General features: G+C 46.7%; 3 protein-coding genes across 6 annotated transcripts; 2 read left to right on the plus strand and 1 right to left on the minus strand.

Annotated features, from left to right (window-relative positions):
* Nucleotides 1–2,671: 2,671 nt before the first annotated feature.
* Nucleotides 2,672–5,823, minus strand: TEX101 (testis expressed 101). Of its 2 annotated transcripts, none has more exons than XM_072775700.1 (6): nucleotides 5,667–5,823; nucleotides 4,976–5,085; nucleotides 4,695–4,838; nucleotides 4,374–4,556; nucleotides 3,232–3,360; nucleotides 2,672–3,073 (listed from the first exon to the last, which is right to left on the minus strand). In XM_072775700.1, the coding sequence occupies exons 2-6, from the start codon at nucleotides 5,040–5,042 to the stop codon at nucleotides 2,862–2,864; spliced, it is 735 nt and encodes a 244-aa protein (XP_072631801.1). In that variant the 5' UTR covers nucleotides 5,043–5,085; nucleotides 5,667–5,823; the 3' UTR covers nucleotides 2,672–2,861. The 2 variants fall into 2 exon arrangements, with proteins under 2 accessions (XP_072631801.1, XP_072631802.1); XM_072775701.1 differs by having other exon boundaries at nucleotides 5,651–5,763.
* A 6,149-nt stretch (nucleotides 5,824–11,972) lies between these two features.
* CD177 (CD177 molecule) lies at nucleotides 11,973–17,996 on the plus strand. The gene is made up of 9 exons (XM_072775702.1): nucleotides 11,973–12,110; nucleotides 12,185–12,325; nucleotides 12,694–12,879; nucleotides 13,805–13,924; nucleotides 14,129–14,245; nucleotides 15,824–15,964; nucleotides 16,639–16,824; nucleotides 16,958–17,092; nucleotides 17,352–17,996. Exons 1-9 carry the CDS (start codon nucleotides 12,059–12,061, stop codon nucleotides 17,507–17,509), a joined length of 1,236 nt encoding a protein of 411 aa, XP_072631803.1. The 5' UTR covers nucleotides 11,973–12,058; the 3' UTR covers nucleotides 17,510–17,996.
* An 11,087-nt stretch (nucleotides 17,997–29,083) lies between these two features.
* On the plus strand, nucleotides 29,084–53,012 carry LOC140604514 (cell adhesion molecule CEACAM8-like). 3 transcript variants are annotated; one of them, XM_072775751.1, is made up of 10 exons: nucleotides 29,084–29,240; nucleotides 31,130–31,489; nucleotides 33,479–33,757; nucleotides 34,578–34,832; nucleotides 43,646–43,924; nucleotides 44,787–44,907; nucleotides 45,872–45,924; nucleotides 46,245–46,276; nucleotides 46,691–46,732; nucleotides 47,001–53,012. In XM_072775751.1, exons 1-10 carry the CDS (start codon nucleotides 29,177–29,179, stop codon nucleotides 47,064–47,066), a joined length of 1,551 nt encoding a protein of 516 aa, XP_072631852.1. In that variant the 5' UTR covers nucleotides 29,084–29,176; the 3' UTR covers nucleotides 47,067–53,012. The 3 variants fall into 3 exon arrangements, with proteins under 3 accessions (XP_072631852.1, XP_072631856.1, XP_072631860.1); XM_072775755.1 differs by lacking the exon at nucleotides 43,646–43,924; XM_072775759.1 differs by lacking the exons at nucleotides 43,646–43,924; nucleotides 44,787–44,907; nucleotides 45,872–45,924; ... (1 more) ...; nucleotides 46,691–46,732; nucleotides 47,001–53,012 and adding an exon at nucleotides 35,018–35,569.
* Nucleotides 53,013–54,982: the final 1,970 nt, after the last annotated feature.

Consider the following 54,982-nt stretch of genomic DNA (forward strand, 5'->3'; position numbering starts at 1 on the left):
GTTTAATGGAAATTTGGTTCACTTCAGCAGGCAGTTCTGGAAGAAACCATAGCATCAGTTTGCTGGCCACATCTTATGGGTACTGTTGCTAAGCTGTTGGAAACAAGGCCTGTGCCTGAAGTGCTGTTACCTTCTCAAGAGAGAAGATACTTTGTGTGGGAAGCAGAAAAGTAATGAAGTAAGGTGAGTCAGTGTGCTGGGGCTCTGTGGAGGGAGAATAGTGGATGTCAGAGAAGTCACATCTGCTAGAATTGATAGGGAGATGTCTAGCGAGACTTTCCTGGCTGGCAGGTTGGAAGGGGAGATGGAATTTCAAGGGGAGAAGTACATGAGCCAGAGCCCTGAAGAGAGCATTATGTGTGAGGACAGAGGCTAAATCCAGACCAGTGAATGAATAGGTGTATAGCAGGGTTATATTTCATTGTTACTGTTGTCTCCTTTCTCTCCAATTCTTTTTTTAAAAGATTTTATTTATTTATTAATGAGACACACACACACACACACACACACACACACACACACACACACAGAGACAGAGGCAGAGACACAGGCAGAGGGAGAAGCAGGCTCCATGCAGGGAGCCCGACGTGGGACTCGATCCTGGGTCTCCAGGATCAGGCCCTGGCTGAAGGTGGCGCTAAACCACTGAGCCACCCAGGCTGCCCTACCACTTCCCTTGCTCCTTGTCCCTCAGTTAGTAGGGACATTACCATAGACATGCAAAGAACCAGAAATATCTTAATGTTCAGCCTTGAAGTTTCAAAGTAGGCTTATGTAAACTGAGGCAGACAATAATTCTGAAAGCCCAACTTTTGATTTGGTAGACCTGGAATTTTCAAGTTTCGGTCCAAGAATGAAAGCCTTATGGCATGGTTGTTGCAAAAAATAATAGATTTGAGAAGAATGTGTAATAGGGGTCCATGTAAGGTGGATGATAAATCCCAGGGGCTAGGCCCCATCTCTTTCCTAGTACCTAGGGAGGAAGCAGTTCTCTGTGCAATGATCTTTTCTCCAGTTCTTGGAATTTCATCAGCTATCTGGGATGCCTCTACACCCCCAGAGCCCTGAAGCACTGCAGTGGACTTGAAAGCTGTTGGAAGAGGCCCTGAAGTAGCTGAGAGAGGATGGCAGAGCTAAGAGGGTCCACGTTAGATGACCATCAGTGACCAGACAGGGTGGGAGGTTCCCAGTGGACGCCAGCAGGAATGGAAGCCAAGTACCAGGCATCAGTTCTAAGTACCTAGACACTTACTTCCTTCCCACCAGTCCTGCAGCCAAGCCCTGGGTGAGGAAAGTGGAAAAGAAGGCCCCGGAGTGGCTGAGTTTATTCACACTGGTTAAGTTTCTACCTACCACTGGGTCAGATGAGGGGTTGTTATGAACAAAAGTATTAAAATACTTTTATATTATGTATATTTATGTAAATATATTATTAGAAGGTTTGCACACTTGAGTTGGCTGCCTGAGAAATTTGCCTGTGTTGCTGGAAGTTCTTTGGCATAGGATACACATAATTTTTAAAGTACCAAAGTAATCCACAGGCCAGATTTTAGAAAATTGTGTCATTCTTCCATTCACTCAGGGAATTCTCCTGTGACTGTCCTCAGTGCCCTCAGAAAGCCATGGTCCTGAGGGAAACATCTTACTTGGTTTTGTTTTTCTTCTTGGTTTTGTTTGCTGTAGGTGGCATTTACCAGCCATGGTTCTGAATGCTTATTATTTCAGAAACTTATATGCCCCTTCATTAAATTCAAATTTGATTTGTTTGTGCTTCCTCTTGCAAACTGACATGATGGGGAACTGGGTGCCTAGGGACAAAGATAAAGTATTAGTTGGTGTGAGGCTTTAACCCAAAGAGTTGGTTTAGAACTGGAGGACTTTCTAAAACAAACTTGGCTGGACTATATTGTGGCTGGACTCCCCTGTCCTTTATGGGAGGGGTCAATAGTTTGCCTTAAGTCTCCTTCCACCCCTGGTACAGTTGACTACGTCAATTACACCTCAATAAAACTATTTAAATAAATGTCTGTTCCCTCTTATCCTCTCCCCACCTTTTACTTTTCCCTGTGTGGCTCCTCTATCATTGGAGTCTTATAGTAAGATGGGCTTTATGTGTTCTTTAGTAATAAATAAATAATCATGAGAAGCCAAAACCAAATCTTCTCCTTGAGAGTCCCAGGTCCCACTCCTCATACCCTGCTGTGCTCCAGCTGTCTCCTACGTTCCTGTGTCCACTGAAGATGTATGAAGTAGGCAGCAGAGAAGGGAAGGGATGATGTCAAGGGGCAAGAGACAGGACATAGGAGATGCAGTTTGTTATAACAGAAGAATGTGGAGCCTGATTTTTCAAATTCCTCAATACATCCCGGGGAAATGTTAGAACCAAAGCAGCCAACCGTGGCCTGAAGGTTGGGCTCAGAGTGCTCTGGACGAGGTTTATGCTGATCTCCTGCCCAGTCAGCAAGAGAAGGTGATCAGTTAGAGTGAAAGGGAAACCAGACTCTAGGTCAAAGATTCAAAGTTCTGGTCTTGCTCTGCGCATAGCTATGTCAGTGTGAGACCCTCACTCAAGTTTTCCAGGCCTCTGCTTCCCTTTCTGTAACATGTATGGGTTGGAGATGGTGGATTTTAAGGGCCTCTTCAGGACTAAAACTCCACTTCTAGTCTTGGGTTATACACCAAACACAGTAGAAACTTTAATAAAAATTTAAGAATACATCCACAAGAATTCTCTGTTCTTCAGCTCTCCACTTTGCTCCTCAACTTGTTTATGACCAGCAGTCAGAAAGGCTCCCAGTTGGAAGAGGCATCCTGTGGTCCAGGACCAGAAGCGCCTTCACGTTCCAGGAACAATGGACAAGTCACTGTAGTAATAGCAGCAGCGCTAGCTCTAATCTCCAAATGTAAACAGGAAGCCAGGCAGCCCGGTTTTCAATCTTTCGGGGTTGAAGTACAGACCGGTATGGACAGACTTCCTCCACCCATATGGGCCCTACTGTAAAGATCCCGGACATCAGCCTGCAACCAGTTATAGAAGTGCAGCCTTTGACCTCCAAAAGGGAGTTGATGCCTCCTGTGGAACAAGAATGGATGGGGAGATACACAGCTGTTTTAGGAAATCAGAGAGGCAGAAGTCCTGCCTCATTGCTAGAACCCTGAGTGTCAGAACTTCTTGGGATCACTCAGATGCCTGATTTTCCAGCCTCTGAAACCACCAGATGTCCAGCTTACCTCCAGTGATCTGAAGTCTTCCTTGATAGCACTGAACTGTATCATTGGGACAGGGAAGAGAAGGAGCATTTGAACAGGCCCCCAGAGCCACACAGGTTGGGCAGTAGAGGTGTGCTGACGTGCTGGCAGCTGGAGGGAGGAAGAGAGGAAAAATTGGGGTATGTTCTACGTCTGGAGTTGTCTCTTCTTGCTTCTTTCTCTTCCCTAAGTCATTGCTGCTAATACTACCATCACCAAGGCCTATCACTGCCACCCCCCCATGCCTCTCTTTGCTATCAGAACCCTCCAACATGACTTCCAAACTGTGTGCTTAGATGTGGAGACAGAGATTAAAAGGACCCAGTTCCTGTCATCGAGATCACTGTCTAGAAGGAGATGGACATGTAGTCATTATAGTACATCTCAGGAGGCACTGTGTCCAAGGTAATGGTAAAGGAATGGAGGAGGGAGTATCTATCTGGAAGAATTTGCCAATTATCTTCACAGCGTGGACACCTGAGTTGAGGTGGAGGGTGAAGAGAGGTTAGGTGAGTGAAAATGGAAGTTGGGTGGGGTGGCACAGGAAACAGCAAGGACAAAGGCCTGGAGGTGAGAGCAGCGTGGCAGGTTTCAGGGACTGTGAGACACTGCAGTGTTGGTATTCAGTTGATAGGCACACACGGGGCTGGACTGTTTTCTTTATGGCCAGCACACATTCTGACCAGCCAGTACCATATCTGTTGTTAACTATTTCAAATACTGGCCCCAGCTAGAACCCAATAAATAGGGAAGGAAGAGAAGGAAGTGAACTGAAAAGGTAGGCAAGGCCAGATTGCTATAGGGCCTGGCCAAATCAGGGAAGCAGGAGCTGCCAGACGGACTATGCCAAACCATCCGGCTTGGAAACCTCCAATGACACTTTATTGCTTAATAAACCCAAAGCCCAACTTACACCCCAGGCTTCATTGACGTCCTAGTGCTCTGAGCAAAGTTTAGACCCCAAGATAACAATTTGGAAAAAAGTCAGGCAAAAGCTCTGAGGCTTTTCTACATATGGCCCCATTGGGCCTGAACCAAGTAAGAACACAGAGCAGGAAGCCCCACGATCTTTTCAGGGGTTCACCTCATTTTTCTCAGTCCCCATGTGTCACCTCCCAACCTACCTTGGGGCTCTTCCTCCCTCCACAGTTGCAGTAAGTTCTCCTTGCTATTGCATAAGGACTCCTCACAGTAGCTGCTGTAGGAGACTGTGATGATGCCTGGCGGTGGGGAGTGCTGGATGTATGTTATCGCCTGTGTCCCCTCCGAGATGCAGCCCTTAGTGGCCAAAATGGCTGTCTTGGCCCCTGTTTGGAGACAGGAAGGAGAGAAAGTGGATGGTGGGCCTACAGTTTTGGGGGTGTGGGGGTGGGAGGAGGAACAGCCCTGGGGAGGACATACTCACTCTCCCTCCCACCCAACCCAACTGCCCTTTCTGGCTTTACCTGATTTAATCATCAGAAGGGATTCCTGGCAGAATGACCCACTGTCACAAGTCTCAACTTTGTCGGTGGTCCAATTAAACATTCTCTTTGGGTCCTTTACTATGCTCATCGATATGCCCTTGTGACAGTAGAAATCAGGTTCGGCTGGGGAGGAAATGAGACCAAGGTAGGCACTTGCCCCCCTCTGGGGGAGCCACCCCCTGCCCCCAGTCCTTCTTCCCCAGGGGTGCATCCTCTGTGAACCATCTCCTTCCCCCCATCCCCGAGCCCCGCATCCTTACAGGCCAAGGAGGGGGCCCCGAAGAGGAGGAGGAGGAAGAGCAAACTCTGCACATGACCGGTTCCCATGGCGTCTTTCAGAGCAGCTCGGCTCAGAAGAGCAGCTAAGGATCTGGGGTTTGAGAGAGAAGAGGGGGTCTGTTCGGCCTCACACAATGAAGCGGCATGGACCTTCTGGCGAGTACTGACACTGCGGGCGCAGCCTGTGCTGTGGAAGGTCAAGGCCGTGGCCTCCACAGTCGGCCGAGGGGGCCCTGACTAGCCTGCGCCCTTGAGCACACTAGCACGGTTTACTGTGCCTCAGTTTCTACAGCAACCCTCCGACCCAAACCCCTATTCCCTGGAGACACAGGAGTTCAACCTCGGGATCTGGGGTGCAGCCCAGTCACCCCTCCGGCCTCGGACTCAGGCGGCCGGGTTCAAGCCCACGTTCTTCCAAGCCCCGGGATTCTCAGCTCCCCAGAACTCGGGATTCTGAGATCCCAGCCCTGTTCTACCTAGAGATCCAGGGCTTTGGGTTCCAGCCGCCATTTCCCTCAGGACCCGGATTCTACACGCCCCTCCTCCCGGCCCCCTCCCCTCTCAGACCCAGGAGTCCTGCCCCCTCTTCTTTCCTCAGGATCCAGGAATCTGGGTCCCCAGTCCTCCCTTTTCTCTTTCAGGGACACAAATTCCACCTGGCGTTCAGATAACCTGACAAGAATCTCGCGGTGCTGAAGGAACGACTTCGAACGCGCCTCTGGTTCCGCTTCGAGGCGGCTTCGTCTCTCAAAGACACGGAAGGCGGGGCCAACCTTGCCCAACAGGTCACTCGAAGCCCCATTGGTTGATGTGAAAGCATCTGATGAGCTCATTGGATGAACCTGAAGGAACGCCACACCCCATTGGCCCTGGAGAAGCCCGTTCCTGGACATCTTGGGAGGTACGCATGCGCAGGGTGGCGAGGGAGCAGGGGGTGGGGGAAGGTCGCTGGTGAGTTGGCGGCGCCGGTGCGGTGCGTCCCAAAGCGGCCTCCGTGACCATTTTTTCTCGTTGGGCCACGGAGTTGGCCTCTCCAGCGCTCTAGGAGGTCACATCCTTAGCCAACCCCCAGTGAACTACCCTCTCTTCCCAAATGGCCTCCCGTGTTTCCAGCCTGGGCCCCGCTTCAGCACCGTCCCGGTGGCAGTAGCCACTGGGGGCAGCTTGGCCTCCCCACCTTCACTTGCGGTGGTGCCTGCCCAGCCCCCTCCATGGTCTTCTGGAAGGTTGAATAGAGAACTGCTGCCTTCAGACATATTTCCAGCGCCCTTGAATGTGTGCGTGCACAGTGACTGGGAGTTGTCGCCCACCCGCGTGGCCAGGCCACCGCCACGGATTTTACTCCGATTTCTTGTCCATGGCTGGAAATTCCATTTCATATATATATGTCAGCTTTTCAGATAGATCTATCTATATGTAACATGAAGCACAGGGGCACTTTGTGTACTCTCAGACGGTGCTGTTTCTGTGAGTGCTGTGGTGTAAATGAATTTTTTAAAAAGATTTTTATTTATTTATTTGAGAGAGCACAAGTAGGCAGAGTGGCAGGGAGAGGGAGAAGCAGGCTCTCCGCTGAGCAGGGAGCCCAGGGTGGGGCTAGATCCCAGGACCCTGAGATCATGACCTGAGCTGAAGGCAGATGCTTCATCAACTGAGCCACCCAGGCGCACCAAATATTTATTTTTAATAGAGAAAATACCATAATCAGAACTTAAACAAACAAACTAGGGACAGTTAATACAAATATTAAGAGAAGCAATTTAGCTAGATCAGGAAGAATATTATGGCCTTTTATAATCTGCCCAAATGTTCTCAAAGATGAATTAATCCAGGACAAAAGAGCTACAATTAGGTTATATTGTAGCCTCTAATTATTTTCATGTTTTAACATTTCCCACATTAAGAATAAGGGTGTGTTTCCTGGAAGGGATGAGAAATAATTAGGTGTCAGATGCCTTTAGATACTGGGACTGCAGAACAGGATGCTTTGGGATCATTAGGAGGCAGGAAAGGATGAAGCCCCTTACAAAAGGGCCATGGCCAATCCCAGCCTTGCCCCAGCAGCCAGACCTTGGCAGGGCCCACAGACTTCGCTGGAGGACTCTGATGGTAGCATGCATGGCTGATTCTGTCCCCACTGTCTGGCTGGCATATTCTGGAAGTTCTGGCAGTTCTTTGAATAACCAAGGGACTGTCTTAATTAATGCCCTTTAACAAGGAACAGGCTTACAGGATAGGCAGGTTTTAGTGCTCACCATGGTTTCAGTATTGCTTCCAGGAGTAAAGTAAGAGAAAAAGTAGTAAGAAATTCACTTTAAATACTGGGTCCATGATGCCTGACACTCATCTCTCAGGAATCTGTGGGTCTGTATTCCCAGCCCCTTCCTCCCTCAGGCCCAGGAGTCCAGGTCCCCAGCCCCCTCCTCCCTCTGATCCAGGGGTCTAGGCTCCCAGGCCCCTCCTCCCTCAGACTCAAGGACTGAGGTCCCAGCCTACTTGTCACCTGGACCCAGAAATCCAAGTCACTACCTCAACTCTCAGCATCCAAACATGAAGTACCCTTTGTGTACTTTGAGAATAGGTACTATTCCTAGAAGTTAAGCTATAAATGAATATTTACTTTTAATAGAGAAAGTGCTCAGTCAGAATGGTGTTAGTAAAAGCTCTTAATTTTATGTAAAAATTTATTAAAACTTTCAATTGGGGACAGTTAATATTAAGTACAATATTAATATTAATAATTATTAATATATTATTAATAAAACATTAATAACAGTTAATATAAATATGAAGAGGTAGCTCTGGTCCCAAGGACTCTGTCCCTTAGGCTCTGGGACCCTCCCTCATCCCTTCCCATCTCTGTCTCACACTTGCCCTGCCTCCAGGCCTGACACCAGAGCTGGCTTCTAGCTCCTGTAGTGCAGATCACCCGGAATTGGCTCTTGGCCTGTGGATTTGTTTTCTGGGGTGCCATAACTAAGTACCACAGCCTGGGAAGCTTACACAATAGAAGGGTATTATCATTACATTTCTGGAGGCTGGAAGCCCAAAATCAAGGTGTTGGCAGGATTGGTTCTTTCATTTTTAAAAAAAGATTTTATTTATTTATTTGAGATAGAGCGAGAGAGCACAAGCAAGGGAAGTAGCAGAGGGAGAAAGAGAAGCAGATACCCCACTGAGCAGGGAGCCCGACTTGGGGCTGGATCCCAGGACCCTGAGATTATGACCTGAGCCGAAGGCAGACACTTAACTGACAGACCCACCCAGGTGCCCCTCTATCTCTTCTCTGTAAACAGATTACAGGGTGTCCCCACGAACCCATAGGTGCAAGCAGAGAAAGAGGCAGCAGAAGTAGACATCATGAGCATCTGAGCCACCTACTGGGGCATTCACTGGTGCCCTCTGGACCTGTGAGAGCCTGATCCTGTACACACCATACACACCTTTCCCATGGATGATGGATGCTGCTGTGCATGCCCAGTGTCATGGTTTGGTAGCTCAGATAGCACGCACTATGTGATTTGCAGTTCAGGTCACAATGCCCTTGGTGGCCTGTAGTCCAATATTCAGACTCCCCTGGGATGCAGTAATAAGCCAGGAGCTGCCTTCTAAATGGAGGGTAGTTATCTGCAGACAGAGACATACCTTTGCTCCAAAACCTTTGCTCCAAATCATAATGAGTTTCTCATTATGATTATCCTATGATTTCTTTAGGTCACAGAAACTTTCAATGGACATTGGGTCCATTGGGTTACGTGGCTTTCGTTCGACTCCTTTCCTACTCTAGGATCTACTCAAACCTGGTAGTCTTGTGGGATCTCTCAGAGATGACTAGGAGTCACAGGTTAAAATGCACTCATCCCCCCACCCCCAACAAATCTTAAGTGACCCTTTGTCTAAAGACAACCACACAAGGTGTAGCAAATTGTCTCAGAAGAGATACAGCAGTCCCCCCACCCAGTTTCAGTTCCCTGCAGTAAGCTGTGGTCTGGAACCAGATGATCCCCCTCTCTTTTTTTAGAAGGTTCTTTCTTTCTTTCTTTCTTTCTTTCTTTCTTTCTTTCTTTCTTTCTTTCTTTCTTTCTTTCTTTCTTTCTTTCTTTCTTTCTTTCTTTCTTTCTTTCTTTCTTTCTTTCTTTCTTTCTTTCTTTCTTCTTTCTTTTGATTTTATTACTTTATTTGAGGAGAGAGAGAGAGAGAGAGAGAGACCATGAGCAGGAGGAGGAGTGGGAGAGGGAGAAGCAGACTCCCTGCAGAGTAGGAAGCCCAACGTGGAGCTCCATCCCAGGACCCTGAAATCATGACCTCAGCCAAAGGCAGACGGTTAACTGACTGAGCTACCCAGGCGCCCTGGATGATTCCTCTTCTAACATGTGGGGAAAGGTCAGGACTGGCTGAACGGTGTGTCACCAGGCCTGTGTCCTTCCCCTCTTTTCACCTCATCTTGTGGGCATTTTATCATCTCAAATCATCACACAAAGAAGAGTGAGTCCCGTACAATAAGATGTTTTGAGGGAGAGAGACCACATTCACCTAACTTTTATTGTGGTATATTGTCATAATTGTTCTATTTTGTTATTAGTCATTGTTATTAACCTCCTACTGCCCCTAATTTGGAAATTAAGCTTTATCATACATATGTATGGATAAGAAAGAAGCATAGTACATATAGAGCTTGGTACTACCACAGTTTCAGGCATCCACTGGGGGCTTTAGAATGTCTCCTCCAGGGGCACCTGGGTGGCTCGGTGGTTGAGCATCTGCCTTTGGCTCAGGTCGTGATCCTGGGGTCCTGGGATCAAGTCCTTCTCCCTCTGCCAATGCCTTTCCCTGTCTTTCTGTGTATCTCATGAATAAATAAACAAATCTTTAAAAAAAAAAAAAAGAATGTCTCCTCTGCAGATACAGAGGGGGGCCACTGTTTTGGGACATGCCTTAGAGCTAGGCCCCTATGATTTATACCAACATGAGGGGGGTGCTTGTTTCCCACACTTTGGCATACACATGTCTTATTCCCGAATCATCAAGGAAGCTTGCTACCTCTTTTTCATCCATTTCTCAGAATGGATAATATCCATCCATTATGTTATGATGGATAACATCCATCCATCAATGATTTAGCACAGTGCAATGTGCTGTAGAAACTCAGATGAAAAAAAAAAAGAAAGAAACTCAGATGATCCAGGTCCCTCTGAACTATATTTTAGGACAGGGTGGGAGTGCTTCTCTGTGGGACCTTTACTGCAGAGATTAACGTCCAGAGCCATTATCCAAAGAACCCCTGCAAGTCCTGAGTATTTGAGCCTTTGACCAGTGCCCAACTTCCCTGCATCAATGGCTCCCTGTCTTTCTGGTCTAGGAGAACAGTCACTGTCTATACCTGTGGTTGTATTGCACAGTCCTTCTGAAATGGACCCCCACCTCCCAGCTTCAAGGCCCATGAGCAGCCCACGATGTATTGATCATCATCACTCATACTTTACAGAGGAGGATGAGGCTATTGGGAGAGGCGAAGTGAATGACCCAAGGCTACATAATCACAGAGTGATGGACCAGCCTGGTAGCAAACAGAGTTTCACATACCTACAACTGTAAGCTTTTTACTAAATAGCTCCATGCCCAGCCTTGCATTTGCCCCTTGAAATATGTGGGACTCACAGGAGAGTTGCCTGAATATCCTGACTCAGGCCTGCGCTGTCAGGCCCCTGCCAGCCTCTCCACTCTCAACACCCATCACTTCCCCCTTCCTTCTCTGCAGCCGAGTCACCTGCTTTCTAATCCTTACATAAACCAGGAGTGGTCCCACCTCAGGGCTTTTGCACCTGCTCTTCGCTCTGCTTGGAATGCCTGCCCGCATAGCTTCCATAACTAGCACTTTCTTTTCATTCAGTCTTAGCTCACAGGTCACCTGTGACCTCACAGGTCACCTCCTCTGGGAGGCCTTCCCTGATCCAGTTCAGTCACTTACTTTCACATCACCTGCTCTTCATCCTGTCTTTTTTTTAAATTATTTATTCATGAGACACACACACACACACACACACACACACACACACACACACACACACAGAGGCAGAGACACAGGCAGAGGGAGAAGCAGGCTTCATGCCGGGAGCCCGACGTGGGACTCCCGATCCTGGGTTTCCAGGACCACACCCCGGGCTGCGGGCAGTGCTAAACCTCTGTACCACTGGGGCTGCCCAGGAATATCCTGTCTTTGACAGAGATTCATTTTCCACAGTCACCTCTCTCCCCAGCCTGGAACTTCAGTTCCCTGGTGGCCTGGTGGTGGTGGGGCACCTGGGTGGCTCAGCTGGTTAAGCATCTGCCTTCAATTCAGGTCATGATCTCAGGGTCCTGGGATCTAGCTCTGTGTCTAGCTCCCTGCTCAGCAGAGGAGCCTGCTTCTCCCTCTGCCTCTGCTCCTGTGCTTTCTCTCTCTTGCTCATGCTTTCTCTCAAATAAATAAATAAAATCTTAAAAAAAAAAAGTCTGGGGCCTGGATTGGGCTTGGAGTGGGGAGAACAGAGGAAGAGAAAGCAGGAGGGAACATCAGGGTGGGGAGAGGGAATAAAATGGCAAGCAATGCAAGAAGGAAAGAGATAAATGAGGAGCAAGAATCCATGGCAGGCAGAGGTTAGAGCAGGGAGTTGTCAGTGCCCACAGGGGCCACCACACAATGTCATCACAGGTAGTTGGGCCACATCCCCACCTGGGGCCAGAAGGTACCAGACTGGTGTGAGGCAACTGCCTTGCCATACTACCCTGAAACAGCATGGGGGTGGGCACCTGCCTAGTGGGGCTCAGGAGGAAAGGGGGCTCGAGAGCTGGACCAATGGGGCCTGGGGTCTGCGATGTTTCTAACTGCTGGGGGGGGGGGGTCAGGGGGCCTGGACTCCTGGGTCCAGGGAAGGAAGGAGGACCCGATTTCTTATCCATTGAGACTCAGGCTGGGCCCAGACTTCCTCTATCAAGGCTCTCCCTCCTTCCTTTTCCTGGCAAGATATAAAAGGTCCGGGTACCCAGGAGAAAGCCCAGGAGCAAGAGTTCCAGCTGCCCTCATCATGAGCCCTGCCCTGCAGCTGGCTTTCCTGGGCGTGACCCTCATGCTGTCCCGTGAGTGAGGACCCCAACCTGGGAGGGTGTTTTCCTAGAGGATGGGCTCAGATGGATTTCTCTTCCCATCTCAGGAGTGCAGGCCCTGACCTGTCAGTCGGGGACACATAATTCTTTGAGAGATGTGTTGGAACTGCCCCTTGAGTGGACAGCTGGCCAGGAGTCATGTGAAGATGGCTGGGGTTGCCAAGACACACTGATCCTCATTGAGAATGGTAAGAAGGGCCCTGTGGGCCCCATGCTCGACTTCCACCCTTTTCCAGGAGAGACATCCCTCCCTGTCCAGTCCTACTGTACTCTGTTGTAGGGACTCAGAAGCCCCCCTGTCCCCAGCCAAGGAGCTGTCCTCTCCTCAGCAGGAACAGCCCTTGGGGCACCCAGTCACCTCTCCAGCCTCTCACCCTAGACCACCATGCAGACTTTCCCTCTAGGACCCCGGAGTCCTGATCCCCAGCCCCCTCCTCCCTCAGACCCAGGGGTCCAGGCCCCCAGCCCCTCCTCCCTCAGATGCAGGAGTCCAGGCCCTCAGCCCCTCCTCCCTTAGACTCAGGAGTCTAGGGTCTGCCTCTCTCTCTTGGTGCAGGACCCCAAGTGAATGTGGTGATCAGCAAGGGCTGCACCGCGGCGGCGGATCAGGATGTCCTCATCAGGGAGCACAGGTCAGGCCCTGGCCTCTCCATCCTCTCCTACACCCACGTGTGCCGGGAGAAAGACAACTGCAACAGCCTGTCCACCACCCTCCCACTCTGGTCCCTGCCCTCCACAACAGGTATAAGGGGAGGTTGGGAGGTGGAGGCAGAAGGGAAGAGAAGGAGCTGTCAGGGGCAGGGGTGCAGCAGGGCTGAGGAGTGGAAGTGAGCACAGAGGCAGCATCCATTTAGATCCCTCTTCCCTCCTCCCTCCCTGTCCACTCTCCCTGGGACTCCCTCCCTCAGCACCCCTTCTTCTATTGGTCACTGAGCAGCAAACCACACTCATTTCCTACACCTAGCTTAGACTGTAGCATGGCCCTAACCTGGTGCGTGCTCTTTTCTTCTTCTTCTCCTCCTCCACCTCCTCCTTTTTCTATTTAGAATTTGATTCGCTCATGTTTTGTTTAGGGTTTTGGCAATTCCTCTTCCAAAGTGAAATTAACCTGTAACTTCTTTTTCTTTAGTTTTATTTGAGTCTGGTTGACACACAATGGGACATTAGTTTCAGGCATACAACACAGTGATTGGACAGCTGTGTATGTTATGCTGCGCTCACCACAAATATAGCTCCCGTCTGTTACCACACAACATTATTACAGTACATGGACTATTCTCCTATCCTTGCTGGTATCACAAATCAGGTTTGGGGCAACGTGTTGTGTTTCCTTTACTCTTTGGAAAGATTTGTGAACACCAGGGTCTGGTGTTTCAGGGAACCTGCAGGTGAACTCACTGGTTCCTCCCAGGGCACCCCTCCCCAACCTCGCCCCGCCGGTGCCCCAGCCTAGGTGCCCGTCCAAAGTTCTCCTGTCCCTCCCATCCCCCGTTGCTCTCTCCCTTGCCACCTGTCCCCGATTCCCTGGTGTGCCTGCAAGAGAGGAGCCCAGGAGAGCGCATTTGTGGGAGACTTGGGAGGTTGCTTCTTGGGACCATCAAAACAGGGATGGGGGTAAGGGAAAGCTGGCTTCCATCTGAATCCAGAGCCTTCTCTCACTTCCCCAGGCCCGGGCTCCCTGCGATGTCCAGTCTGCTTGTCTACAGAAGACTGTGAATCTGCAACAGAGCTGGCCTGCCCAGCTGGGAGCACACACTGCTACCGTGGGGCAGTCTGGATCAGAGGAGGTGAGCCAGGACAGCAGGTCCCCCATGGGGTGCTGAAATGGTGGAAGTGGAGGGGGGGTCTGAAGACCAAGATCTGGTTCTCTGGTGAAGGACAGAAGCTGGGACCTGAGGAAGATGGGCCTGGCTTCCCAGAGCTGTGCCTCTCCCGAGGGTGAGGTGGTGCCAGCAACGTCTCCCTTACTCCCTCCCTGCCCCCGTCCACAGGGAATATCTTCCAAATTCTGAGAGTCCAAGGATGCATGTCCCAACCAGGCTGCGACCTGCTTAATGGGACTCAGGAAATTGGGTCCATCAAAGTGAGTGAGGACTGCAGGCCTAATGGTGAGTGTCAGGGGCACAAAAAGTACAGCCTGGGGCTGGAGGACCCACTAGCAATCTGAATGTTTATTTAAGCCAGATTCCAGGGCCTTTACAGTCAGTTTAAATTCTAGGAATTTTATGCTGAGAAGCTACATGAATCAACTTACCCCTAATGAGGATCCCCCCGGCTGCTGGGGGTGGGGCTGGGAAATCAGGGGGAAGCAGGTGAGGGCCAGTGGTCTTGGCCCTGGGGGAAACAGTAGAGATGGTGAGAAGCTGGCAGATCCTGGTGGTATTTTGGGGCTGAAGCCACAGGACTTCCTGATGGGTGCAACCTAAGAGGAAGGCAGTTGCCAAAAAATGATGGCAATATTTTACCAGAGCAGCTGCAAGAGAGGAGATGCCATTGACCAAGATAGGGAAGTGGGGGCAAGGTGGGGGAGGGGGAGGAGGCGTGGAGTGGGACGAGCCTTGGAGCAGACAGCAGAGCGTGGTTGTGTCATCTGTGTAGTGGGGAGATGAGGAGGCCTCCCTCTTGGGGCTGGTGGAGGTTGCGTGCTTGTGGATGCCTCCTCACCAGCCTGGGTGCTTCTGCGTCTAGGAAACCATCCCTGCTGGCCACGTGAAGGCTGAAGAGAAGATCTAGGCTCATGGTTTTCAAATTGACTCCCAAGGGCTCAATACCTTGGCCCCAGGTAGCCGAGGGTGGTCAGCACCCACCTCAAGGAGACAGAACACCTGTGTTCTGAGCTCAGCCCTGCCAATTACTTATGGTGGGACACAGGGCAAGCTCCTAAACCAGTCTCTGCCTCTATTTCCCAACTTGATGGTGGGGTGATGATGATTATGCCACCTACACTGGAGGTTGCTGTGAGGAAATGAGGTAATCCCGGTGAAGGGAGCTCCCTAGGAGGCTTACATGAGCTAGTCCGTGGAAAGCAACCAGTATAGCCAGGCACATAGTAGATGCTCAGTGCACACTAGGCATTTGAGTATTTTGGCCTGGAACATAGGGTTTCCAGTGAAAAGAAATATATGGGGTGGGGGGGCGCCTGAGTGGTACAGTGGGTTGAGCATCCGACTCTTGGTTTTAGCTTGGGTCATGATCTCAGGGTTGTGGATTGAGCCCCACGTCGGGCCCCATGCTTAGCAGCGGGGTATGCTTGTGTTTCTCTCTCCCTCTCCTTCAGCCGCTCCCGTCTTTCTCTCCCTCTCAAATAAACAAATCTTAGAAAAAAAGAAAATATGGAAATATATGGTGGCTGGCTACCCTCCTCATCCAGATGGGTAAGGGAAGTAGAGTTTGACTCAGGCGAAAGAAGAGCCATTGTACCTGTCACACCTAAAGGGAGGAGGGCTCTTCCTTAAGGATCATCGAGAAAGGCTCTCCAAGGTGTTCAGGCAAAAACAGGATAAAGAATGGGGAGGAGACCCCAACTTCCAAGGTCCCTTCTAAATCTGAGATTGGGGGACTCTGTGGCCAGGTCACCTGGAGAATGACCCAAGAACATGGCCACCTTCTCAAGTATGGGATCCAGAGGGAGAGACATGGCTGATTCCCTGGCTTACATGGACCCATACATACCAACTCCTCCCTAGCTTTTCTGACCTGTCAACGGGGGATCATGTTGCACAGCCATCAACATCTGTCTCAGACACCCATCAAGTGGACCCCAAATAACTACGAGCTTTGTAACATTGGGGAGGTGTGTCAGGAAACACTTCTGCTCATCGACGTAGGTACGTGGGCTGCTTGGGGTCCCGAGTGTCCCCATCCTGGGTCCTGTCCCCTGAATTTCCTGCCACATTCCCCTCATGCCTCACATTCTAAGCTCAGGTCTTCCTCTTTCTGGGGCTTGGTTCCCCCTTCTGGAAATGGGGTGAAATGACAGCAGTAATAGTACCTACCTTGCCAGGTGCTTGTCATAGTCTGTGCGCAGAGAGCTGAAAACACCTAGCACAGAGTAACCTCACTAATTTCATCTGAGATTTAACTGAGCATCTGCTGTGTGTCAAGCACTGTCATAGGCACCATGGACGCCTTGCGTCTGCCTTCCTCCAGCTGTACACGCCAGTGGGGAGGCAGCAAAAAATACAGACAAAACAGAGTAAGGTGCAGATGTGAAGAAAAGAGCCACTCCGAGGGGAAAGAGGTAGGGAGAACTAGATAAAGGTTGCCAGGCTTGAAAGCAGGTGTCCGGGGAAGCTGCTGGAGCAAGTGACGTTTGAGGGAGAACCGATGGATGGCAGAGCTGGGTCTGGTCCCCAGCCATCCCCCTACACTCAGTGTGCCCTAGAAATCAGGCACCTGCGCTCACCCTCCACCTGCCTGCTGAGGGTTGGGGAGTCCCTGGCTCTGCCTCAATCATAAGATCCCCCTGCCCCAGCCCAGCTTTTGCTCTCTTGCACCTCAGGACACAAATCAATCATAGTAGGAAGCAAAGGTTGCAGCAAGGGCAGGACACAGGATGCCCCAACTATCACCATACACTCGGCTCCCCCTGGAGTACTGGTGGCCTCCTATGCCCATTTCTGCTCCTCCAACAGATGCAACAGGGCCAGCAGTACCAGTGTCTTGTTGAACTCTCTCCCTCATTCAGGTATGGAATCCCAGTGGGTTGGGTGGGACCAGGAACACTGAGCCGTGGGGAGACACAGGGACCCCAGGGATAGAGGGGGGTGGTTACAGCAAGGAGCAGAGCTATCAACCCTCACCTTCTCTCTACTTTTCAGCTGCCCCTGCCCCGGGAGATTTGCAGTGTCCCGTCTGTCTGCAGATCTTTGGATCTTGCCCAGAAAACCCAGAAAAAGTTACATGCCCCAGTGGCACCACTCACTGTTATAGTGGTTACATTACTCTCCGGGAAGGTGAGTGCTGATGGCCGGGTCCCAAGAATGCAGGGTTGGGGGCCTGGATTCACTGGATCTGAGGTGGGAGGGTTCTTGAGGCCCTGACTCAAGGGTTTGAAGGGGGGCGGTGGTAGCTGGGAACTCGATTTCTGGGTCTGAGGGAGGAGGGGATTAAGCAGGGTCTCTAGATCTGAAGGTCCCTGGGGGGATACTGGATTCCTGGGTCTTCGGACTTTAAGCGTGCTGTCCTTTGAAACCTCTTTGACTCACTCTCTAGGTGGGATATATTCTGCATTGGACATTCAGGGCTGCATGACCCAAGGTTCCAGCTCCTTGTTGAATCATGCCAGGACAATTGGGGTCTTCTCTGTGATGGAGGACTCTAAGAAGAGCCGGACCCAGTTCTCCAGACTGGGGAGGTCCCTACACAAATGATGGGGTTTGAGCTATCCCTAGCCCCTGGTGTGGGATGCCTCTCTGCTGACCCCATTTCCCTATGGCTCTTAGCTCCTTGCTGACCCCTAAACTAACCTTCCCTCTGATTTCATGAACAAACCGCCTTGGACACTGAATTTGTTTCCTTGTCCTCTCCATGAATTGCCATCCCCTGGTACATCCAGATACTTCATGGCCTGATAACAACAAGTGGAAGCATCTGGGGGCAGCTGAACTTGCCCTCTGGGTGAGGGGATAGTTAAGCAGTGGTCACAGCTGTCTGATGATAAAGATATCGTCCTTGGGGCTCCTGGGTGGCTCAGTGGTTGAGCATCTGCCTTTGGCTCAGGTTGTGATCCCGGGGTGCTGGGACTGAGTCCTGTGTCGGGCTCCCTACAGGGAGCCTGCTTCCCCCTCTGCCTATGTCTCTGCCTCTCTCTCTGTGTTTTTCATGAATAAATAAATGAAATCTTAAAAAAAAAAAAAAGACTTAGTCTTTTCCCTGAATGCTGAGATTTCTTCTCTGAGAGGGGAGGGCAGGACATGCAGAGATCTGGCATGGGGATAAGAGGAGCCCAGTGAGAGATTCGCCATCTCAGGACCTTCCTTCACTGTTCAGGTGCATGTCCCCATTCCACCTTGGAGGGTAGCAGAGCCTCCAGGATGCTCGGGCTAATGGTACGTGGACATCACCATGATCTGGGAGGTGGTGTCACACCATCACACCACCGATGAGACCTCTCTCTTAGCAGGGACTCCTACCCAAGGGGGACTCATCCTACCCGAGAAACTTGACATAAGGTTTGTGAGGAATAGAGAAAGAAGAGGTTTTGCACAGTTTCTCGAGGCTGATTTTCTTGGTCTTTGTAACCATTCTGGGCCCAAGAAAGGTGAGGAAAAGTCTTTACTATTATTGGAATCTGTAGGGGGAAGGGTACGTGGGGGAAGTTTTCAGAGGGCTGCCTGGTAGGTGCTCTGATTTCAGGCTGAAAAGGCCACCCAGCCTACACCGTAGGGAGGTTGCTAGGGAATTATCACCCCAGTGTTACTCAGAGTCCTCCCTCTCGTCTACTAGTTGGGGCTCCTCTTGGAACATAGCTGGAGGGCAGGCAGTTGCCCCACCGATGCAGCCCCAAAGATCTGCCACCCACAGCACAGAGCAAGGGGAGGACACCAGGTGTCCCGCCCAGTCCACCCTCTTCCTCCTCACATCCACCCCCTTCCCTTGTCCAGATGAAAACCAGAGTCCTCGGTATAGAAGATACACAATTCCCATCCATTAGTTAATCACAGCAACAACATGGCATGCTAATGATAATGAGTTGGATGCCCACAGTGATGACCACTTCTTCATATGCCATGGTGAGAGGAAGATGGGGAAGAAAATAATGTAAAAACAAGGCTGCAAAGGTCCTGGATGTGTAGCCAGTGGTAACCAGAACTGGCGCCTTACCCCACCCATTCCATATCATCTTACTACCTGCCAACACCTAGTCTAAACAATTGTCATGTGACACAAATCTTCATTCTTATGAGGTGTGGGTGTTTGATGATCTTTATTGAGTGTCTGTAGTTTTGCATGGAGCAGGGCCATTGGCCATGGAAATATGAAGACGTACCCCTTACACCTCACCTGGCTTCCAAACATAGTCCTCCCTGACCCGGTGACCCAACCTCCCCCTGGCGGTCACGCTCCATCTGGTGATTAGCAGGATGCTCCTACTTTTTGCTTTCTGTTATAGCCACGTGGGGAAGCACAAAATGACTGGGCTGAAGTGGCTTCCAGTTGACTAGAATTATGATGGGTTCTTCACCCACCTAATCTCAAGGTCAAAGAGACCAGAAGTGGTTTGTTGGGTACAGTAGTGGGAGGGGCTCTCCCTTATTCTCCTGGAGTTTCATGGATTCTTGCATTCTGGCTACAGGGGATGTGGCACAGTAGACTGACCACCGATTTAAGACCTACATTCCTGATGGATACCAGGGTACCATCTCTCATCCAGTGCCATCAGGGGCCATTCTATCACCCTGATAAGCTAACTGTCTCCGTGTAATGGGACACCTGGGAAGATTGGTGAGCTCCATGGCTGCGAGTTAATTACCCCACTTCCTCATGGGACACCGTAACAATACAAAAGACATTTTCTAAGTTCCTAAATGGCACTGTTGACAGAAGCCTTGGGTGTCTAAGGAAGGTGAATGGGAACCCACGCATGTGGATTCAGGCATGTGTATATTCCTGTGAGGATAAAGCTCAGTCCTCTTCATGATGGGGCACGCCTTGTGTAGTCCTGCTGTAGTACAACACCATAATGGGCTTAGACTGGCCTCTGCCTCTGTTGGTTTGGGCACTGAGTATAGTCAACAGCCTGGTCAGCCTTGCAGAGTTAGCCCATTTGTTGTAAACCATGTGGAGCTTCCACTCCTGCCCACATCACATGGCTATTCCTCACTGCATGTGTTCTGGTGGGCATCAGCGTGGGTCATGAACACCTTCACACTCTGTGTCTACCTCCAGAGGACCATCTACATATCCTCCCTGTCTTCATTTTATACTTTTACTCTTTTTCTTTTTTTTCTTTATACTTTTATTCTTTCCAAGTCCTTGATCAGGTTGCTCATATGGATCCATGCATAAGTGGACCTAAGGACATCCATCTCTCCCACAAGGTGGACCCCTGAAGTTTCACCACCTGAAGAAATTCCCTACATCGCTCCTTCAGGGCCACATGGATGCAGTGCTAACCCAGTATCTATACATTGCCTGGCACCATCCCATCATACAGATCTGTTCATAAACCTGGTCTGTTGTTTCCCTTCTCTATAAACAGATCACAGGGAATATCCATGAGCCCATAGGTGTAGGTGGAGGGGAAAGCATCAGGAACAGGTGCCATGGGTATCTGAACCATCTGAGGTGTATGCCTGTACCTTCCATTCCCACTTGAGTCTGATCCCATACACATATTTTCCATGGATGATGGATGTTGCTGTGCACAACCAGCATCATGGTTTGGTAGTTTGCACCCAGTATGTGATATGTATTTCAAGTCACAGTGCCCTTGGTGTTCGTGGCTCAGTGACTTTGTCAGTTTGACCTTCTACAACAAAATACCATGGCTTATCAGCAACTGAAGTTTATTTCTCACAGTTTTGGAGGCTGGGAGTTCAAGATCAGGATGCCCTCTTGTGGGCTACAGATGGGATATTTCTCATTGTAGCTTCACGCGGCCAAAGGAAAGCTAACCGGTTCCAAAAGAGTGCTATGATGGTTGATTGATTGATTGAGTTCTATTTTTATTTTTTTAAAAAGATTTACTTATTTATTTATGAGAGACAGAGAGAGATTGAGAGAGAGAGAGAGAGAGAGAGATGCAGAGACCCGGGCAGAGGGAGAAGCAGGCCCCATGTAGGGAGCCCCATGTGGTACTCGATCCCAGGACTCCAGGACTACGCCCTGAGCTGAAGGCAGATGCTCAACCACTGAACCATCCAGGTGCCCCTGTTTGATTTTTAAAGATTTTATTTATTCATTCGTGAGATACAGAGAGGCAGAGACATAGGCAGAGGGAGAAGCAGTCTCCCAGTGGGGAGCTCGATGCAGGACTTGATCCCAGGACCCCGGTATCATGACCTGAGCCAAAGGCAGATACTCAACCACTGAGACACCCAGGTGCCCCTGTGGTGGTTGATTTAATCTTCAACTTGACTGGGCTCAGGGATGCCCACATAGTTAGTAAAACATTATTTATGGGTTTATTGTGAGGCTGTTTCCAGAAGAGAATAGCATTTGAATTGGTGAACTGAGCAAAGATGGCCCACACCAATGCAAGTGGGCCTCTTCCAATCAGCTGAGGTCCCAAATAGAATAAAAAGGTGGAGGAAGGAGGGATATGCTCTATACTTCAGCTGTAACTTCTGTCTTCTTCTGCCCTCCAACATCAGCCCTTTAATTCTCTGGCCTTTAGATTTGGACTGGGATTTACACCACTGGCTCCTTGGTTCTTAGGCCCGAGGTTTGCATCAGAAGGACATCACCTTGGGACTCTTGGGTGGTTCAGTCAGGCATCCGACTCTTGATTTCATTTGAGATCATGATTTCAGGGTTGTGAGACGGAGATGGGCTGCGCACTGAGCATGGAGCCTGCTTAAAATCTGTCTCCTGCTCCCTCTGCCCCTCCCCCCACTCTCTAAACAAACAAACAAAAAAATAGATAAAATAAAAGAATGACACCACCTACTTCCCTGGGCCTCCAGCTTGCAGACATCAGATCATAGGGTTCTTAGCCCCCATAACTGCATAAACCAATTCTTCATAATAAATTCCGTTCTATATATCTATATACATCCTATTGGTCCTGTTTTTCTGGAGAACCCGGACCACTATGGGTGCTAATCCCATTCACAAGAAGTCCACCCTTATGATCTAATTATCTCTCAAAGGTTTCAAGGTCAAACACCTTCATACTAGGATTAGGGTTTCAACATATGAATTGTGGGATGGGACACACATATTTAGTCCAGTGCACCTGGCATCCAGATTCCACCTTGGGCCCAGTGACAAGCCAAGTGGCCCTTTCCAAATAAGTATTTACAGAGGGAGACATGGGTTTTCTCTAAAACCCATAGTTCTGCACTGAGATGATCAGGTGAGTGGAAGGTGAACAAGTAGAAGAAAATAATGGTATCCAGACACTGGAAGACACTTGTCTGAGAATAGAAGGGGCAGTACAAGGAGTGCAAGACCAACAAAGTGATTTTTTTTCAATGAGTGGCTTCAGAGAATGTGTACGATGCGGAAACAGCTGATGCAGATGGGGAAGTGGGAGGCTGCCTCAGCCACCATTACCCTGAGAAGTACCATCTTTGGGGAATTTCTTGGGGCAATGGCCCTTTTAGGTTCTTTAAGGTTCAAGTCTGCAGTATAAATAACAGTGAAGGTTTAGGCTCAGGGTCAAGGCTCAGCCTTGTCAGGGTCAGGTATTGGTTATAAGAAGATATTCATGGTCAGAACATGGGCTTGGATGGGGTGAGAGTTAAGGAACTTGTGATTCTGGGATCAGATTAGAGGTCAGTGTCCAGAGGACAGAGGCTGATCTTCAGATACTATAAAACCTGAACTTCATTCTGTCTCTTTCTATTTCTCCTTCTCCATGCTCTGTAAAAAGTGTGCTGGGTTTGAGACAGATGCTCTTACTGTCATTAATTTCTAAATATAATCACCTAGAAGTTATTTTAGAAGAATATTTTGATATTTCCAACTGGAAGACTTTAGTGGGAGAAGGCTAGGTTAATTTCTAGCATAATTCTTTTGTGTTTTTAATGGTTTGTCCTTTTTGTAAGTTATAGCTATTTCCTCTGTGGCTGATCCTTTATTGTCCCTACTATTATGGTATTTAACTGTATCTGCACTTACAAACATGTAATTCTTCTTTTAGTGCCAGCATGAGGATTAGTCAGGTCTGATTTCCCCTTACAGGAGTAAGGTTTTTGCCCAATTGTATTTGAAACCAGTCACAAGATTTAAAAAATCTAATAAAAGTGACTGATCCACTGGAAAAAAAAAAAAGAACTATTCCAGGGAGTTACTGGAGTTACTCCAGAAGAAAAAGGAATTAGAATTTAGATTTCATTTATTTGCAGAGACTTGAGCCAGATTATGCTCATTTGATTTCTAAATTATTCATGTTGGGTCTAAAGTCAATTTCAACCAACAAAGAACCAACTTTTAAAGCTGTTTAAGTTCTGCAGGCATGAGTTGCAAAAGTAATGGTGAGAGAGACAATTTTCCTTAACCCCTTTCTTGTCTCCTTCATCTTTAAGGAAAAGAGAGAGGCAGAAAGAGAGGAAGAGGGAGAAAGAAACATTAAATATAGGAGCAAAAGAAACTTAGTTATGGAATGGAGAAGGAGAAATAGAAAGAGACAGAATGAAGTTCAGGTTTTATAGTATCTGAAGATCAGCCTCTGTCCTCTGGACACTGACCTCTAATCTGATCCCAGAATCACAAGTTCCTTAACTCTCACCCCATCCAAGCCCATGTTCTGACCATGAATATCTTCTTATAACCAATACCCGACCCTGACAAGGCTGAGCCTTGACCCTGAGCCTAAACCTTCACTGTTATTTATACTGCAGACTTGAACCTTAAAGAACCTAAAAGGGCCATTGCCCCAAGAAATTCCCCAAAGATGGTACTTCTCAGGGTAATGGTGGCTGAGGCAGCCTCCCACTTCCCCATCTGCATCAGCTGTTTCTGCATCGTACACATTCTCTGAAGCCACTCATTGAAAAAAAATCACTTTGTTGGTCTTGCACTCCTTGTACTGCCCCTTCTAGTCTCAGACAAGTGTCTTCCAGTGTCTGGATACCATTATTTTCTTCTACTTGTTCACCTTCCACTCACCTGATCATCTCTCCATCTTCCCCTTTCGTTAAGTTGCCTTTACCAAGGTCACCAACATGCTGCCAGGCATTCCTCGGGCTAGTTTTGTAGCATTTGGCATGACAGACACTTCTTTCCTGCAATCACCCCCGAAAGGGTAAATACAAATTGAGAAAGAAAGGAAAATTAGTTTTCCTTGGTGCAAAAAGGGAAAGAGATCCCCCTTTTTTTTTCAGAAATATTTTCTTTAGGAAATATGTAATTGTAAGTAAATGCTTTATCTGTCCCTTTAAGATGTATGTAAATCTTGAAAACATCTAAATAGGCCTATTGCCCCCTTTATAACTCGGGGATGTCTTTCTCAAGGACATGGGAATCCATCTCTTTGAAACAGAATCAGCAAGAAAGATAGTGCCCCCAGATTATTTCTTAGTTTCTTTTTTTCCTTCAAAGATTTTATTTATTTATTTTAGATAGAGAAAGACAGAAAATGAGAGAGAGAGAGAGAGAGAGAGAGAGAGAGAGCATGAGCAGGCAGAGGGGCAGAGGGAGAAGCAGATTGGGGCTCAATCTTGGGACTCCAGGATCATGACCTGAGTGAAAAGCAGATGCCCACCTGCTGAGCCATCCAGGTGTCCCTTCCCAGTTTCTGGGAAAGGGTAGGAGCCTAACTTAGGTGATGGCACCTCATACTAGCTTTGTAGAACTACCTTCAGTCATAAAGATATGAGAAGTTTAGGGATGCCTGGGTGGCTCATTCAGTTAAGCATCTGCCTTGGGCTCAGGTCATGATTCCTGGGTCCTGGGATCGAGCCCTCTGCTGAGCAGGGAGTCTGCTTCTCCCTCTGCCCCTCCCCCTGCTCATGCTCTCTCTCTCTCTTAAATAAATAAGTAAAGTCTTAAAAAAGATATGAGTTTACTTTTCCTTGATAAAACCAATTAACTAGCACAGATGGTCACCCCCAATCACCAGGCTAATTTAGGATGAACTATGTGTGACAAATGGTACTGTCAAGTGCTCTTACTTGATTAGTGTTCAGACTACAACATGTATGTAATGAGTGGCATCCGCCTGGCTATGTAAGGGGCTGAGCTTTCTCTGTGTAATTTCTTAGAGGGTCAAATGTGGTGCATATCACATTCTGGTTTAATGCTTATTCAATAATAAAACTCTTATTTCTCTCTCTCTCTGACCCCCCCCCCAATAAATAAATAAATAAATAAATAAAATCTTAAAAAAAAAAATCTGATCCAGGCAGGCACTTCTGTGGCTAACCTCCAGATGTTGCTCTTCTGCTGGCTCATCTTGTCCTGCACCTTCCTTCAGCTCCTCCAACTCCTGAGCCAGGTGTGTGTTTAGCTCTATGACAAAGGATGCCAGCTTCACCTGAAGGAGACTCAACATCGCCAGGATGGAGGCAGCAGGATTGGACACAGGCTCCCATCCATCCTGAAGGCTTCCACCTCACATTCAGAGGTTCCAGCTTCCCTTCCTAACACCAGTCTGGAGGCCAGTTATACCAAGTGAGGTGACTACTCAGGAATCACAGTTGTCATCGAGTCTGTCCCTGTAGTACTTTCTGACCAAGGGTGATACAGTGTTTTTGGCTCATTCTCAGTATGACTCTATTTGGGACAGACTCCATTCAATCTGATGTGCATTAGTCAGGAGCATAGACATGATCAAAGCCTATAATGCCATGGCTTCTGGAAGGGATGAGGAAGAGGCTGTATCTCTTGCACCCAAAGGTGGGGAGGGGAACGTGGGGAGGGGCTGCCCACATGGGTAGGTCATTAGATGTCTTTCTCCTTCTTGGATTTTTGCCACTCAGATTGGGAGGTTGTCAGGTGAGCCCAGTTTTCCCTTCTATCAACTCATTCTCATCAGAATGCAAACATGCTACCAATTCTCTCACCGTATTAAAATAATATATATATATCCAATCTTGATTCCACTCCTTCCTAAACCTTCCACCCCTTTTTGGCAAAATTCCTTGAAAGGTAGCCTCCATGTCGCTAATCTAATGTCTAATTCTCAGCATTCATCTTACTTGAATTAGACTGGTACATGTTTACCTATCAGCACACATGGCTTTCCTCCTGCTTCTCCAGTTGCTCTCTGGAAGTCTCCACTGTTTTGTCATGTTTGTCATCTTCCCACCCTCTAGACCTGGGAGTCCTTTGAAGCTTGGTTCTCAGCCCTCTCTTCTTTACTTCCCACCCTCACTCACACTTCATGCTAAAATCCCATCTTAAGGCTTTAAATACAATACTACCTACATGCTGATGATTACTACATTTCTATCTCCAGCCAAGACCTCTCAAGCCACATATATCCAAATATCAATTTATCATCACTATTTGGATGTCCAATAAGCTCGGATTTAGCATACCCAAAGTTAAGCTCCTAATATCCTTCCTCACCTCTTCCCACCTCCACCCCAAGCCTGTTCCTCTTTCCGTCTTCATTTCAGGACAAATGACTGCTTACTTCTTCCAGCTACTTGGTCCAACAGCTTTGGAGTCATCCCTACTCCTCTGTTCCTCTGCATTTCACATACTATTTGCCAGAAAAATCCTATTTGACTCCATCTTCAATGTATACCCAGAGTCAGACCACTTGTCACCACTGCCACCAGTGCCACTCTGGTCCAACACACCTGTGTCTCTCACCTGGATTAAATTGCAACAATCTCCTTACTGGTCCCCTCTGCCTCTCTACAGTGTATCTCTACTACACACAGAATCCAAACAAAACCTTTTAAAACACAGGCCATGTCATTCTCAGGCTTGAATCCCTCCAGTGAGTAAGTTGGAGAATAAAGGCTAAAGTCCTTATAGGTGCTACATGCTGCAGACTCTACCAACCCACTCAACTGCATTTCCTACCATTCTCCTCCTTGTTGAAAGACATCCATTAAGCTAGGTTTCGTTATGCTTCTTAAACATACTTGACTAATTCCTACCCCAGGGCCTCTGCACTTACTGTTCTCTCTTCCTGTGATGATGTTTCCTCTAGTCTTTGTATGTTCAGATGCCACCTCCCATGACCTCTGATGGCACTTTCTTACACATCTCCCTATGTTTTCAACTTTCTAGTGTGATTTTTGAACATCTAGAAAAGTTGGGAAAATAATACAAAAAATATCTGTATCCTCTCCTTAGTTCCAAAGTGTAACATTTTACCACATTTTTTTCTTTTGTTGAACCATTTTCCGCTTTTTTTGTGATTCTTTTTTTAACCATTTCACTTTTTTCTATATATTTTTTATTGGAGTTTGATATGCCAACATATAGTATAACACCCAGTGCTCATCCTGTCAAGTGCCCCCCTCAGTGCCCGTCACCCAGTCGCCCCAACCCCCTGCCCACATCCTTTTCCACCACCCCTTGATCGTTTCACAGAGTTAGGAGTCTCTCATGTTCTGTCTTCCTTTCTGATATTTCCCACTCATTTTCTCTCCTTTCCCCTCTAATCCCTTTCACTATTTTTTATATTCCCCAAATGAGTGAAACCATATAATGATTGTCCTTCTCCGATTAACTTACTTCACTCAGCATAATACCCTCCAGTTCCATCCACATTGAAGCAAATGGTGGGTATTTGTCGTTTCTAATGGCTGAGTGATATTCCATTGTATACATAGACCACATCTTCTTTATCCACTCATCTTTCAATGGATACCGAGGCTCCTTCCACAGTTTGGCTATTGTGGACATTGCTGCTATAAACATCGGGGTGCAGGTGTCCTGGCCTTTCACTGCATCTGTATCTTTGGGGTAAATCCCCAGTGCAACTGCTGGGTCATAAGGCAGATCTATTTTTAACTCTTTGAGGAACCTCCACACAGTTTTCCAGAGTGGCTGCACCAGTTCATATTCCCAGCAACAGTGCAAGAGGGTTCCCCTTTCTCCACATCCTCTCCACCATTTGTTGTTTCCTGCCTTGTTAATTTTCCCCATTCTCACTGGTGTGAGGTGGTATCTCGTGGTTTTGATTTGTATTTCCCTGATGGCACGTGATGCGGAGCATTTTCTCATGTGCTTGTTGGCCATGTCTATGTCTTCCTCTGTGGAATTTCTGTTCATGTCTTTTGCCCATTTCATGATTGGATTGTTTGTTTCTTTGCTGTTGAGTTTAATAAGTTCTTTGTAGATCTTGGATACTAGCCCTTTATCTGATATGTCATTTGCAAACATCTTCTTCCATTCCGTTGGTTGTTTTTTAGTTTTGTTGACTGTTTCCTTTGCTGTGCAGAAGCTTTTTATCTTGATTAAGTTTCAATAGTTCATTTTTGCTTTTGTTTCCCTTGCCTTCATGGATGTATCTTGCAAGAAGTTGCTGTGGCCAAGTTCAAAAAGGGTGTTGCCTGTGTTCTCCTCTAGGATTTTGATGGAATCTTGTCCCACATTTAGATCTTTCATCCATTTTGAGTTTATCTTTGTGTGTGGTGAAAGAGAGTGGTCTAGTTTCATTCTTCTGCATGTGGATGTCCAATAAAGCACCATTTATTGAAGAGACTGTCCTTTTTCCAGTGGATAGTCTTTCCTGCTTTGTCGAATATTAGTTGACCATAGAGTTGAGGAACTATTTCTGGGTTCTCTATTCTGTTCCATCCGTCTATGTGTGTTTTTGTGCCAGTACCACACTGTCTTCATAATTCCAACTTTGTAGTACAACCTGAAATCTGGCATTGTAATGCCCCCGGCTCTGGTTTTCTTTTTCAATATTCCCTTGGCTATTTGGGGAACTGGGCGGTATTATGCTGAGTGAAGTAAGTCAATCGGACAATCATTATGTGATTTCACTCATACAGGGAATATAAAAAATAGTGAAAGGGATTATAGGGGAAAAGAGAGAAAATGAGGGGGAAAAATTAGGGCGACAGAACATGAGAGACTCCTAACTCTGGGAAAGGAACACGGGGTAGTGGAAAGGGAAGGTGGGTGGGGGGGGATGGGGTGACTGGGTGACGGGCACTGAGGGGGGCACTTGACGGGATGAGCACTGGGTGTTATACTATATGTTGGCAAATCGAACTTCAATAAAAAATATACATTAAAAAAAAGAGTCAGAAGTCAGAGGGGAAGAGGGGACCTGGAGTCCTGAGGGGGGGAGAGGAGGGAACCGGAGACCCCGCCCCGGCCCACGTGATCCCCCCGCCCACGCGCTCCCGGCCGAGGGGGAAGGACGCGGCGCTGTGGGGCGGACCGCGGGGCCCGAGCGTCTGCGCGGCGGCAGCTGCTCTCACCCCGGCCGGACGGAGCGGGCAGCGGGCACCATGGAGCCCCCCTCGGCCTCTCCCCGAGCAGGGCGCGGCCCCTGGCAGGAGCTCCTGCTGGCCGGTGAGGGGGCCGATCCCCTGGGAGGGGCGGGAGGACGGGGGAGCGGCGGCCTGGGGCCTGGGGCCTGGGGGGGCGGACGGGGCTCCTCGGGGGACGGGGCGGCGGGCGGGGCGGGGGAGCCGGCTCAGCGACGGGGCGGCCTCGGGATCTGCAAGTGGGGAGTGAGGGGCTGGGTCCCAAGGGCCTCCTCACCGGGGACTCAGTTTTGCAACCTGACGGGAACCACACCCAGGGACCCTAAACCCTGGCCTTGCCACCACCCTGGGGTCCTGACCGATAAGCGCCAGACTCGGAGGGCCCTGGGGACGCTCAGCCCTGGTATTTGCAGCCGGGCCACCCCGGGGGACAGCACAGAGCAGACCAGTCCCTGCTCCCTGAGCTCACTTCTCTGGGAAGAAGAGAGACACACAAAGACGTCGAGAATGTCAGTTGCCCATAAAGTTCAGGGTCCACTTCTGGGTTCTCTATTCTGTTCCATTGATCTATGTGTCTGTTTTTGTGCCAGTACCACACTGTCTTGATGACCACAGCTTTGTAGTACAACCTGAAATCCGGCATTGTGATGCCCCCAGATATGGTTTTCTTTTTTAAAATTCCCCTGGCTCTTCGGGGTCTTTTCTGATTCCACACAAATCTTAAAATAATTTGTTCTAACTCTCTGAAGAAAGTCCATGGTATTTTGATAGGGATTGCATTAAACGTGTACATTGCCCTGGGTAACATTGACATTTTCACAATATTAATTCTGTCAATCCATGACCATGGAATATTTTTCCATCTCTTTGTGTCTTCCTCAATTTCTTTCAGAAGTGTTCTGAAGTTTTTAGGGTATAGATCCTTTACCTCTTTAGTTAGGTTGATTCCTAGGTATCTTATGCTTTTGGGTGCAATTGTAAATGGGATTGACTCCTTAATTTCTCTTTCTTCAGTCTTATTGTTATTGTATAGAAATGCCACTGACTTCTGGGCATTGATTTTGTATCCTGCCATGCTACCAAATGGCTGTATGAGTTCTAGCAATCTTGGGGTGGAGTCTTTTGGGTTTTCTATGTAGAGTATCATGTCATTGGCAAAGAGGGAGAGTTTGACTTCTTCTTTGCCAATTTGAATGCCTTTAATGTCTTTTTGTTGCCTGATTGCTGAGGCTAGGACTTCTAGTACTATGTTGAATAGCAGGGGTGAGAGTGGACATCCCTGTCTTGTTCCTGATCTTAGGGGAAAGGTTCCCAGTGTTTCCCCATTGAGAATGGTATCTGCTGTGGGCTTTTTGTAGATGGCTTTTAAGATGCTGAGGAATGTTCCCTCTATGCCTACACTCTCAAGAGTTTTGATCAGGAATGAATGCTGTAATTTGTTAAATGCTTTCTCTTCATCTAATGAGAGGATCATATGGTTCTTGTTTTTTCTCTTGCTGATACAATCAATCACATTGATTGCTTTATGAGTGTGAACCAGCCTTGCATCTCCGGGATAAATCCCACTTGGTCATGGTGAATGTCATGTCAGGTACTGAAAAGGCCCTGAAGGGAACAGAAGAGGGAAAGGTCAGAGTGTGAGGACAGAAGGTCCTCAGAGGAGGCGTCAGGGCAGGCCTCTCCCAGGGACCCCCTGAGTGTGAGCAGGTATCTGAGGGCAGTGAGGGACTGAGCCACAGACATCTGAGGAAGAACATAGAAAACAGAGGAAATTAAGTTCAAAGGCCCAAAAGTAATGTCATCATGCCACTGACTTGACCAGCATGAGACACACAGAGACACCCAGATACGGGTGCACACTCACACACACACCTGGAGGCTGGGGGATTAGGACCTGCTCCATATCCAGGGCCCCAGCTCTCCATCCCAACACATAGGTCCAAACACTGATCTGTCCCCTCTTTTCCCTCCTAGTCTCACTCTTAATCTCCTGGAACCCGCTCACCACTGCCCAAGTCACTGTGGAATCCGTGCCTCCCAATGCTGCTGAAGGGAAGGACGCTCTTCTGCGGGTCCTCAATCTGCCTGGGGATACAGCAGGCCTTACCTGGTTCAGAGGGGAAATTGTAGCACCTGTCCATCAAATTGTATTATATGTAGTAGACACACGAGTAATTACCCCGGGGCCTGCACACAGTGGCAGAGAGATAATATACCCCAATGGATCCCTGCTGTTCCAGAACATCACCCTGAAAGACACTGGATCCTACATCCTACAAATCATAAACAGAAAATTTGAAACTGCACTAGTAACTGGAGAGCTCCGAGTATTCCGTGAGTAATTCCTCTCTCACCTCTGGTGTCGGGTGGGGGGCATTCTACTTCACACACACAGGATTCACAGGCTTGCACTGGGCCTCCATCCCTCTCTGCATTATGTCCCATGAGGGGTTCAAGCATTTAGGTGGGGACCCACACACACTGGAGACACATTTCCTGAGATACGAATTCCTTTCCTGGAATCCAGACTCTTGTGATCATCTGACCAAGACCCTGCAGGACTCATTCAAGGCCATGCCTGAGGGATCCTCCCCAGACTTCAGCCCAGAAAGCCTCTGCCCAGACCACTGTCTTGGGGCCCCTGATTCTGGTGACTCCGGGAGTCTGTGCCAGGATGGGGTTAGGGCTCCTGTGCAGAGTTGACTGGGAGCAAGGAATTCCCAAAAGCTGAAGCTGGTCACCAGCCAAGTGCTCAGTGTCAAGAGCCACATGAGGGGAGTGGCAGTACCTGGGCCTTCACCTGAGGCTCAGAATGGACAGCACAGACATAACAGGTCCCCAGTCCATTGGCCAACTGCTGTGGGGGACTGGGGGCCTCCAGAGGAAAGGCAGCTCCTCAGGGAGCAACAGAGCAGTAAGATGCTCCTGGCAGCTCCTCCTCCACCCAGATTCAGGCCCAGGGAGCCCTCTCCTGTGGGGTGAATAGGAACAGAGGCCATTTGATTGACCAGCTGCTATGGACAAAATTTAAATCAGATATTTCAGGATGTTAAAACTTAATTCACAGGCCTGGCAAGTAGACATCATCTACCGTTATTCCTCTTGCATCTGGGGAAACCAAGGCACAGGGAGAAACAGTCACTGAATAGGGGTCACACAAACTGATGAGCAGCACATCAGTCACCCAAGTTCTCTCTGCAGACCCAGCCCCATTGTCTCCTCCGTCAGTGGGAGGGATGCTGGTCTGGGTAGTGAAACCAAATGGAGGCTCACTCCAGTTTACTCAGAATGACCTGCCTCAGCAATCAGAGGGAGAATGCCCCTGCCCGCCACCCCAGGGGGCTCATCCTTACCTGCCTGTTTCCTGATGTGTTGCTGTTGGTCCCACTGGGGGGTAAGGGATGGGACTTGCCTTCCCCTCCCGACTCTGCGCCTGAAACCAGCACATGGTCCACGCGTAGCAGACTCAGTTGCTTTTGCTTAGGAGGGAAGGAGTGGATGGTGGGGGATTCTCTCCCGCTGGAGGGCAGAGAGCCTGTGTGGCCAGACCTCCTAGGATCCTGCACCCAGGACCCCTCTCTGAAGAGATGATGGATCATTCATCGCTCACCACCCCTGCTTCCTGATCATTCTCTGGCTCTTTGGTGGTCAGACTCGGCTCTGCCATGTAAGGGGTCGCTGCCTCATGTCACTCGTTATCAAACAGCCAGGGGGTGCTACATCTACATGCCGCGGGGGGGGGGTGGGCTGAGAAGTGAACTGACCTCTGGGCTTGTTCCTGGTTTTTTCAACAGTAACTATTGCTCAGAACCCATTCTCTAGGGCAGGCTGTCAGGTCTGTGATGAACCAGGAGAGGTCCGGGGCTCTCTGCATTTGTCTCAAATACTGACCAAATACTGTAATCCACATTTGAGAGGGCCTGTGCTTTCAGGCACACAGAGCAGGGGCCTTACCTTCTCTCAGAGCTCAAATCTGCATGCATTTGTCTTGAGATACACACCTGCCTTATTCTTTTAAAGACTCAGTTTGGCTGAGAGCTGGAGATGCCAACTCTGACTCATGATACCTGTGGAAAGAGGTGCCTGGGGCCTCAGTTGGTTAAGCATCTGCTTTCAGTTCAAGTCATGATCCCAGGGAGCTGGGTTCGAAGCCTGGGTGGAGATCCCTGCTCAGTGGGGAATCTGCATCTCCTTCTTCCTCTGCCTGTTCCTCCCCTTGCTTATGTGCTCTGTCTCTGTAATAAATAGAATCTTTAAAAAAAAATGTCTGCTGAGGAATCACAGGTACCACACAGGGCAATGTTCTCTCTATTGTCTGCACAGCGGAGTTACACAAACCCAGCATCACAAGCAACAACTCCAGCCCCGTGGAGAATGCGGATTCTGTAGTGTTAATGTGTGAAGCTCAGACTCAGAGCACAAGCTGCCTGTGGTCAGTAAACACTAAGAGCCTCCCGGACAGTCCCAGGCTGGAGCTGTCCCTGGACAACAGGACTCTCACTGTACATGGTGTCACAAGGAATGACACAGGACCCTATGAGTGTGAAACTCGGAACCCAGTGAGTGCTGATCGTAGTGACCCATTCACCCTGAATGTGCTCTGTGAGTAATTTCTGTTCCTACCTGGTCCAGGCTGTCCGCTCAAGTCCACACAGCCAGAGGCCAAGCCACATCCCTCCTTTTGGGGTCCATGTCCATGATCCTCAGCTGGACACCCAGCCTGCCATGGCTTCTTGTCCTGCAAACTTGGACAGGCTCAGCCTAAACAAGACTAGAAGGGGATGGGCTGCTCCTTCCTGAGAGGGTCAGCAGCCTGGGAGGGGAAACAGCTTCATGTCTCAGACCCAGGCTCAGTGAACACAGAGGGCTTCTTGTTGGGACGTTTTATCATTTTGTTTTATTTTAAAGATTTTATTTATTTTTTTATTTATTCATTCATGAGAGAGAGAGAGAGAGAGGCAGAGACACGGGCAGAGGGAGAAGCAGGCTCATGCAGGGAGCCTGAGGTAGGACTCAATCCTAGGACTCCAGGATCACACCCTGGGCCAAAGGCAGGCGCTAAACCGCTGGGTGGCCAGGGATCCCCTGGTTGGGACATTTATTTATTTTATTTTATTTTTTAAATTTTTATTTATTTATAATAGTCACCCAGAGAGAAAGAGAGAGAGGCAGAGACATAGGCAGAGGGAGAAGCAGGCTCCATGCACCGGGAGCCCGACGTGGGATTCGATCCCGGGTCTCCAGGATCGCGCCCTGGGCCAAAGGCAGGCACCAAACCGCTGCGCCACCCAGGGATCCCGGTTGGGACATTTAAAAACAAGGTTGGGACCCAGCTTAGAGGGACACTGTGGCTCTTATGCAGACTAGGAGGTTCCCCTTCCCTGGGATTCTATCCTGTGTGGCTTTATTCTGTTTGCTCCAGATGGCCCGGACACACCCACCATTTCCCCCTCAGACTCCTACTACCGTCTAGGGGCAAACCTCAGTCTCTCCTGCCACACAGCCTCTAACCCACCTGCACAGTATTCTTGGCTTATCAATGGGAGACTCCCGCCATTCACACAGGAGCTCTTTATCCCCAACATCACTGCCAACGATAGCGGATCCTATACCTGCCTCGTCTATAACTCTGGCACCTGCCTCAATAAGACCACAGTCAAGACCATCACCGTCTCTGGTAAGTGCATCCCTGGAGCATCTGTACTGAGCAGTGTGGTGAAGGTCTGTCTGCTTTTCAAAAAAGAGCCTATAAAAGTTATTTCCTATTTGCTTGATATGGTCAATCCCTAGGTCTGTCCCTCAACTCTCCCATGACATGTCTGCAGGCATTTCCTCCCCTTACTCTCAAAATTTTCATTGCAGACCTTGAGTTCCGCCTGGAACATGGAGAGAAGGGTTCTCAGCTCCAGAGAGCCCTATACACAAAGAGGACTTTGCAAATAGGGAAGAAAGAAGGATCCTCAAGTTCAAGTTGTTTTTTTGTTGTTGAATTGCAGAAGTGCTTTATATATTCTGGATGTTAACCTCTTACCAGATATGAGTTGCAAATGTTTCCTTCCAATCCATTCATTGCTGTCACTTTTTTATTTTTTAGTGAACTTTAATGTGACACTATATGACATGAACACAATGTGACATTAGTTTTGGGTGTGCAACATAGTGATCGAACAACTCTATACATTATACTGTGCCACACAATGTAACTCCCACCCATCACCAGGCAGCCCCATTAGAATATATTGACTGTATTTCATATCCTGTTCATTCCATAACTAGTGATACCACTCTGACAATTGTGTTTGGATGCACAGAAGTTTTCCATGTTGATGCAATCCCATTCATCTGTTCTTTCTTTTGTTGTCTTTGCTTTGGGTGTCATATCTAAGAAATCATTGGGAAATCCAGTCTCAATAAGTTTTTGCTTTGTGTTTTCTTCTAAGACTTTTACAGTTTAGACTCTTATGTTTAGCTGTCTGATCTTTTTTTATTTCTTTTAAAAAATATTTTATTTAAATTAAATTTGCCAACAGTGCTCATCCCATCAAGTGTCCTCCTTAGTGGCCATCACCCAATTACCCCATATCCCGACCCTCTTCCCCTTCTGCAAACCTTTGTTTGTTTCCCCAGAGTTAGGAGTCTGTCGTGGTCTGTCTTCCTCTCTAATTTTTTCCCACTTAGTTTTCCTCCTTTCCCTTATAGTCTCTTTCACTATTTCTTATACCACACATATGATTGAAGCCATAGGATAATTGTCTTTCTCCATTGACTTATTTCACTCAGCATAATACCCTCCAGTTCCATCCACATTGAAACAAATGGTAGGTACTAGTCCTTTTCGATGGCTGAGTAATATTCCATTGTATACATACACCACATCTTCTTTATCCATTCATCTGTTGAAGGATATTGTGGCTTCTTCCACAGTGTGGCTATTGTGGACATTGGTGCTATAAACATTGGGGTGCAGGTGTCTCGGCTTTTCACTGCATCTGTATCTTTGGGATAAATACTCAGTAGTGCAATTGCTGGGTCCTAAGGAAGCTCTATTTGTAACTTCTTGAGGAACCTCCACACAGTTTTCCAGAGTGGCTACACCAGTTCACATTCCCACCAACAGTGCAAGAGGGTTCCCTTTTCCATATCCTCACCAATATTTGTTGTTTCCTGCCTTGTTAATTTTCCCCATTCTCACTGGTGTGAGGTGGTATCTCATTGTGGTTTTGATTTGTATTTCCCTGATGGCACGTGATGTGAAGCATTTTTTCATGTGCTTATTGGCCAAGTGTAGGTCTTCTTTGGAGAAATGGGTGTTCATGTCTTCTGTCCATTTCGTGATTGGATTGTTTGTTTCTTGGATGTTGAGTTTGATAAGTTCTTTATAGATCTTGGATACTAGCCCTTTATCTGATATGTTATTTACAAATATCTTCTCCCATTCTGTAGGTTGTCTTTTAGTTTTGTTGACTGTTTCCTTTGCTGTGCAGAAGCTTTTTATCTTGATGAAGTCCCAATGGTTCATTTTTGCTCTTGTTTCCCTTACCTTCGTAGATATGTCTTGCAGGAAGTTTCTGTGGCCAAATTCAAAAAGGTTGTTGCCTGGGTTCTCCTCTAGGATTTTGATGGATTCTTGTCTCACATTTAGATCTTTCATCCATTTTGAGTTTATCTTTGTGTCTGGTGTAAGAGAGTGGTCTAGTTTCATTCTTCTGCATGTGGCTGTCCATTTTTTCCAACACCATTTATTGAAGTGATTGTCCTTTTTCCAGTGAATATTCTTTCCTGCTTTGTCAAAGATGAGTTGACCATAGAGTTGAGGAACCATTTCTGGGTTCTCTATTCTGTTCCATTGATCTATGTGTCTGTTTTTATGCCAGTACTATACTGTTTTGGTGATCACAGGTTTGTAATAGAGCTTGAAGTCAGGCATTGTGATACCCCCAGTTTTGTTTTGTTTTGTTTTTTCAACATTCATCTGGCTATTTGGGGTCTTTTCTGGTCCCATACAAACTTTAAGATTGTTTGTTCCAATTCTGTGAAGAAAGTCCATGGTATTTTGTTAGGGATTGCATTAAATATGTAAATTGCTCTGGGTAGCATTGACATTTTCACAATATTTATTCTTCCAATCCATGAAGATGAAATGTTTTCCCATCTTTTTATGTCTTCCTCTATTTCTTTCATAAGTGTTCTGTAGGTTTTAGAGTGTAGATGCTTTACCTCTTTGGTTAAGTTTATTCCTAGGTATCCTATGGCTTTGGGTGCAGTTATAAATGGGATTGATTCCTTAATTTCTCTTTCTTCAGTCTCATTGTTAGTGTATACAAATGCAACTGATTTTTGTGCACTAATTTTGTATCCTGCCAGATTACTGAATGGCTGTATGAATTCTAGCAGTCTTCGGGTGGATGGAATCTTTTGGGTTTTCTATATACAGTATCATGTCATCTGTGAAAAGGGAGAGTTTGACTTCTTCTTTGCCAATTTGAATGCCTTTTATTTCTTTTTGTTGCCTGATTGCTGAGGCTAGGACTTCCAATACTTCTAGTACTTCTAGTACTTCTAGTGGTGATAATGGATATCCCTGTCATGTTCCTGATCTTGTGGAAAGGCTCTCAGTTTTTCCCCATGAGAATGATATTTGCTGTGGACTTTTCATAAATGGCTTTTATGATATTGAGAAATGTTCCCTCTATCCCTATGATTTGAAGAGCTTTGATCAGGAATGGATGCTGTATTTTGTCAAATGCTTTCTCTGCATCTATTGAGAGGATCATATGTTTCTTGTCTTATCTTTTATTGATGTAATCTATCACATTGATTGCTTTATGAATGTTGAACTACCTTTGCATCCCAGGAATAAATACCAGTTGGTTGTGGTGAATAATCGTCTTAAGGTACTGTTGGATCCTATTGGCTAGTGTCTTGGTGAGAATTTTTACATCCATGTTCATTAGGGAAAGTAGTCTATAATTCTCCTTTTTGGTGGGGTCATTGTCTGGTTTTAGGATCAAGGTAATGCTGGCTTCATAGAATGAGTTTGGAAGTATTCCCTCCATTTCTATCCTTTGAAATAGCTTTAGTAGAATAGGTATTATTTCTTCTTTAAATGTTTGGTAGAAAAGAAGACATACACATGGCCAACAAACACATGAGAAAATGCTCCGCATCACTTGCCATCAGAGAAATACAAATGAAAACCACAATGAGATACCACCTCACACTAGTGAGAATGGGGAAAATTAACAAGATGGGAAAGAACAAATGTTGGAGAGGATGTGGAGAAAGGGGAACTCTCTTGCACTGTTGGTGGGAATGTGAACTGGTACAGCCAATCTCGAAAACTGTGTGGAGGTTCCTCAAAGAGTTAAAAATAAAACTGCCCTACAACTCAGCAATTGCACTGCTGGGGATTTACCCCAAAGATACAGATGCAGTGAAATGCCAGGACACCTGCACCCCGATGTTTATAGCAGCAATGTCCACAATAGCCAAACTGTGGAAGAAGCCTCAGTGTCCATTGAAAGATGAATGGATAAAGAAGATGTGATGATGGAATATTAATCAGCCATTAGAAACGACGAATATCCACCATTTGCTCCGACGTGGATGGAACTGGAGGGTTATTATACTGAGTAAGTAAGTAAGTCAATCGGAGAAGGGCAAACGTTATATGGTTTCATTTATATGGGAAATATAAGAAAGAGTGAAAGGGATTACAGGGGAAAGGAGAGAAAATGAGTGAAAATATCAGAGAGGGAGACAGAACATGAGAGAATCCTAACTCTGGGAAACGAACAAGGGGTAGTGGAAGGGGAGGTGAGCAGGGAGATGGGGTGACTGGGTGACGGGCACTGAGCGGGGCACTTGACGGATTGGACACTGGGTGTTATGCTATATGTTGGCAAATTGAACTCCAATAAAAAAATACAAAAAAAGTAAATATTTGGTAGAATTCCCCTGGGAAGCCATCTGGCCTTGGAGTTTTGTGTCTTGGGAGGTTTTTGATGACTGCTTCCATTTCCTCACTGGTAATTGGCCTGTTCAAGTTTTTTATTTCTTTCTGTTTCAGTTTTGGTAATTTGTCGGTTTCCAGGAATGCATCCATTTCTTCCAGATTGCCTAATTTGTTGGCCTATAGTTACTCATAATACATTTTAAAAATCATTTGTATTTCCTTGGTATTGGTTGTGATTGCTCCTCTTTCATTCGTGATTTTACTAATTTGAGTCTTTTTTCTTTTTAATAAGGCTTCCTAGGGGTTTGTCTATCTTATTAATTTTTTAAAATAAATTTTTATTTATGATAGTCACAGAGAGAGAGAGAGAGAGAGAGAGAGAGAGGCAGAGACACAGGCAGAGGGAGAAGCAGGCTCCATGCACCGGGAGCCCGATATGGGATTTGATCCCGGGGTCTTCAGGATCGTGCCCTGGGCCAAAGGCAGGTGCCAAACCGCTGCACCACCCAGGGATCCCCTCTTTGGTGATGTTCTGCTTAGAAAATCTGTCCTTTGCTGAGAATGCCGTGTTGAAGTCTCCTGCTATTAATATATTATTATCTATATATCTCTTTACTTTGGTTATTAATTGGTAGATATACTTGGCTGCTCCCACATTAGGGGCATAAATATTCATACTTGTTAGGTCTTCTGGTTGGATAGACCTTTTATGTATGATATAATGTCTCTCTTCATCTCTTATTACAGTCTTTGGTTTAAAATCTATTTATCTGATATGAAGATTGCTACCTCAGTTTTCTTTTGAGGACCATTTGAATGGTAAATCGTTCTCCACCACCTCATTTTCAATCTGGAGGTGTTCTTAAGCCTAAAATGAGTCTGTTGTAGATAGCATATAGATGGGTTGCTTTTTAATCCAGTCTGTTCCCCTGAGTCTTTTGATTGGATCATTTAGCCCATTCACTTTCAGAGTAACTATTGAAAGAGATGAATTTAGTACCATAGTATTACCTATACAGTCCCTGTTTCTGAAGATTGGTTTTTTGGGGTGCTTTTTCCTTCACTTATAAGGTCCCCCTTAATATTTCTTGGAGAGCTTGTTTGGTGGTCACATATTCTTTCAGTTTTTGTCTATCCTGAAAACTCTTTGTCTCTCCTTCTATTCTATTGAGCCTTGCTGGGTAAAGTATTTTTTTTTCTTGGATAAAGTATACTTGGCTGCATGTTTTTCTCATTTAGTACCCCGAATATATCATGCCAGCCCATTTCTGGCCTGCCAGGTCTCCATGGATAGGTCTGCTGCTAATATGATATTTCTCCCCATATAAATTAGAATCTCTTGTCTTGAGCTGATTTTAGGATTTTTTCTTTATCTCTGAAATTTGCAAGCTTCACTATTATATGTCGGGGTGTTGATCAGTTTTTATTGATTTTGGGGGGGCTCCTCTCTATCTCATAGATATGAATGCCTGCTTCCTTTCCCTGATGAGGGAAGTTCTCAGCTATAATTTGTTCATATATACTTTGTGGTCCTCTCCCTCCACATCTTCTGCAATCCCAATGAGGTGAATATTATTCCTTCTCAAACTATCACTTATTTCCTGAAGCCTCTCCTTGTAGGTTTTTGATTGTTTTTCTCTTTTTCCCTCAACTTCCTTCCTTCTATCAACTTGTCTTCTATGTCACTCTCACCTCATTAACCCCAGCAGTTAGAGCATCCACCTTAGATTGCATCTCAGTTAAAGTATTTTTAATTTTGGCCTGATTAGATCGAAATTCTGCAGTAAGAAAATCTCTAGAGTCCTTTATTGCTTTTTTCAAGAGCTACCAATAACTTTATAATTGTATCCCTGAATTGTATCTCTGACATGCTACTTAAATCCATATCCATTAGATCTGTGGCAGAGAGTATTACTTCTGGTTCTTTCTTTTGTGGTCAATTTTTCCTTCTAGTAATTTTGTCCAGTGCAGAATGGCTGTATGAGGGAGCAGCGTCAAAAATAACCATAACCTAAATGAAACACACCCTAGACAATTCCAAAGAGGTCAGGGAGCAGAAGAGAAAAGAAAAAGAAAGGAAAAGAAAAGAAACCCCATGAAAGTGAAAAAATTTTAAAATAGTAAAAAATTAAAAAATAAGGGTGGGGAGGAAGTGGTTGGGGAGAGAGAATATAGTCTCAGAGTGGACCAAGAGGGTAATCCTCTTGCTTCAGAGTATACTTTGTTCTGTATGTTAGAAGGTGCTTGGAGAATACCCAGGTGATTCAGCAGTTTAGCACCTGCCATCAGCCCAGAGTGTGGTCCTGGAGTCCTGGGATCGAGTCCCACATTGGGATCCCTGCGTGGGGCCTGCCTCTCCCTCTCCCTCTGCCTGTGTCTCTGTCTCTGTCTGTCTCTCTTTCTCTCTCTCTGTCTGTCTTTAATGAATAAATAAATAAAATCTTTAAAAAAAGAGGTAATAATTTCCAAATTTATATAAACCAGCAAAACTTATATAGAGACACAACAGCTACCACAGAAACAAAAACAAGATAAAAGGGGTGGGGGGCAGAATGGGAAGGAAGAGAGAATATAATCTCACAGAATGAACCAACATGGTGTTCCACTTGGTTCTGAGTGTGTTTTGGTTTGTATGTTAGAAGGTACTAAATTCCAAAATTATAAAACAAAACAAGGCTAAAAAAAAACAAAACCAACCCATAACTTATATATCTACAAAAATTAAATTTAATATGTTGAAAGGAATCCAAAAATTAAGAATATATCTATAGCATGTAATTGTAAAAATAATGAAAGTCAAAAAGGAAAAAACTTAAAAGTGAAGAGTTGATAAGATATTGGAGTTATAGCAGGAAAAAAAATATTGGATATTTTTAACCTGAAAGGTAAACAACTTATAAGGGAAAAACCTCAAGTTCTAGAAATTATTTTCCCTAAGTTCTGGAGCTTTCCAGTGCTGCTTGGTCAGTAAATTTGCTATTCCCCTGTTCTTCCAGCTGTTCTGGGGGAAGGCCTGCTGCACTGATTCTCAGGTGTCAGGGACAGAGATGCCCTGCCTTTGGCCTGGCATGAAGCTGATTGTCCTGTGAGGCCTTTGTTTCCCAGGCCCCGCCTCTCCCAGGTGAAAGAAAAGAAAGGGCAGTGGCCAGATCTCCAGCCCTGGAGGCAAAAGCTCCCCAGGTGTACCAAGCTGCAGTCTCTCAGTGCATACTGGTTTAGGTCCTCCCGGGAGTATGCATGGGGGCACTGATTTGTAGAAATTTGTAGGGGCCTAGCAGCAGGAGAGCTTTCCCTGTCTTGTGCACTCCTCATTCCTCCTTTCCCAGAGGGAATGGAGGATAGCTAGCTTCTGTATGTTTCCTGGCTCTGGGACAGAAAGTGCTGTGCTGCTGGATTTTTGCCCCTGGAAGGGATGGAGGATAGCCTGTTTCTGTTCACTGCCAGGCAACCTTCCCAGCCTGCCTCTCCCAGATGCCCCAGGAGGATTGCTGCGTTCCAGTCCTGTACTGCAATCTGACTGCAGTTTGCACTTTATGGTACCAGTTAAGCTTTCTCCTGGGTGCCCCTATTTTTACTGTGTCTCTAGGAATATTGAGACTTCACTGCCCCTCCTGCGATTCTGCTATATTTCCCCCACTGAGCCCTTTCCAGTCAGGGAAGACTCTCTCAGGAGCAGATTTCTAAAGTTTCCAATTCTGCACTGCACTGTTTTCCTGCAGTGACTTTCCAAGGCTCCCTCCCCCGCTGATTATCTTCTGATATATCCCCTCCATTCCTCTTCTCTGCCTTCTTACCTTGTAAGAAGTGATCACTTTTCTCTCTGTAGCATTCCAGCTGTTCTCTCTTTATACCTCAGGTTGAATTCATAGGTGTTCAGGAAAGTTTGAAAGTTATCTAAGTCTAGGGGACCAGATGAAACAAGGACCCCTACTCTTCTGCCATCTTGCCTCCTTCTCATTGTCTGATCACTTGAAGTTAATTTTTGTACATGGTATAAGGTCGGATCCAACTACATTCATTTTCATGGATATCCAGTGTTCCCACACCATTTGTGGATTACATTTTTTCTTCATTGAATGGTCATGACAACCTTATTGAAATCATTGGACCACATATGACAGAGTTTGTTTCTGGGGTGCCTATTCTATTCCATTTCTCTCTATGTCTGTCTTTATATCACACTCCTGTTAAGGTGGTTACTGTAACTTTGAAGTCAGGAAGTAGGAATCTTTCCCCCTGATGATGTGGTTGCTGGCCATGTGAAGGGAAGAGATTCCTGGTGCTGATATTACAGAGACATCCAGGCAGAGCAGACACATGACTGAGGACCAGAATGTGAGGGATGGTGGAGGGTGTAGGCCTCTCCTTATAGAGCATCACCTGAAAAAAGACACTTATCCTTCTGCAGACAGGAGAGTCATATTCTTGAGTACATTTACAGAGCCTGCTGGGGCTCTCAGATGTATGAGATCTCAGAGGAAGATGTGTGGCCTCAGGCCAATTCTCATTCCATCACCTCCTGTGTTTCTCTGCAGAGCCAGTGCCAAAGCCCTCTCTCTGGGTCACCAACTTCACAGTCACAGAAAATAAGGACTCTGTGGTCCTGACTTGCTCCACAAGTAATGCGGGGGTCTCTATCCAGTGGTTTTTGAATGGCCAGAATCTAAAGCTCATGGAGAGAAGGAACTTGTCCCAGGGCAACAGCAACCTGACCATACACCCTGTCAAGAGGGAGGATTCTGGGAATTACCAGTGTGAGGTCGCCAACCCCGTCAGTTCCAGTAAAAGTGACCCCATCAAGCTGGATGTGATCTGTGAGTGACCCTTGACCACTCACCCTTCCTTCAGTATATTTTGCTGGGAGGGGATATCAAATGGATGCATCCTCAGAGAAGGCGAGAGCCTCCTTCATAGTGTGTAGGACAATGTGAATAAGGTCTCCAGAATTAAATTAATCTTGTCAGCATTTTGGTTCTGATATGTATCAGCTGTTGGACATCAGGCAAGACGCTCAACCTGCTAAATTTCATTGAGCTTATGAGATGAAATCCTGAGATAGTATCATACACAGATTTAGGACTCAATGAAATTTAGAGGTATTTTTCCTTTATTAAGTTTTTGTTACTAGCTGTAATGTCATGTGGACTTGAGATTAAGTGCTGTATTATCAAGTTCCAGCTCTGTGACTTTTACTGATTTGGATAAGCCCTTTAAACGCTCAGATACTCATTTTGCACAGTGGGGATGATACCAAGCCCCTCATGGCAGGAGAAGAGCAGATGAGATAATATTTCTCTTGTGCCTTGCATAGAGCTGACCTCAAAAGCAGTCAGAATGTTATTCTCTTTAATCAGTACTGAATGGACAGGTAAGGGCCTTCTTTTAAGACCAACAATGATAAAAAAGGAAGACAGGAAGAGGTATAATATGAGAGGATGAACAGTCCCAGAGGTGGGGGGACAATGTAAAGATTAGAGAAAGTCCAAGGTTTCACTGTGAGGAACAGAAATGATGTAGCAGTCGGGGGTGAGGACTATGTGGTGACCACACACACACACCACCCAGACCTCAGTGGCCTTGCCTTACTCCCTAAGCAGGCCCTTCCCCCACCATCCCTCTTGGTGTCCCCAGATTCGACTTGGGACTCGTTCCCCTCCCTTTTTCTTCTTATTTCAGATGAAAGAAGCACCACAGGCCTCCCTGTGAGGTCCATCATTGGCACTGCACTTGGGGTTCTGCTTGGAATAGCACTCACAGCTTCCCTGGGGTGTCTCTTGCTCTGCACAAAGACTGGAAGGTAAAATGGCATTTCCCACAAACTTATCCTGTCCCACAGCTCACCCCCAGACAGGAAGACCCTGTCCTGACCCATGATTCTGGGCTGGCTCTTCCAGGCCTCCCATCTGCCCCCTGGGTTTTCCCTCTCATTGCATCAGGCTCCCTCCCGACCACCTGCTGACCTGGGTGCTTCATTCACAGCCTCCTTGGTTATAAATTAGGGGCAACTAGGAAACAGCTCCTCAGGGTTGTCCTGGTTCACTTATCAAATCTACAGCAATGCTGTAAGTGATCAATAACAGCACCTCCCCATAGTTTATTTAAGACTATATACCATGTGAGGTGGATTTGTGACCTCAGGATATGAGGGTGGTCCTGGCCAATGCCACCCAAGGGAGACTGGAATAACCTGCCAGGCCAGGCAGGGTCATCCCCCAAAATGGCAGATACAGGAATCAGAGCCTCTGTTGTGTGAGATCAGAGAACCTGGGCTCATCCAGGGAGAGATCCTGTGACATGCTTTATGCCTCTTCCAGGCAGATAGAGATGGAATAAAGGCTGTTGTCACATTACAGCATCTTCTGGCCTGAGAGAGTGAGGGTCTGACCACATCAGGGGCCCCGCATTCAGGGATCCAGCATCCCCAGGGCTCCCCACATGTCCTGAACATACACCTGCAGCCTTTCCCCTTCCGCTCAGTCAAACCCTCATGTTTGATTCCTCTCCTGGGTCCTCCATCTCTTTTCAGGACAATTTCTCCTAGATTTCATTGTCTGCAGGTCTTCCCCTCTGGGCCTGGGACAGATGTGCTCCCAAGGCCTTTCCTTTCTCCTCTCCTGGGCCCTTGCTTTCTTAATCAGCAGTGGTGGAGAGAGGAATTCTCAAACTCCTGCCTGAATGAGGATTTTCCTTTTCCCCTGCTCTGACACCAAATGCTGTGACTTCACCTTGCACCCCTCACCCATAAGCATGATCTCTTCTAGGGCCAGTGCCTGGCATGATGTCAGAGAGCTCTGGCATCCAGCATCCACTGCCCGTGAGTATTGTTCAGCCCTGGTGGTACTGGGAGCTCCATAGATCTGCCCCACAATGTCCACTCCTGGAGTCACCCCCTTGACTTCTGACTCTTTCTCTGGGGCTTCAGCCAGGGTACCTCCACTACCTATAATTCCTGACCTCTGGAAATCTGATCATTAGTCAGCACCTGGCCATCACTGGGCTCTAAAATGGACCATCAGTCTCCCTGGGAGGTTATCCTTTTGTGGTTCTCTGAGAGCTAAAGACATGTCCCTGACTGGGAGGGTGAGCTCAAGCTTCCTCACAGCCCTGGGTGCTAATTCCTGTCTCTGCTCTCAGGCCATGGTCCAGCCAGCAGCAACACATCCCCGGTAAGCTCACTCCTCCCCCACTCTTTCCACTGGGGACCAGGCTGTGCAGGCTCAATGCAGGGCCACCAATCAATTCCACAGGACAACACAAGGCCTGTGTCCCCCAGTAGCCAGGACAAGGCAAGCCTCATTCCGGCCAAGAATGGATCGACCCTCTCCTGGGGCAGGACCAGCCCCCACCATGTACTGAGTTTTCCCTGCTCCCTGGCCTAGTGTGAACCCTGGAGGTCATCCAGGGGCAGATGGGCACTGAGACCATCAGCCAGGGGTCAAGAGCTAACAGGATTGGGGCAGAGAATGCAGTGGGGAATGAGCTGGGACAGGGGTTTGGGTTAGCGGGCTTGGAGAAGGCTGCTCAAGAGGCAGATCTGGTCACTTCTTCTCTGTTATCAACACCCATTCTCTTCTGTTTAGGACTCACTGTCCAGCCCCATGGCAGCAGTTCCTATCTACCAGGTGAGTAGGGCAATGGATGTTCTGGTCCCTAAATCCCAAGGGGGCTGAAGATCTGCCTCTAACCTACCCCTGGCTGTGCATTCAGGTTCAGGAAACAGCAGAGTAAAGCAAAGTAGGGGGATGGTAGGGGGAAGAAGGGGCCTGTGGCAGGAACCTGCCACACAGCCAGGCTCCCAGAGAGCAGCCCTATTATGCCTGGAACCTGAAAGTCTCCCAGATATGTTCTAAGAGGGTTACAGGGGTTCAGAGGCTTCTTCTTGTTTTACAGGAATTACAACACCCTGACACAAACATTTACTGGCAGATTAAACCCAAAGCAGAAGTAGCTTCTTAGTTTCCCCATGGTACTGCTCCTTGCATGGACCCTCCTGAGACTCCAGACCTAAGTGGTGTCGGGAGCCGCTATCTGAGCCAGAGAACCAGCAATAAACCTTGAGGATATTCAGGGACATGGATCAATTCTGGTCAAGTTCATCAACCTTCTCTACAAACTGCTGGTGAGCAGCCTGGACCTAGTCATTTGACTGTGGAGTCACTTCCTCCAGTGATATGCACAGCACCCTCACTGCCCTAGGTGGTGGAGACAGAGGCCAGTCCATCTCCACATGCTCCTTGTTAAGAATGGAGAAAAAAAAAAAAAAAAGAATGGGAGAAAGCAGACACACCTAGAAGATCAAGGCTCCCAAGCCCTGGGAAGGCCTGAGGGTCCTCAGCACCACGGACAGCGTCTCAGCCCTGCTCCTCCCAGGACTTGAGCAGGGAGGAGCAATGAGGGACTGCTGGAGAGGCTGCCCATTTCTGTTCTACAGAAGAGAGTGCAGTGAGGCAGAAGTAGCATTTTCATGGGACAACCCGATTCTGCTCTCATCTCTCAATCCTAAACACTTTACACATGTGTGGATGTTCCTCTCTGGCACAACCATTCCAGCTCCCTGCATGGCTGATGGCTGCCTCCAGAGTGTGGCCTCAGGGCAGATGGGAGTCTGCTCCAGCCTCTTGGGAGACAACCTGCCCCCTGAGATTCAAGCCACTCCCTTGCCTACTGAAGGCAGAAATGTTTCATGATGAACTTCTGACCCTTCATGCCTGACCTTGGAAACACACCCATTACCCATCACCCAGCCCCCCTGAGCACAACATCCTGTTTCCTGAGCCCCAGGCAGCAGGGCTGAGCAGAACCCTGGGCTCTTCCCCCAGCTCCTCCTGACTGATCCCTGTGCCTGGTGTCAGAGTCCTTTGCCCTCTGCCTGCCCTTCTGGGCAGAGTAAACGTTCCACCCAAGGGCAAGTGGAGCCTGAAGATCTCCCAGGGTAGAAGCCAACATTTGAGGGTTCCTGCATCTGCCTGTGACCCCTCAGAGGGAGAGAAAAGACTAGGCCCCTCAGAGCCTCCCCCATCTCCTCCTTCACATCCACATTCTATCTACAGAACCAACTCTGATGTTACGGACCCAGCCCTGCCCTTCTATGGGGCTCAGGTCCATTCTGTCCACTGACAGTGTCCAACATAAGGGCCACCTGGGTGCTCTTCTCTTTATGATTTCTTTCTTTCTTTCTTTCTTTCTTTCTTTCTTTCTTTCTTTCTTTCTTTCTTTCTTTCTGCTTTTAGTTTGGTTCCCTTTTCTCTTATTTTCCTAGTTCTTGTGGTAAACTTAGATGACCAATTTGAGTATTTCCTCACTTGTAAGCATTTCTGGGTACAAATTCCCTACTCAGGGTGGCTCAGAGGTTTGGTGCCTGCTTTTGGCCTGAGGCGTGATCCTGGAGTCCCGGGATCGGGTCCCGCATACGGCTTCCTGCATGGAGCCTGCTTCTCCCTCTGCCTGTGTCTCTGCCTCTCTCTCTCTCTCTGTGTCTCTCATGAATAAATAAATAAAATGTTTTTTAAAAAAACACAAATTCCCCACTCAGCACAGGATAAGCTGCATCCCACAAATAGTGAAGATTCTTTTTGTGTATTTAATTTAATTCTGTGTATTTTTAAAATTTCTTTTGAGACTAGCTTTTTGATCCATAGTTTATTTACATATATGTATCTTACTTTCCAAATGTTTCGGAGATTTTTCTGTTATTGATTTCTAGTTTGATTACTATTTTTATTTTTTTAAAGATTTTATTTATTTATTCATGAGAGACACACAGAGGCAGAGAAACAGGCAGAGGGAAAAACAGGCTCCCTGTGGGGAGCCCAATGTGGGACTCCATCCCAGGGCCCCAGGATCACAACCTGCGCCAAAGGCGGATGCTCAACCGCTGAGCCACCCAGGAGCCATGATTACTATTTTTAGAGAATATTCTCTGATTTCAATTATTTTAATTTTGCTTAGGGGCAGAACTCATGGGTGGCTCGGTCAGTTAAGGTCTGCCTTCGTCTCAGGTCATGATCCCAGGTTGGGGTAAAGCCTCCCCCCATCAAGTTTCACATGGGCCCCCTCCTCAGTGGAGGGCTTACTTCTCACTCTGCCCCTCCCTCTGCTTGTGCTCCTTCCCTCTCTCTCTCTCCATAACAAATAAATAAAATCTTTGAATATATTTGATGGGCACCTGGGTGGCTCAGTCAGTTAAAGGTATGCCTTCAGCTTGGGTCATATTCCCAGGGTCTTGGGATCATGCCCCACATAGGCCTTCCTGCTCAGTGGGAGCCTGCTACTCCCTCTGCTACTCTTTCCTGTGCTCTCTCACTCTCTCTCTCTAAAAAATAAATAGTCTTAAATTTGGTTTGGGGCACCTGGCTGCCTTGGTCAGTGGAGCTTGTGTCTCTTGATGTCAGTATCGTTAGTTTGAGCCCCCAAAGGGGTGAAAGAAGTGGTTATTTCAAAACAATGTAAACAGGGTTAGCTTTAGATTGGACACCAAACATAAGCAATGGAGAAGGATGAATTGGATATCTTTTCTTTTGGCCATTCTTTTTAGCAGGTCAGCTGGCAACAAATTTTCATATTCTTCCTCCATCTGAAAATTTCCTTATTTCCCCTTTACTCCTGAGGATCATTTGCCAGAGACAGGATTTGTCCTCCACTTAAAAAACAGGCCACTTCCTTCTGGCCTCCATGCCATCAGATATAAAACCTACCGTCACTTGAATCAGTGTTCCTTAATATGCAATGGGTTGTTATTCTGGCTGTTTTTCAAGACAGTCTTTTCTCTTGTTTTTAGTTTTCAGAAATTTGTCATGTGTCTTAGTGATGCTTATCATGTTCGGGCTTCACTCAAGCTAAATTTGGACTATTATTTCTTCAGAACTTTTTCAGCCCATACTTTTTTCCTTCTTCAGGTATGCAGTAGCACCAGTGTGAGATCCTTTCTTTTTTAAGATTTATTTATTTATGGGATGCTTGGGTGGCTCAGCAGTTGAGCATCTGTCTTTCACTCAGGGCGTGATCCTGAGGTCCAGGATCAAGTGCCGCATTGGGGTCCCTGCAGGGCGCCTGCTTCTCCTTCTGCCTATGTCTCTGCCTCTCCCTCTGTGTCTCTCATGAATAAGTAAATAAATCTTTTTTTTATTTTTAAGAGTTTTTAAAAATTTATTCATGAGAGACAGAGAGACAGAGACACAGGCAGAAACGCAGGCAGAGGGATAAGCAGGCTCCATGCAGGGAGCCCAATTGGGACTCAACCCGGGGACCCCAGGACCACGCCTTGGACTGAAGTCAGGCGCTAAACCACTGAGCCACCCAGGGATTCCAATAAATCTTTTTTTTAAGGTTTATTTATTTATTTGGGAGAGAGAGATAGAGAGATGCTCCTGAGAATGGGGAGGGCAGAGGAAAAGAATCCTCAAGCAGATTCCCCACTGAGCAGGGAGCCCAGTGCCGGGCTTGACCTCAGGACCCTGACATCATGACCTGAGCCCAAATCAAGAGACCACAAGTCAAGGAGTATTAGCAGACTCCAGAAACTGGAAAAGGCAAGAAAATGGATCTACCTCTAGAACCTCTAGGAAGGAATGTGGACTTGCAAATATATTTATTTTAGCTCAGTAAAACCCATATTGGACTTCTGACCTCCCAAAACATAAGATAAGAAATGTCTGTTGCTTTTGAGCTGTCGTGTTGGTGGTTATTTGTTACAGCAGTAACTGGAAGCTAATGTAGACATCATAGTAGATTATATTGTTGTATTAATATCAAATTGGGGGAACTTGAGTATCATTCATTGGATATATAGGAGAAAATCCTGGTTCTGATGAGATATCGGCTGAAGTTAGAATGAAGTATTAAGATACCTATAACTTTCATTTGATTCATCAAAAAATCATATATATATACATATATGTAAAATGAAGGTTTGTATGCATGCTAATGAGTATATTTACATTTTACATGTATACACATAGAATACACATGTGGCATTGGTAAATAAGCATGAAAGATATATGAGAGTTCCCTCTAATAATAATCTTGCAACTTTCTCTAAGTTTGATGTTTTGTAATTGGTGGGGCCTAATATTTTAGAAGTACATACAAAGTGTTTCCAAACAATATTGTATGATTTCTAATATTGAATCCAGTGGGTGGAGGAGTATAAGGGAGATAGGTACAGCAAGGTTCACAGGATTTGATACTTTGGAGCTGGAGATGGGTACATGGGGGTTCAGGATACTATCAGGATACTATTCTCTCTGATATAATGAACTAGAGTCCATTTGTACACGTTTGTATACAAACTCTCTTTGTATATCTGAGATTCTCCATATGAAAAGATTTTAAGGAAAGAGAATAAATTTTCCACTTCATAAGTTTAATCAGTTTCATAGAACTTTCAAGACAAATCGTCTCAAAATCAGACAAGTTGGGATCCCTGGGTGGCGCAGCGGTTTGGCGCCTGCCTTTGGCCCAGGGCGCGATCCTGGAGACCCGGGATCGGGTCCCACGTCGGGCTCCCGGTGCATGGAGCCTGCTTCTCCCTCTGCCTTTGTCTCTGGCGCTCTCTCTCTCTCTCTCTGTCTCTCAGTCTTTCATGAATAAATAAATAAATAAAATCTTAAAAAAAAAATCAGACAAGTTCATCCATAGAAAAGAGAGAATATCCCCCAACTCATTCTGAGGTTACTATAACCTTTAAATGGAAAGAGGACCAACAACCAATGTACAAAAAGAGGAAAGTATCAGGCCAGTCATCCTGATGTACAGAGAGGCAAAAATGCTAGACAAGGTATTCTCAAACCAAATTCAATAGTACATAGAATAAGACAGTAGACCAGGACTAAGTTCAGTTTGTCCCAGGAAAGCAAAGGTGATTGAACATTAGAAGCATATAAATGGGGGGCACCTGGGTGGCTCAGTGGGAGAAGTGGCTGGCTCTTGATTTTGGCTCAGGTCATGAAGTCAGGGCCCTGGGTTAGATCCCCTTATGAGGCTCAGAGTTCAGTCAGGAGTCTCCTTGTTTCCTTTCTCTCTCTCTCTCTCTCTCTCCTCTCTCTCTCTCTCTCTCTTTCTTTTAAGATTTATTTATTTATTCATGAGAGACACAAAAAGACAGAAAGAGACAGGCAGTGAGAGAAGCAGGCTCTCTGTGGGGAGCCTGATGGAGGACTCAACCCTAGGACCACAGGATCATGAGGTGAGCCAAAAGCAGTTGCTCAACCACTGAGCCACCCAGGTTTCCTCCTTGTGGATTTCTCTCCCTGTGCTCCTGCCCATCCCTGCTCTCACAAATAAATAAATATATCTTTTTAAAGAAGGCATTTATAACTGGAAGAGAGCTGGAACTTCTTGGGTGCTAACAATGTTCTGTTTCCTGATCTAGCTGCCAGATTCATGGGCGTTTTTGAAAACTCAGTAAGCAAAACATTTCACTATGTAATGGTCCTCTACCTCCTCAACTTTTTATGATATAAACTCTTTGAAAGACCACCAGACATGCTGTCATGTAGGATGTCCATATTCTGACTTTGTTTCCTTGTGTCATTTCACTTGCTTCTCTAAACCCTATACTTCCCTTTTATTGGAAAATGAATATCAAAGCTTAAATAGATTCAGGTTACATTTTTTTCATCAAGAATGCTTCTTGGGTTTTATATTGCATCATATTAAGAGGCCTTTCTTAACTAGTTGTCTAGACTTATGCCAGTGTCACTATTTTAGTGACAAAAATTGGGGACAGCCCGGGTGGCTCAGTGGTTTAGTGCCACCTTCGGCCCAGCGTGTGATCCTGGAGACCCGGGATCGAGTCCCACATCAGGCTCGCTGCATGGAGCCTGCTTCTCTCCTCTGCCTGTGTCTCTGCCTCTCTCTCCCTCTGTATCTCTCATGAATAAATAAATAAAATCTTTTAAAAAATGGACGAGTGGGCATTTTCTAAAGGTTCTATTTAAATTCTAGTTAGTTGGGGCTCCTGAGTGGCTCCGTCAATTGAGCATCTGACCTTTGGTTTCAGATTAGTTCATGATCTGGGGTCATGGGATCAAGGTCTGCATCAGGCCCCAGTGCTCAGTGGGGAGTCAGCTAGAGATCCTCTCCCACTCTCTCTGCCCTGCCCCACTTCAAAAAAAAATCTTTAAAATTTAAAGAATAAAATAAAATATATTGCAGTTAGTTAACATATAGTGTAATATTAGTTTCATCTCTACAATACAGTGATTCAACACTTTCTTACAATACCCAGTGCTCATCAGAACAAATGCCCTCCTTAACCCCATCTCCTATTTCACTCATTCCCCCACATATCTCCCTTCTGGCAACCAACAGTTTATTATTTATAGTGAAGACTTTGTTTCCTCATTTGCCTCTCTCTGTGTCTCTCTTTTTCCCTATTCTAATTTGCTTTGTTTCTTAAATTCCACAGGAGTGAAATAATATGGTATTTCTCTATCTCCGACTGACTTATTTCACTTATATAATACTTTCTATCTCCATCCACATTGTTGCAAATTACAAGGCTTCATTACTTTTTGTGGCTCAGTCTTATTCTAATGTGTGTGTGTGTGTGTGTGTGTGTGTGTGTGTGTACCATATCACTTTTATGCATTCATCAACTGACGAACATTTGGGCTGTATCTATAGTTTGACTATTGTAAATAATGCTGCTAGCAACATCAGCATGTGTGTATCAATTTGAATTAGTATTTTATATCCTCTGGGTAAATACCTAGTAGTTCAGTTCCTGGATCACAGGGTAGTTCTATTTTTTAACATTTTGAGGGATGTTTATACTGACTTCCAGAATGGATTCCCAATTTACATTCCCAGCAACAGTGCAGGAGTGTAACCCTTTCTGACTAGTGGAATTTTTTTTTTGTGCAAAGACACAGGTATGCAGAAATAACAAGTATAGAAAAATATAGAGTATGCCACTCCTCAACATAATAAAAGCTGTATATGGCAATTCCCAGTGAACTTCATACACAATGATGAAAGGTTGAAAGCTTCCCTACTGGAACAAGAAACAGACAAGGGTGCTCATTCTCACCACATTTATTTGGCATAGTACTGAGAGTCTTAACCAGAGCAATTAGGCAAGAAAAGAAATAAAAGATGTTCATGCCAGAAAAGAAGAAGTAAAACTGTCTGTTTGTAGATGACATGATCTTATGTACAGAAAACTCTAAAGGCTCCATGAAAAACTGTCAGAACTAATAAACAGATCAGGAAGCTGCAGGATGCAAAATCAATATACAGATATCAGTGTATTTCTATAAAGATTTATTTATTTATGTATTTATTATTTATTTTATTTTTTCTTTATTTGACAGAGAGAGAACAAGCAGGGGGAGTGATAGAGGGAGAGGGAGTAGCAGACTCCCCGTCCAGCAGGGAGCCCCTGGCGGAGCTTGATTCTGGGCTCCTGGGATCATGACCACAGCAAAGTAAGACGCTCAATCAACTGAGTGACCCAGGCTCCCCAAGTCAGTGCATTTCTATACACTAACGAATAACATATGGCAAAGTATCTGGAATATAAATAAAATCATCCCATTTATAATGGCATCAGAAACAATGACATACTTTGCTCTGGAGGTGCCATGAGGGGTGGAGGCAGGCACCTGGAGGCAGGCAATAGTCCTGTCTATAGTGGCAGAGGCAGGTGAGCTCTGCTCTGTGGTGACTAGAGATACAGCCTAGGAGCCAACCCCCAAACCCCACAGATTCTGGGTTAAGGAATAAGCAGAGCACACTCAACTAGAAGAGAGGCAAAGACAAAGACATCGTGGCTTCAGTGTCTACTCACAGAAAACAAGACAAAGTTCTCCATTTGCCACCACCAAGAAAGCAGAGCTTGTTGTTTGGATCATTGCCCAAAGTTACACTTG

Source organism: Canis lupus, chromosome 1 (genome assembly GCF_048164855.1).
Source record: "Canis lupus baileyi chromosome 1, mCanLup2.hap1, whole genome shotgun sequence".
Taxonomy (NCBI): Eukaryota; Metazoa; Chordata; class Mammalia; order Carnivora; family Canidae; genus Canis; species Canis lupus.

Coding starts and splice junctions, on each gene's coding strand:
- LOC140604514 (XM_072775751.1), top strand. CDS start 29,177: ATGGAGCCCCCCTCGGCCTCTCCCCGAGCAGGGCGCGGCCCCTGGCAG. Junction 29,241..31,129: donor GCAGGAGCTCCTGCTGGCCG/GTGAGGGGGCCG, acceptor TTTCCCTCCTAG/TCTCACTCTTAATCTCCTGG. Junction 44,908..45,871: donor CTCTGCACAAAGACTGGAAG/GTAAAATGGCAT, acceptor GATCTCTTCTAG/GGCCAGTGCCTGGCATGATG.
- CD177 (XM_072775702.1), top strand. CDS start 12,059: ATGAGCCCTGCCCTGCAGCTGGCTTTCCTGGGCGTGACCCTCATGCTG. Junction 12,326..12,693: donor ACTGATCCTCATTGAGAATG/GTAAGAAGGGCC, acceptor CTCTTGGTGCAG/GACCCCAAGTGAATGTGGTG. Junction 15,965..16,638: donor ACTTCTGCTCATCGACGTAG/GTACGTGGGCTG, acceptor CTTGCACCTCAG/GACACAAATCAATCATAGTA.
- TEX101 (XM_072775700.1), bottom strand. CDS start 5,042: ATGGGAACCGGTCATGTGCAGAGTTTGCTCTTCCTCCTCCTCCTCTTC. Junction 4,839..4,975: donor CGGGGCCCCCTCCTTGGCCT/GTAAGGATGCGG, acceptor TTTCCTCCCCAG/CCGAACCTGATTTCTACTGT. Junction 3,074..3,231: donor AAGACTTCAGATCACTGGAG/GTAAGCTGGACA, acceptor CTTGTTCCACAG/GAGGCATCAACTCCCTTTTG.